Source organism: Nelumbo lutea, chromosome 5 (genome assembly GCF_056320005.1).
Source record: "Nelumbo lutea isolate HS-2025 chromosome 5, American lotus-T2T, whole genome shotgun sequence".
Taxonomy (NCBI): domain Eukaryota; kingdom Viridiplantae; phylum Streptophyta; class Magnoliopsida; order Proteales; family Nelumbonaceae; genus Nelumbo; species Nelumbo lutea.
The window spans coordinates 83,641,876-83,708,631 of record NC_142688.1 but is presented as its reverse complement, the minus strand read 5'-3'; the positions used below and the strand labels follow the sequence as shown (position 1 = coordinate 83,708,631).

General features: G+C 38.1%; 3 protein-coding genes and 1 non-coding gene across 4 annotated transcripts in view; 1 reads left to right on the top strand and 3 right to left on the bottom strand.

Annotated features, from left to right (window-relative positions):
* The window catches only part of LOC148853173 (uncharacterized), a 7,417-nt gene extending 1,830 nt beyond the window's left edge, over positions 1-5,587 (bottom strand). Inside the window, exons 1-6 of the mRNA XM_088942816.1 lie at positions 4,857-5,587; positions 4,656-4,767; positions 2,812-4,005; positions 1,822-1,884; positions 1,511-1,731; positions 515-633 (exon numbers count right to left, since the gene is read on the bottom strand). Coding sequence (XP_088798942.1) covers positions 515-633; positions 1,511-1,731; positions 1,822-1,884; positions 2,812-4,005; positions 4,656-4,767; positions 4,857-4,925 — 1,778 coding nt within the window. The 5' untranslated portion in view covers positions 4,926-5,587. The remainder of the gene's footprint in view (positions 1-514; positions 634-1,510; positions 1,732-1,821; positions 1,885-2,811; positions 4,006-4,655; positions 4,768-4,856) is intronic.
* A 12,708-nt stretch (positions 5,588-18,295) lies between these two features.
* On the bottom strand, positions 18,296-18,402 carry LOC148853172 (small nucleolar RNA R71). The gene has a single exon (XR_016100080.1). It is a non-coding gene; the product is annotated as a small nucleolar RNA R71 (small nucleolar RNA).
* A 16,166-nt stretch (positions 18,403-34,568) lies between these two features.
* On the top strand, positions 34,569-56,054 carry LOC148853171 (B3 domain-containing protein Os07g0679700-like). Its single transcript, XM_088945892.1, has 11 exons — positions 34,569-34,637; positions 39,092-39,193; positions 45,094-45,764; positions 45,892-45,988; positions 46,094-46,268; positions 46,674-46,750; positions 46,886-47,296; positions 51,198-51,247; positions 52,426-52,539; positions 52,637-52,704; positions 54,975-56,054. Exons 1-11 carry the CDS (start codon positions 34,569-34,571, stop codon positions 55,781-55,783), a joined length of 2,643 nt encoding a protein of 880 aa, XP_088802018.1. The 3' UTR covers positions 55,784-56,054.
* Positions 56,055-56,097: 43 nt separating this feature from the next.
* On the bottom strand, positions 56,098-57,257 carry LOC148853170 (uncharacterized). The gene has a single exon (XM_088945526.1). The coding sequence runs from the start codon at positions 57,119-57,121 to the stop codon at positions 56,318-56,320; it is 804 nt and encodes a 267-aa protein (XP_088801652.1). The 5' UTR covers positions 57,122-57,257; the 3' UTR covers positions 56,098-56,317.
* Between the last annotated feature and the right edge of the window lie 9,499 nt (positions 57,258-66,756).

Sequence of the window (66,756 nt, the reverse complement as noted above, 5' to 3'; positions counted from 1 at the left end):
AGAGTAAATGATCATAGACAATTCCCCCTTTCTGAGTGTGTATCACTCGGGGTACATTCAGGATCTGCTGCTCTCTTGGCTATGTATCACTTGATACATAACCAATCATGAGTGAACACACCAGTGTTCTGGAACCATGGGGCCCACATGACATCATACAAAACACTAGTGTATTCAGTTGTGATTGGTTCCATAGCAAGTGATACACAGCCAATCAAAGACTGCAACATGCACCACTTGAAGAAGGCCACTGCTAAATACATCACCCAAACCAACATACATATATAGGAAAAGGGAAAACCTATGGTGCCAGAAAGACATGACACTGGAAGGGCTTTGACCAAACAACCCCCCCTGTGAATTTGACAAATACCACCTGATTAGTTACTGCTTTTATGATACCGGTTGATTGGTTAGAGTTTTTCTCGTATCATAGTCAAACCCATAGAAAAAAGCAATGTACTACTACATCATAAAAGCAACAATGCATGTTAATTTTTTTTAATAACTATACCTGTAGTCAGAATCCAATCCACCTACTTGCAGCAGACCATTTGCTGTAAACCAGTTCACACATTGGAGACCCTGTTCACAATGCAATTGCATTTCTTTGACTTGATCCAACCAGCGCTCCTGAGTTAAAATCCAGGAAAAAATCATATAAATGTTTGAGACGCAAGATTTATGTTTAAAATAAATCAATCAGGGAATTATAGAATGAACAAAAGTTCATTTTACTTGTAAGGGAGTGTTTAGTCTGGAAAAGGCAGGACATATATATGGGTCTTGAGCACCTATAACTTGCTACGTGTTGCATGGGATTGGAAAATTAGGCGCCCCCATTATATAGCCCGAATTAAAACATCTGTCCTATCAAAACCAATACAAGTTATATAACAAAATGATTTTCACCCATTTCGTTTCACTTTTTCCTTGTAAAATACCTGAGAAAATTTCTCCACCAACTGGTCATAAGCAGCAAAATAACATGGTTCTGATCTTCTACAAATGCCAATTTTTTTACACAGCTAATCTACCAGGAGGAACCCTTTCTATGGTGGGTCCTGACATCTAAAACATTAGACACATGGCAAGTTATTGAGACCCCAGAACCCTTACATTTTTTTAGGAAAAAACAAAAAGAAAGGGAAGGAAGCCTAAGGTATACATTTATTAGTGCACATGATGAGCAAACAATTTTCAACTTTGAGGATATTATGGAAAAAATGGACAAAATTATTTGATTCAGATTGTATGGCTGGTCCAGAAATTTTTGTTGGAGAGAGAGAGACAGAGCAGATCATACTGATGATCTAATTTTGTGTGTACGGTGTACCTAAGAAATCTTCTAGTTGAGGACGTCAAATGGAAGATACTTAAACTGACAGGCATATTTGCAGGACAGGTGGAGAGAACCAGAACTTAAATCTCCTAAAATCAATACCTCCTGCATTCCCTTTTTAAACCACTAAAATAAAAATGTAATTCAATTTCTTTCTATTTCACTCACCAAATTTTTTCCCTCTTCAGCCAATATACTTTCCATTTGATCAAACAAAGTAGTCCACTTTGCCCGATGCATCTCTGGACTTGCAATATTGGCATGTCTATCAGTGGATGGTTTCCTAAAATAAAGGTCATGTTCTTGGTTATCTGAGAACTCTTTTGACATTAGAAAAGGCAGTTCTGTTTCAATTACAGCTCGAACTCTCTTCCTACTACGCCGCAACGCTGCATATACGGAAGAGCAACTACATAAATACTTATGGATATAATTCTTCATATCAACCTCCAGTAATCTTTTGACAAGCATGCAAGTACCTGCCAGACGTCCTTTGATGTCTTGATAAAGAAGTTCCAACCACTGAGAAGCTACAGTTGCAGCTAGAAAACAAAGGAAACATCCAAATCAGCTCAAGGTTTTTAATCCTACCTCCTACAAGTCATCTAACAAACTGCACTGTACATAAAACTACTCCTGATGAATATGTAAGAATGGAAAGGGATCTGTCACAAACAAAAATATGTACAACAGGCTATGTAATCCAATTATCGGCAAGGGAAAATCTATGATGAGGAAAAGATATGGTATGGGAAGAGTTTTGACCAATCAAAACCCACCCATGAATTTTGATAAATAACACCTAATTGGCTACCACGTTTATGATTCTAGTTGACTGGTCAGACGTTTTTATGATATCATATCTTTTCCATATCATAGTCAAGCCCTATCTGCAAACATGCCAGTGATCCTTTCAGGTACCAGTTGTACAGATCATTGACATTTTTACTCTTGATTGAGTTATGTAGCCTATTGTGCATGCCTTGTTTGTAGCAGATCCAGAGTTGTAAATTGTAAGATGACCTTCAACTACCAAGAAGTATTAGAGCCAGGTCAATTTTTGACCTAGATGATCTTCCTAGGAGCTCTTTTATTGGCAACGGGAAATCTATCACCAAGCCTGTTCATCACATCCTTGCAGGGTAAATGGTCTCCCTCATGAGGAATTTACTAGGCATCACCTTACATTTCATATTTCTATCCCTAGCCCAACTTCAATCATATAGTTTACAAGGGTTTGACTATGATACCAGAAAGAGGAAAGAAAGAAAGACAGAAAACCTTGTAACCAATCAACCGGTATCATAAAACTGGCAACCAATCAGGTAGTATTTATCAAATTTCATGAGGGGGGTTTTGATTGGTCAAAGCTCCTTTGGTATCATGTCTTTCCAGCAGCATACATTTTGCCATGTTACAAAGATAAATAAATAAAAGGGTAAGAACTTGTAGCTCATATTAAAACTAACCTTTTACAGATAAACAAACACTTGCTTGATTTGTTGACTCATTATTAGATACAGAGTTATTATCCTCCAATGCAACGGCTGTGGCTGATGACAATTTGGCTATAAGAGTATTATCTTCATGTTCAGAGGTGAAGTTTGAAGCATCAGAACTTGCACCATGAACCTTTCTTTCCACTAGATCTGAGTCAGTGGATCCAACTTTGTGATCTAAGCTCAAAGGAACACTTGGTCTATTCAAGGACATTGGAGCATATGTACATTCTAATGAGGTTTTTGGTGGTTCATTTTCATGAGAACGATTAAGTTGACTGTTTCCTGCATCCTGTACATTTTCCAGGTTCTTCTTCCTATCATAAATTTCTTTTGCTACTCCTTTTATATGGCTTGCTGATCTGCTTTGAAGATGGCCATTTTCAAGCTTTTCAGATCTCACCAAGGCCTCAATTATAGAATGGACTTGTTTACTATTTCTCACATGGTTAATGATGCCAGGATTCAATCCATTGAGCAAACCACTGGGAGCAGCAATCTTTGTGAACCTGTTAACTTGTTCTCTCTTTGCAAGCTCCATTTTTTTCTTGAGCACATCATTTTTACCTTTCCTCCCACGCTGTTTTGGCATTGGAATGCCTCCATGAGAAGATGACATGAAGCCATTCTTTTTCATCTCTTTCCACATTCTCAATGAGTCATTCTCCTCCAAAGGCCCAGTTGAGCTCCCACACTCAGAAGCCTCTCTGGATTTCATCACATGATCAAGAAGTTTGAGATGAAAAAAAGGATCTTGGACTACTGAGCTAGATGCATCTTGTGCATTGAGATCCAACTCGGTGCCTTTGGAATTGGAAGCCATAAAATTAAGGTCACAATCTCTCTGATGCTTTTCAATCAAGGATGGTTTTCTAATGTGATTGGTGTATACCAATGTTTTACCATGCACTGAATTATTAACAGATTGGGCTTTGGCATTGAGATCTAAAGGATTTGGAGCAATGTGAGTGTTGCCCAAACTCAAACAAGTAGCATCCTCTAAGAGAGAAGGTTTGTTCCCTCCCATTCTTATTGTCTGAGATACATCCAAAAGTGTGGTCGCAGGCTGTTCTGTAATTCGGGATGACTCCTTTTGTTTGTCAAGGTGCAATTGGTCCATGGTTTCTCTCCTCATTGAAGGTTCTGAATAGTGAATTTCATTAACTGCAAGACAAAACTATGACTTAGAACTGGGAATTTTAGGTGTGGCAAAAACATGGATATAAACAAGTAAGTCAAAGTGCAGGAAAGAAAACAAAGCGTGACTGACCAGCTGAATGAACAGAAACACCACATAGGACAATGTGAATGAACAGGAAAGAAGATCCTTCATGAGATTTCAGAATTACAACCCACTGTGCATTATTATAACCAGTCTGGATAAAATACGATAGGAAAAACAAACAATTTACCATTTGACAATTCACAACATTTTAAATTTATTAATAATTTTTTTCTCAATAGAGGAAAAAAAAGTCAAAGGTTAAAGTTATGTTGGTTGAAAAATCATGACAGAACCTTGTACACTACTTACAAATGGAAAATTTTAAAAAGGCAAACCCTTAACCCACAGAAACATTTCAGATTAATTCCAATTCACTGAAACGGTAATAAGCAAGAATAAGCCATGCAAGAACTTGAATCATATCTCCCAACTGATCTTGAGTAGTAGATAATATACAAATACAAGTGCTAATTTAAACTCTAAGCATGACAAATGATCTATCATCTATGGTAGGCATTAAAATATAAATAAAAATGAAGTATTTCCAAAGAAAGTAAAGATAAACAATAATGTGAAAATAGAAACTCACTCAAACTAGCCCCGGAGCGGAACACTGACTCCAAACCTCTAATTTTAATTCGCTTGCGAGCGAGCTCTGAATTTTCTCCCAATTGTGTACAATCCCGCTTCCCTACCAACGGCTGACAAAACAAAAAAAAGAAAAGTCACCAGAGAGAACACAAGAAACAATTAAGATGTCTGGGCAAAGTGAAAAGAGAAACTGTAGAACCTTTGGATCCGATCTAGGATTCACGAGCAATGGACCCGGTGCAGATCCCGAGCCAAACCGATCCTCCATGATGGTTTCCCACGAAAGACAATATAATGAAAAAAAAAAATCAAATCTGCCGACGTTCAGTTCGTGAGTTACAGTTCAATTCAACAAACCAGATAATAGAGACACCCATTCGTGAAAAACAGAAAACCAGACGAATGTTGGGGACCCAAGTGTTCTCTGGTGCCAAGAGATACAGAGAAGAAGTGAGAGAGGCGTTGCATTGATCGACAACAGATTGGATCTTTGCTGAAAGGAGAGTATGAAGGGTGGGGGTTAGGGTTTTTAAGGTTGCGGTTGCATTCAAACTTCAAATCTGGTTACTTTTTTTCTTATTATATTCTTTTTTGAATACGCAGCAAAGCGCTGACAAGCCGAGCGTTTATCTGTCTAATTCCTGGCTCTCTGTTTCGATCCCTCGCTCGCAAAACGCAAACTCGCAAGTCGCAACGGGTGGGTGTGACACTGTGACTGTGTGGTGTGGGCCTTCTTTTTTGGTGGTTGATTTTCAAATTCAAATGTGACGCAGTGGGGGGACCGGCGCGGGACGGGAACGGCCCTTGCGCCATGCGGGGATGCGGCTGCTTTGGCAATTGGCACATTGGATTAGACGCACTCCATCACTATGAAGATAATCACGCATACTGCTATAACAGTTCAACTCAAAGCCCAAAGCCCCAGCCATACCTCTCATTTCGTCAAAATATTCAAACCTTCTTCTCACTTCGTCTTATCGCTCTCTCTTCTTCTTAGTTCTTCACTCGTGTCAATTTACCGCCCAAAATAGCACGTTTCATTTAGAGGTTGTTTGGTGTCGATGGCGTTTATAAGAAAAACGTTTTGTACGATTTTTTTACACCTCAACGCCAATAGGCATATAAGTTAAACAGTGAAAAATCAGTCTTAAAAATGAAAAATGTCAAAATTAATGTTTTTTTAATAAACAGTTCATACAATTTTCGAGAGAGCCATTTATAAATGGCTCAACCAAATAACTTTTTAGACGTTTTTCTATTAAATGCATCTTCAATACTGAATTGGCACCGTTTCTTCTAAAAGCTACAAGTTGTCAATTTGTCATTATATTCTGCACAGCCAATTGGTATACCATTGGATTTGTCAACTTGACAAATTTTTCAAACAATGTCCTATGTTTAAGGTTGGTGGGTTAAGACTTATCCAATCCATCTAATTTATACTTTGCTCTATTAGAGAGAGTCAAATGAGACTCAAAGAGACTTCGGACTTCAGAGGAAATGAGGTATTTACGTGGGGTGAGGAGATGCTATAAACATTAACTGTTGCAAACTATGCGCTTAACATTTCCAGGATCATCACTTGCTCCATCCCTCCAAATTTTCTCGTCCCTGTAGTAAATGTTGATTATTGATTTGGATGAATGAATCTGACTAAGGGCTTTCTATAAAAAAAAGCATTAACTATTAGACGAGAGAGGAAGGAGGGAAATTTAACTTTTAAGAATGACTTATAAAGTCATAATACAGAAAAGTAGTAATGAAATCTGAAAGTAAACTCATGCGATGAATGCGGTTAAATATAAAAAAGGTTAAGTTGGGTTGCCAAATTTGAAGAATCTCGGCTCGTATTGGGTTTTGGGCCATTCAAAAATGTATCAAACTCCCAACCCGAGCTGACGTAAGCTGCACCTCATCACTTATGGTTTAGGCTAGGTTCATATTTTATGTATTGATTTGGTCCTTAACCCAATCAAGTTCATCAAATTTATGCCCATTTATTAGATAGAGCCAAAATGGTTAGATTTAAGACGAAATGAGAGTTTTAATGGACAGAAGATGATATATATATATATATATATATATATAGAGAGAGAGAGAGAGAGAGACTTAAGCATGATGTTATTGGAAAGAGTAATAATGGATTTTATTATAATAGTTAAATCTATATCCAAAATTTTTAATAATATTAAATCAATGTTCTTTAAAACAAACTAAAATGAAAAAAATATATATATATCTTCTGGCAGGTAAGCAATTCAACCATATAGTTAAAAGGGTTGATCCATGATGTCATAATTAAATAATATTTTTTAAAATATAAAATAAATACAAAAAAGTAGAAAAAATTGGACACATCTCTAATATTTCTATTAAGCATATTAAAAAAATAAGTGTGATAAACAATAATTATTTTTATCAAGGTTTCTAAAACCAACCCAGAGAACGAACTAGACAGGGGTCCGGTTCCCGGGTTGAAACTAACGATTGGCCCGTTCTGACAAAAAATAAAAAAGTAAAAAAGTAAATAACGGTCAAACTATTCAAACTATAAACTGCCCGGCTCAGCAATTTGCTGACCAAAATCAGTGGTTTTTGGAGAAAATCCATTTTGGGGGGAAAATGAAACGAGTCACTTGACCGGTTCCCGGTTTTTCCGATCTGACTATCCAGTCCAGTCCGATTTTGAAAACCATGATTTATATTGATAATGAAAATGAAATACAAAATTTAAAACCTATCAAAAATTGAAATGGTGTTCCCATTTAGTGGCAAGTCAATAGTTCAACCTTTCAAGTCAAATGTGTTAACCCTTGGTATCATAATTAAATAATAAAAACTAAAAAAGACAAAGGCAAATAATTACAAAAATCATAGAAAAGTTATAAAAAAAAATTAGACACATACCTAATATTATATATTCATCCCAATAAACATAAAATGTGATAAATAAGAATTATGTTTATGCACCTAAAGATATAAAAAAAGTTATCATAAAAATTGGACACATGTTCTTGTTGTTATCACTACCATCATCATCATCATTATCAACTAAAAATTGTTATGTGCAAAATACATGTATATTTTATTGATAATAAAAAAAGAGGGAATGATAATTAATATACAACTCCTACTTCTTTGCCTCGTGGGATGGTGGAACGATGTAGAGGCAAATTACAGGTTGAACGTATCTTTTCATTGGCTCTACCTCGTGTCTATGCAGGATAAAAATCAAATAGTTGTATAATCTTGCTGGCATATATATATTTTTCTTTTTTTTGTTGGTATTTAATGACACCAATATTTATATATTATACTATATAAAGTGGATTTTGCCTTGGGTTTCATATAGGTAATAAAATTTAAATCCAAATACAATATATTAAGTGACTTGCAAATGTGCAATATAATTGTGGTTGGAACTTGTAAGGGAGCTGATCTGTACGTATCATTTAGATAATTTCCCACTACAGGGAGGGCCAAGATTTAATTACCCCAAATTTCTTCTTGTAATTGAAACCAAAATTAAATACATTTCAACGTCACTCGAGTGACTGATCCCAACCATTAGATATTTAGATGGGTTGGGCCTTGATGACTAGAAGTCTAGAACAACGCCCCCGTGGGCTCTTCCCCCCAATGTTATATTCTGGGGAACAAAAATCTGAATCAATATGGTCGAGTAAACCCGACGTCCCTAGTGCTATACTGCTATCCATCAGCCTCAATTTGGCAAAGTTGGGATCTGCTCGGCTCTTTGAGAGCAAATCTGGTCTCCAATTCACATAACATCCAATAAAACTAAGTTTCAATTGAAAATGTTGGAGTTAGATTCAAATTTATAAGAATCTCTGTTTTTCCTCTTTTATTTTTGTCATTTCCTTCTTTAAATAACTCTTTGTCCCATATTGCTTGAAAAAGGAGTATGGGTAGAATATATTTGTAGTTTTGCTCCCTCTATGGGTAGGGAGCTATAGGAGGAGAGGACTATAGATATTCCATGCATATGAGGGGGGTTAGGGGTGTTTTTCACATGCATGTGCTGAGTCGGGGCGTTGGCACGCATGTACGTGTATGTGTACGCGCGATGCATTGAATTATTAGTTTTATCCGAATTAAACATTTTCAATTTTAAAACGTGTCTCTTCAAATTCAAATTTAATTTTTAAATAAATTATTTTCCTCTTTTTTTTCGTGTCTCTTCTTCCTCCTTGTTCGAGTGCACACCTACCAGTGGCTTGTCGGTTGTTTTATCTTTGCGATCACTCGACTGCACCGTAGGGGGAAAATACGGTTTTAAGGAGAGTGACCAAGTGGCACGACTCAGCCCTCCATCTTCCTGCAATTTCTAGTTCGAGTTTCTGCAACAACTTCAAATCACTGCAACTTCGACAAAGGAAAGCGATTACCTATAAGTTCTATTTGCTCTCTCTTTACTATTTTTCAACATTCTTAAAACCGTATTTATGGAACCTATCTCTGCTAACCCCTTCATGAGGAACCAGATACTGCCAACAATTCTTGATTTCTCTAAAATTGATCCCTTCAATGGAACCAACTACAAGTGTTGGAGACAATGCCTGTTGTTTGCCTTAGAACAGTTAGGGGTAGCTTTCGCTTTGACTGAACCAAACCCATTAAACGTGGAGGAACCAGCCCGTTCTATTGTTGCAGAACATTGGAGTACAACCATGTTAGACAGTGTATGCCCTTAGCTCCAATTAGAATGATGTACCTTATGGCATTTAATGTAAATGAATAAAGTACATATTTGATTCATGTTATTATGGTGTGTTTCTATATAATACCCTTAAATTGGACACATATGAGACTCGTGTTAGTTTAGAATCTTCACAGCCGTTGGATAGATATAGGGAGATTTATCCTGCCAAGGCTGACACTGATGTGCCACCAAGTTGGTTGGGGTCGCTTGTCTCAACTGCCAGAGTGAGACCTGAGGTACATGCAGTGTGGGTTTTCTTGAAACCCTGAATCAGACCAGAATTCCAGTATTGCCCTAGACCTTGGAGATAGATGGGCAAAACTGGAATGTTATACCTGACCCCTAGACTCGGTTATGATACTGCACTAGGTATTGGATTGGGCTATCTTTGATATGCCAATGAGTGAGATCCTTAGAGGGGGTCAAAACCTGGGTATGTTGGGATAATCTGAGAATTCATCTGAGTGGGTGATCATAGTGACAGGATCAGCCTCTTTGTCGGACAAAGTGAATAATCGGGGATGCACTCTCTCTAATGGAAACCAAAGCTGCCGACAACCGATTTCAACTGTTGGAATTTGTTTTGCAAAATATATTTATATAGATAGATATATTATGATTTCAAAATATTTGCAAAAAGGTTTTAATTCCCGGGATCCATGTGAGTAGAGAGTGCAACACTGTTCCTTGTAGCCGAGGGAGATGTCCTTTCTTGTCGAGCAGTGTTTGATCATTATGGGCTAAGAGGTTAAGTATAAGACCATTGAGGGTAATACCTGATGGGCTAATCTTGCATCTGCCCACAGTCATTGGAATTTTATAAGGTGGCTTGACCGAAGGACCATTTAGTGTAAATGTTGGGTCCATTAAGAGCCCATGGTGATGGACTCAGGGGTTCACTGTCTCCTAAGTGAATTCGACCAGGCCTTGTAACAGAGGCTGGGCTTAACCCATGTGGTTGATGTGTAGATCAATGTTTGGGTCCCATGCCATACAAGGATATCCAACTGGGCATCAGTTTGGAGGATAAGTGAGCACATGGACTTAATGGGCCTAAAGCCCAATTCGAACTGGCTTAATTAGATTAATTAAAGAGGGGCAGTTCTGGGATTTAGATCAACAGATAGGATAAGGGATTGTCCCTATCGACTCAGAGAGTCCAGATCCAAATAAAGATTTGGATCAGGAAACTCCTAATTGGATTAGGAGGGCTGATCTTTATCTGCAGATAAGATAAGAGGTTATCCTTATCTCTTAAAGAGAGTCTAGATCTAAATACAAGATTTAGATTATGAAACTCATAATTGGATTAGGAGAACCTCTCTTTAAGGCTATAAATAGAGGAGAATGGAAAATCCCAGTTCATCCTTCAGTCTTACTGATTCAAGAGAGAAGACAACATATAGTTGGACTGACGCCATCTTCTGCTCTTGCCTTCTCCTGCTATTGCCGCCATTACCAATTCGATCTCCACTTGTAGGAGCGATCAAGAAAGGGTTCTTGATATCACATTTTGGCAGAAAATGTGATCTGAAGTCGTGCTCACTCGCCCTCCATCATATTCTTGGTGAAGAATCAGGTTCTTGTTGAAGAAGCATCCTACTGATTCTACTCCACCCTACACTGTGTCATCTTAAGTGGGAGTAGTCTTTGGTATTTTCCTTGGGCATGAAGACCTTCGTTGGGGGTTACTACTACTCCGTATCAGATATATCCCTCTCCTACCTTTTGGTTTCAGATCTGGTTCGGTTTGGGTTCAAGATTGATCATTGAAAATGCAGTTTTCTAAAATAGGGAATGTGATTCCCACATGGGAAAGAGAGAAATTTTTGAAATTTCGCCCAAACTACCTGCAGGGTTCAGCCATCCATATGATGGATTTCTCATCCCTTCAAACCGGCCACCTCTGCCCCAACCATAACCTAAATTGTTTGTCCAATGAACTATACAATGTTTATTCTTCCTACAATTATGCGTATGAAATCTAGAATGCTTTGGGTATGCTCTAGAAAATGTTGGAAACAAGAAATATGTAATTGCCAACTTCCTGCACTTCACTATGAAAGAAGACATGGATGTGTCTGCTCAAATAGATGAGTTTCAAGTTCTTGTGGGGGAACTGACAAAAGAAGGCATGGTGCTGCCAAATGAGTTCATTGCCGGTTCTCTCATAGAGAAACTGCCACGTACATAGAATGATTTCAAGACCAATATGAAACACAAGAGGAAGGACACTACTTTGGACCAAGTAGTGGTCCGAATTAAGATTGAAGAAAAGAACAAAAAGAAAGACGATGACCAGTTTTCCAAAACCAATCTGGTGGAGGAAAATACTACAAAATTCAAAAAGAATTTGAATGTGAAAAATGGTCAGAAATTCAAGAAACAACAAAAGAAAGGAAACTACTATGTATGTGGCAAATTCGGACATTACAAGAAGGACTTTGGGAAACCGAAAGTCAATTTGACTGAGGATGTTATCGCAGTAGTGGTAATTGAGGTAAACTTAGTTGATAAGCCGAAGGAGTGGGTACTACACACTAGTGCTACCAAGCACATCTGTGGAGACTACAATTCCTTCTATGAGTATATAACTCTATATGAAGGAGATCAAGTCTTCATGGGAAACTCACAAACTTCGAAAGTCATCGGCAAATAAAATGTGCTCTTGAAACTGACTTCAGGAAAAATCCTAATGCTGAATGATGTACTACATGTGCTAGAGACCCGACGAAACATGGTATCGGGAGCATTCCTCAACAAAGTATGACTAAAACTCACATTTGAAGAAGACAAGGCTATGTTGATTAAAAATGATGTATTTATTGGAAAAGGGTACACTGCTGGTGGATTGTTTGTATTGAACATCTCTGATATTATTATGAATAAAATTGTTTCTTCTTCTGCTTATATTGTTGAATCTTTTGATATTTGGCATGCTAGACTATGACATCGTAGTGCTCCTTATTTAAAATGCTTATGTAAATTAGGAGTTTTGAATGTTCCTATTAATTTTACAAATGAAAAATGACAAGTATGTGTAGAAGCAAAATTTACTAAGAAACCTCATAAAAGTGTACAAAGAGAAACTGAATTGTTACAATTTATATATAGTGATCTAGGAGACCTTAAATGTTATGAAGTTAGAGAAGGAAAAAAATACTATATAACATTTACAAGTGACTTCTCTAGATATGCAAAAGTAGTTCTACTTAGATCAAAAGATGAGGCCGATCAAGCTTTTATAAACTACAAAACTGAAGTAGAAAATCAATTAGGAAAGAAAATAAAAAGACTTATAACAGATAGAGGAACCGAGTATGATGAACAAACCATTAGAATTTTTTTTGAAGAAAATGGAATCATGCATGAAACCATAGCTCCTTATCAACCTAAATCTAATGGAGTTGCAGAAAGACTTAACATGACACTAAAAGAAATGATGAATGCAATGCTAATTAGTTCAGGTGCACCTCTGAATTTGTGGGGGGAAGCAATTCTAATGGCTTGTCACTTATATAATAGAATACCAATTAAAAAGAAATGACATATTCCTTTTGAATTTTGGCATGACAGAAAACCTAGTTTGAACCATCTAACAGTTTGGGGCTGTTTAGCAAATGTTGGAATACCTTAACCTAAAAGAAAGAAATTTGGACAAAAAACCTGTGACTGTGTGTTCATAGGTTATGCACAAAACAGTGCGGCTTATCGATTTCTTGTAATTAAAATAATTGAAAATGTTATTGAAAGTAACACAATAATAGAGTCCCGAGATGCAGAGTTCTTTGAGCATATCTTCCCTTGGAAGAAAGAAACATTAAATATGAAACCTTCCCAAATCCAAGTTAGAAACCAAGAACTAGTGAATGCTCAAGAAACTAGTATTTCGCTTAGGCAAGACCCAAACTTAAGGAGAAGTAAAAGACAAAGAAGAGAAACAAATTTGGGTGATGGAATGTTCACATTTCTGGTGGACAAGGACCCAGTAACCTATTAGGAAGCTATAATTTCACTTGATGTAGTATTTTAGAAAGAAGCCATAAAAAGTGGAAGAGACTCCTTAGTCACTAATCACACTTGGGAACTTGTAGATCTCCCACCTGTAACTAAGTCACTAGATTGTAAGTGGATTTTTAAGAAAAAATTAAAACCAGATGACACAATAGATAAATTCAAGGCCAGGTTAGTTGCTAAGGGGTTCAGACAAAAGAAATGTATAAACTTCTTTGACACCTATTCCCTAGTTGCGATATTAACAACAATTAGGGTTTTGTTTTCTATAGCATCTGTTTACAAACTGATAGTTCATCAAATGGATGTGAAAACAGATTTCTTAAATGGGGAATTAGAGGAAGAAATTTACATTAGGCATCTTGAATGCTTCATAATGTCAGGACAAGAAAATAAAATATGTAAACTAATTAAGTCTCTGTATGGCCCAAACAATGGCATGAAAAATTCGATAATATGTTAGTAACTAATGGATATAACAGAAATGATTCTGATTGTGTCTATAGCAAATTTGATAATAATAAAGGAGTCATGATTTGTCTATATGTTGATGATATGCTAATAATGGGACCTAGTCTAGAGGTAGTAAAAGAAGCAAAATACTTTCTAATGCCCAAATTTGATACCAAAGACTTAGGTGAGGCTGGTGTAACCTTGGGGATTAAAATCCATAAAGAACAAGAAAATTTTATTCTCTCCCAATCATATTATGTAGAAAGTATTCTTAGGAAATTTGGACACTATGACTGTAAACCGGTTAAAACACCTCTTGACTGTAGTATTCACTTAAAGAAACATGTAGGAGAACCGATTTCACAAAAGGAGTATGCAAGTATAATTGGATTTGTATCCTACTTAATGAACTGTACAAGACCAAACATAGTTATAGCTGTAGAAAAATTAAGTTAGCATACTCGTAATCCTAGAAATGAACATTGGGAAGTTTTAGTAAGATTATTAAAATATTTAAAAGGAACCATAAACTTTGGATTACATTATTCAGGTTTTCCTCCTGTTTTAGAAGGCTTTACTAATGCAAATTGGATTTCAGATTCAAAAGATAGTACTTCCACAAATGGATATGTGTTTACTCTAGGTGGAGGAGCAGTATCGTGGAAATTGGTAAAGCAATCGTGCAATACAAGTTCAACAATGGAGGCCGAGTTCATTACACTAGAATTGGTAGGGTTCGAGACAGAGTGGCTAAGGAACTTGCTAGCAGATATACCACTTTGGTCGCGGTTGGTTCCGTCCATATCTCTCCATTGTGATAGCCAAGTAGCAATAGCCAAAGCCAAGAACCAGACGTATAACGGTAAAAGAAGGCGCATCCGCTTAAGGCATAACCTGGTAAGACAATACCTCAACGAATGTACAGTCGCTCTGGGTTTTGTAAGGTCTAAAAGGAACCTTGCAGATTCGTGATGAACCTACAATTTATCTATAATTTTTGAGGACTTTAGCATGGATTTTTTTGCCGGTTTTATTAATTTTTGCCTTAATTTAGCTTAATGCTAAGAATAAGTTTCAGGGGTAATTAATCCAAGAAAATGAAGAAAAAAGGCAAGAAAAGAAGGTTCAAAAAGACCAAATCCGGCTCAGCCCGGTTGTGGAAGCAAGAGAGAGCACTTCGGCCTAAGAAGAGCAAGTGGATTCCTTGAGAAAACCCAAGAAAATAAAGCCTAGCTAAGAGTAGAATTCGGCCCAGCAATGAAGGCCCATTCTCAGCCCAAAAGAGCAGCTCAATGTATAGCTACCATGTGCTAAGAGAGAGCCTAAGTGCAGCCCAAATAGCAGCCCTTAGGAAGCTTTCAAGAGAGCTCTAGAAAGCTCAAGAAAGGGGTGTAATACACCCCATTCTAGAGGCTTCAAGATGGGGCAAGAGCCCCATTGAAAAACTAGATAAGGAGGCCTCTAGGAGGGGGGAGAGGTGTTCAATTGCTTGAGAGGAAGGCTCTCCCACTCTTAGAGGTTCGGCCACCTTGAGAAAAGAGAAGAGAAGAAGGTTAGGCGCAAGGAAGAAGAAGAAGAAGGGCTGAAGGAAGTTCAAGACAAGCAAGCTAGAAGAGAAGGTGAGTTCGAAATTAGGGGTTTGTGATTCAAAGATCATTTGTAATAACTCAATTGTAGTTTCATTCTCCTTTAATTTGAATTTTGTTTCTTTGTTATATTTTATTTCTTCTTTCTCCTTCTTCCATTCTTCCTTGATGTATTTCAGCTTGTAAAATTTCAGTTCAGCAATCTAATTCTTTTTTATTCATTCGAATGGCCATGAATTGTACTTGGAGTTTCTTGAATAAGGGTGTTTTTGTAGATTAATTCGGCCAACTAACATTCAAAACTCATATCTGAATTCTCAGATTTGAGATTGCAAGATCTGAATTGCTTGAAAGAGAATTCAGATCTGCAATTTTCAGATTGGCCGAATGGATCTAAAGCTTGGAATTCCTAGAGTGCTTGAGAGAGACTCTAGGAATTCAGATCTACTATTCAAGAACTGAATTGGATGCAAGATTAGAGATAATTTGCACAATTCAGTTTTGAATTGATGCCTTAGAAATGTTTGAAGAAATGCATGCATGGAGATTAGATTCTTATTAGAGATAGAAGAATTGTCACTCATGCATAGGATGAACATGTGCTTGAGAGAGGCTGTTCATGACCTTGGGGTTTCACCAAACCAAGGCTCAATTATGATTTATTCGAATGATCCAAATTGATAGATTGCTGAATTCTGATATTGAAATTTACTGCCTACTCTTCTAACCTGATTTGAAGGCAATTGGACCAATGATTTAGATAGATTTTAATTTAGGATTTTTAGCTTTCATTAAAGTTTTGATTTATTTGTTAATCAGATAAGAAGTATTCAATTTAGTATTGATACTTGTTTCCTAAATCTTCGTGGGAACGATACTTCACTCACTACTTTATTACTTGAACGGCTAGTGCACTTGCTAGTGTCACAGTGAGCCACACATCAAGTTTTTGGCGCCGTTACCGGGGATTTATAGAAGCAATATTAGGAACGATCGATCATTCTTAATCTGGTTTTTAGCATTGCATTCATGGCTGGTTTTCAAAATTTCATCTTACATTTCAGCCTTGAATGCAAGGGCTGCATTGATGGAGCCATGGTTCTTCTATTGATATTTGATTGTTCCATCCTTTGTTTTAGTTTTAGTGTAGCTGAAGTAGATCTGATTTATCTTATTTGTGACTCTATTACCTCCAAAAAGAAAAAAAAAAATATAAATCTCAAAATGAGTTCAGATCTGAATTGCATTCAGCAATCAGAGCTACACTCATCCAAAAAGATTTTGGTTGCATTGCTGTATTTTGTTTTAGCTTTCTTCCTTTCTAAAAAAAATATACATATATATAGAAAAAGAAAAGAAGAAAAAAAACAATGAAAGAATAGCATGAGAGCTTTCATACCTGAACTTCAAATCTGACTTTCAAATCTAAAACTCAAATCTGAAGTTCAGATCTGAGTTCAGCCGAGTGCAGGTCTGCATTCTGCTAGGTTCAGATCTGAGTTCATCTGAACTCAGACCTGAACCTACTCAATTATGACTGATATTTTGATACATCAGACTTGTCTCATGGCTGAAATTGTAGCAAAGAATGAAAGAAATTTGATGTGAACTCAGACTTGGGGTCAGATCTGAGTTCAGTTGGTTGCAAATTTGCTAGGTTCAGATCTGAGTTCATCTGAACTCAGACCTGAACCTACTCAATTCTGATGTGAATTTGGCACCCCATTCACAATGTGAGATATCAGATTTGCTTCAACAATCAAAGGGTAGCAAGGAATGAAAAATATTTGAAAGAATGACATGTGAGCCTTCAAATCTGAACCTCAGATTTAAACTCAAATTTGAGCTCAGTTGGTTGCAGGTTTGAATGCATTTGGGTTCAGGTCGGAGTTCAGATGAACTCAGATCTGAACCCACTCTATTCCGATGTGAATTCGGGTAGTAACAGCACCCAATTCACAATTTGATGCATCAGACTTGCCTCATTGATGAAAATATAAGCCATGAATGGTAAAACCAGATCTGAAATGCATGAGAATCTGAGTCAGTATGAGTATATGATCTGAAATTTCTTTGAACTTGATGTTTTATTATCATTTAAATCTCTTGCACCTGATCTGAATTGATGTTTGGATTAGTTTAGGACTGATGTTTGTAAGGCCTGAAAGGTCCAAAAAGAGCTTCATATTTTAGATTGTAATATACTGGCATTCAGATCTGAATCCAGGCTGCTTACAGTATAAACATTGCAGACCTGATTTCAAGTTTCGGCAATCACTCAGGCTTGGATGTTCATTTCTAAATTTAAAGTTTTTGTTGGCCAACTCTATTTTCTAATAAAATTACAGATATGAAGTGCATGTGGTTTGATATGAGATCTGATCTGAAATATCTTTGGACGAGATTGAAAGAACTCTCCGTCTCCGAATAAGAGTAGCCAAACAAGTCCAACAAGAAGCTTAAGAAGCTCAAGAGGCTCAAGAAATAGCTGAACAGAGGACTATGATGGACTATGCCAAACCCACTCTCACTGGAGCTGCCTCCAGCATTATTAGGCCCAATATTGCTGCTAACAACTTTGAGATCAAACCTACCATCATACAAATGATTCAAAACATGGTGCAATTCTGTGGATTGGCCCACGAAGATCCCAATGCACACATTTCTAACTTTTTAGAAATTTGTGACACCTTCAAACACAATGGGGTAAGTGATGATGCCATTAGGTTGAGGTTATTCCCATTTTCTTTGAAGGATAAAACCAAAGCATGGCTGAGTTCATTACCGGTAGGATCAATAGCTACGTGGGATGAAATGGCCAGCCGTTTTCTCTCTAAATATTTTCCCCCTTCTAAAACTGCTAAAATGATGAATGACATCACTACTTTTTTCCAGCAAGAGGGGGAATCTTTATACGAGTCATGGGAACGATACAAGGAGCTGTTAAGGAGAGTTCCTCACCATGGCCTCCCCATTTGGCTGCAAGTGCAGACTTTCTATAATGGTCTTACTGACTCAAATAAGACCATATTAGATGCTGCAGCTGGAGGGTCCATAAATAATAAAACTCCTGAGGTTGCCCATGCACTTATTGAGGAAATGGCAGCCAACAACTATCATTGGCATTCTGAAAGAACTCAAACTAGGAAGCAGCATGGCTTGCATAATGTTGATACTTATACGACACTATCTGCACAAATAGGAGCACTCAGTAAGAAAATAGATGAAATGCAGATAGCTGCCATGCATGTGCAGCCTCTTAATTGTGAATTGTGTGGGGGAGGCCACATCAGTACTGACTGCCAAGTTGGCAATCAGTTCAGGCCATCTACTGAACAAGTTGACTATGTCAGCAATTCGTCAAGACAGCAGGGTTATCAGAGTCACCATACTTTTCATCCAGGATGGAGGGGACATTCAAACCAGTCCTGGCCAAATCAGCATACTTCCAAGTCATTCCACCAGACTTATCATCAGCCTGAACCAAAGTCCAATTTGGAGGAACTGATGACAAAATTTATAGCAAGTGCAGAAACCAGGTTCCAGAACTAGGAAGCCTCAATCAAAAACCTAGAAAACCAAGTGGGGCAATTGGCACAATTAATCTCTTCCAGACTGTCGGGAACTCTTCCAAACAACACTGAAGTGAATCCACGAGAGCAGGTGCAAGCTATTACCTTAAGGAATTGAAAAGAGTTGCCCGAGGTAGAAAAGAAGAATTGGGGTGAACCCAAGGCAAAAACAAGCAATTGGGGTGAACCCAAGCCACAAGTTCCATTCCCTAACAGGTTGAAGCAACAAAAATCGGAAAAGGAATTTGGTAAGTTTCTTGAAATATTTAAAAGTTTACATATTAATATTCCTTTTGATGATGCTTTAGCCCAGATGCCACACTATGCAAGGTTTTTGAAGAAATTATTGGCAAACAAAAGGAAACTGGGAGATGTGGCTACAGTTGCTTTAAATGATGAATGTTCTGCTATCCTTCTGAACAAGCTGCCTCAGAAACTCAAATATCCAAGGAGTTTCACTATTCCTTGTACCATTGGCAGTTTAAAATTTGAAAAAGCTTTATGTGACCTGGGAGCTAGCATCAATTTAATGCCATATTCTATCTTCAAGAAATTAGGGATGAATGAACCCCAACCCACTACAGTGGCATTACAATTGGATGATAGATCCATTAGACATCCTAGGGGGATCATAGAAGATGTGTTAGTTAAAGTTGACAAATTCATTTTTCCAGTTGATTTCATTGTGTTAGACATGCAAGAAGATGTGGAGGTCCCGCTTATCCTAGGGAGACCTTTCCTGGATACCGGGAAAGCAATGATTGATGTCCAACAAGGACAACTCAGCCTTAGGATACAAGATGAGGAGATAATTTTTAAAATGTCTGATGCTATGAAACATGCTCACTCTAGTGATGATTCTTGTTTTATGATTGATGCCATTGAATTGACAATTGATGAATGCTTCCAGGTAAATAGAATAATTGATCCTCTTGAACTCTGCCTCCAGTAGGGAGAACTTGAAGAAGGAGAAAATGAAGAAATAAACCTCATGATAGTATACTTGAATGATAAGCCTCAATTCAAGGGAAATGGGTGTCTTAAATTAGAGAACTTAGGCAAATTGCCTGGACCATCAGGTAAGCCATCACCCCAAGAACCCCCCACCCTTGAATTAAAGCAATTACCATCCCATTTAGAGTATGCTTTCCTTGAGGAACCATCAGATCTCCTCGTGATAATTTCCGCAGCACTGAATCCCTTACAAAGAGCAAAATTATTAAAAGTGCTACGGGAACACAAAAATGCTATAGCTTGGAAGGTAGAAGATATCAAAGGCATTAATCCATCAATCTGCACTCACAGAATTTTGATGGAAGAGGACAGCAAGCCTTCCGTTCAGCCCCAAAGGCGCCTGAACCCCAACATGAAAGAAGTGGTAAAGGCTGAAATAATTAAGTTGTTAGATGCTGGGATCATTTATCCTATTTCTGATAGTTCTTGGGTAAGCCCTGTGCAAGTTGTGCCCAAGAAAGGGGGTATGACTGTTGTTCCAAATGAGAAAAATGAACTCATCTCTATTAGAACCGTCACCGGATGGCGTGTGTGTATTGACAATAGAAAATTAAATGAAGCCACCCGGAAGGACCATATTGTTTCTTGGATGGATATTCAAGGTATAACAAGATACCAATTGCACCAGAAGATCAAGAAAAGACCACTTTTACTTGCCCATATGGAACATTTGCATACCGAAGGATGCCCTTTGGGTTATGCAATGCCCTAGCTACCTTTCAGCGATGTATGATGTGAGTTCCCCTATCACTAGTTTGAGGGTGATAAGGGGTAGCTAATTTATGTGTAATTCCATATTTCTGCATTAACCTTTCAAATTGGCTATTGCAGAAGTGAGTTCCCCTATCACTAATTATAGCTCGCGGAGTGCCAAATCGGGAGAATAGCTTCTTTAGGAAGTGTACCACCCTTCTTGAGTCATTTGTGGGTAAAGCCATGGCTTCTACCCATTTGGATACATAGTCAACTGCAACGATGATGTATTTATTCCCAAAAGAATTCGGGAAAGGTCCTATGAAATTTATACCCCAAACATCAAAGATTTCACATATCAAAATATTGGAAATGGGCATTTCATTCCGTCGGGAAATGTTTCCCGATCTTTGTCATTTGTCACATGTGGACACATACCTATGGGCATCTTTGAAAAGTGTGGGCCAATAAAAACCTGATTGTAAAACCTTGGCTGCAGTGCGACTAGCTCCAAAATGACCTCCTGCTTTTTTATCATGGCAAAATTGGAGTACCGACTCCATCTCCTCCTCAGGGACACATCTCCTTATGATCTGATCTGCACACAATTTATACAAAAAGGGTTCCTCCCACAGATAGTATTTTACATCAGAAAGGAATTTCTTTTTTTGTTGATATGAAAGGTTAGGAGGAAGGACTTGTGCAGCTAGATAATTAGCAAAATAAGCATACCAAGGATATGAGTATTTATGTATTGAGTACAACTAGATAATTAGAAATGCATTGAGTAGTCGGGGAACTTTTGTAAGTGCTCAGCTCTTATTCTTGTAAATTACCATTTAACATAAGTATAAGATCCAAGAAAAGGAGAATATGAATTTCATCATAGTCTAGCCTTCACTCCTAATTCATATATAAATCAGCTCCTTAATTGTCAAGGTTAATAATCAAATTTCACTACGTTTCACATCTGTAACTAAATCTCAATGAGAGTTCAACTTTAGAGTGCCCCTTTGAACCTCAGTTGTCACCACAATTACTTATTTCTAAGGGTGAGTGCATCTTATGCTCCATCTCACCCTTTTCTTCTTCTTTTTTCCGGTGTGAGTGCATTTTATGCTCCATCTCACACACTTTTCTCTCTCTCTCTTTTTTTTTTTTTTGTGTGTGTGTGAGTGCATCTTATGCTCCATCTCACACTGGTCACTTACTTGAGGTAGGTAAATAGGACTCATGTTCTGAGCTGCTAGTTTTACTATTCAGCTCAAAATAGTGGAGTCAATTTGGGCTTTTGTCATCCTTTGCAATTATTGAACCTCAAGAATCAGCACTTCAGATGTGCACTAGCTCTCTTGATCATTAACCATGAAATCAAGGGCTTCCATACACATGAAGATAGTTAGGGCTAGTCATGCTGAAAGGCATATTCAGCTCCCCTTTTCTCATGCATATATCAAATTAGGTCATTCACAAGAATAAAAACTTAACAAGTACGACAATCTCCCTCAACTTATTGGAATCCTTCTTAAAAATCATCAAATAGATAGTAATGAACTTGAGGAGTTCCAGTCTTTTTTTTTTTTTTGTTATGTCATTGCCTACATATGTGTGTTGGGGTGAATGAGGTGCATGGTTTCAGCCCCCATACCCTAACCTCGAGCTCAATTCATTAACAAAATCACAAACTTCTAAGGTGGTTTATGAGGCATCGGTAGTAATGGGGCTGAAGCCCGTTACGAAGTCATTAGTGATGGACACCCAACCTATGTGAAAGGAGATCCTTGGAATTAGGTTGAATGAGTAAAAACGAGTCGCTAGATGACTTGGGAAAGCACTATCATTTGCTTCCCATTTTAGATGTCGAGGAAAGATAATGTTCATTACAGATTGAGGAGGTTGAGCATGAGGCTCTTAATTAGTTAGGAATATTGTGAGCAGTGCACACTAATAACTGACCTAAGTGAGTGTGAAGTATGGCCGCTTCTAAGAGAGATCTAGGGCTGACTCTCGAAAACACTCATGATTCCAAGAGGAGAACAATGCCGAAATGTTCCAAAACAAAAGAACCACTAAAGAACTAGTGAGTTGAGTTGGTTGGGTGATTAGCTAATTACGATAAGGAGGAAAGGTTGAAGGAGTCTGACTCCACCCGTACTTTGTGACATAATCTGTCATACCTAAGTGTTGATTGAAGTCCAAAAGACATCGCCATGAATACTTTTCTCACTGTGATGCTCAGATTGTTCGATCTTCTTGTAATTTTGAATCTTGTGGGGGATTGTTGGAGGGGGATTCAAATTTACAAGAATCTCTCTCCTCCCTATTTTATTTTTGTCCTTTCCTCCCTTGAATGACTCCTTGTCCCACATTGCTTAGGAAAGGAGTGGGAGTAGAGTAAATTTGTAGTTTTGCTCCCTCTATGGGTAGGGACCCATAGGAGGAGAGGACTATAGATATTCCATGCATGTGAGGAGGGTTAGGGGTGCTTTTCACATGCACTCGCCAAGCCGAGCTGGGCCGAGGCGGGGTGGGTGTGCGCATGTACGTGCGATGCACTGAATCATTAGTTTTATCCGAATTACACATTTTCAATTTTAAAACATGTCTCTTCAAATCCAAATTTAATTTTTAAATAAATTGTTTTCATTTTTTTTCGTGTCTCTTCTTCCTCCTTGTGCCTCTTCGAACATGTGCACTATTCTGAAGAGGCTCCTTTCTAAAAGGACACATCTGTGTCCATTCGGGTATGAAATAGAGTGTTGGCCAACCTAACCAAGAGGACACACCATTTTTCGGCTTTCTTTTCTCTAAGAAATTTGAGCATCAATCTTCAGTGGTTCGCAAAGGTCTAGTAAGCGAATGCACGCCTACCACTGGCCTGTGGGCTGTTTTATCTTGGCGACCGGTTTGCGATCACCCGACTGCACCGTAGGGGCCAAATACGGTTTTAAGGAGAGTGGCCAAGTGGCACGACTCATCCCTCCATCTTCCTGCAATTTCCAATTTCGAGTTTCTGCAACAACTTCAAATCACTGCAACTTCGACAAAGGAAAGCGATTACCGACAAGTTCCATTTGCTCTCTCTTTACTATTTTTCAACAGAAAATCTCAATTGGTGGATTAGCTAGATCATTCGGCATAGATGCAGATTTTATTCCCACAATCACGGACCTTAGGGAGAGGGGATTATTGGTGTGGTGCATATCATCAAGTACCTCAAAAATAAATAAATAAATAAAAGAGTCTGTTTTAGAATTGCCACAAGGGAAAAAAATGATATACATTCTCTAACCATGATTTGGACTGGATTGAACTGCTTAGGCTGTTTGGTAATAATGCAAACCTTGAACTTATTGCAAATATGTGCCCCATTTTGGTTTGTATTTCAGTATTTTCCATACAATATTGTATTTGTACTCTTGTCAAATGGAGCCTAAGGCTCAGTTTGGAAGGAGTACATGCAAATACAAATTTGCAAAACCTTTATATTTTCTATATATTTGTACAGTATATATTTGTATTTATACTCCTTGCAAACTGAGCCTAACAGTTTTAACTTATCTCCCTCATCAACTCAACTAAATCTGGAAATAAGATTTTGATTCTATTGTTATAACATAGATGTACTCTTCATGAAAACATGCAAGAAGCTCATCAGCGCCACGCTCGGATCTTTTCTGCTTTCTCAGAGGTTAGAGTTCAGTTTTACCAAATATCACCTAAGGACATAGATGTATCCCCATGCGTAGAATAATCTTTGATTTGCTAGTCATCATGTCCTTAAATCCAGACCAGACCAGAAGCAGATAGGTTTTACATATGAATATCCTGTTCCACAGTTTATTTATATTTGAAGTCTGAGGTCTGAGATATTTTGTTCACTGGGGTGGGGGTGTTTGCTGACAATGTTTAAAAACAACTACTACATCAACAAAATCAACACACATTGGCGAACACCCCTGGCCAGATGTTGTTGTATTCTTTGAATATTCCAACAAGGAAACAAGTGTGTGTAACCTTAAGATTTTTTTGCCCTAAAGAAACAAGGTGGAAACCCATGAAAGCATGCTCAATTTTTTCTGTTGTAAGTGTATCTTTATTGTTTCTCATCATCTTGCAATTAAGGTAAAGTTTTGGTTAGCACATAAGCTAGGGGTTCAGTTGGTTCCCAGTTAGAATTGGAATCTAAATCTCTTAAAATCGGGATTGGAATGGTCTATTCTCATAATTTGTTTGATTCAGACATAAATTAGAATGAGAATTGGAATCAATTGAAATGAGATTTCATTATCAAGGGCGAAGAGAGAATACCCATTATCTCAAATGGTGAAATGTTATTTATTTGATTCAGACAGAAAAGAGGAACGCCATTTATTTGGTTCAAACAAAAATTGGAGAATGCCATTCCATCATAATGGGAATGAAATTCTGATTCCACTCAACCAAACAATAATCCCACAAACCAAATGGGCCTAAATATTATTTACTAGAATAGGGTGGCAACTATGTATTAATTTGACATTTTTCTATTATCAACAATTGATGAATCCAGATGTAACAGGCACAGGCACACATGATGATTGATGAAAATACTGAATAAGCACATAGTAAATGAACAACACCTGTCCCACAAATGTGCTTAAATCATCATGGACATAGGTGGTGGACTGGGAATCTGGGAGGTATGTACCCCACACTGCGTGCTTACTCGGTGCGCTCCCCAATTGTGTCTAACCAGATCCGGATTCATTGATGGTATATATAAGGCAGTGCTCGGTTTGAAAGAAAAAGGTGGAAAGCTTTCCCTATCATCTTTTTCTTTCAAACCAAATACACCCTAAAATGAATTTGATAAAAAGGAATTGGTGATTTTGGTTGTGAAAGGCCTGGGAGTAGGGATGTAAATGGATCGGATTGGGTAGGATTTGAATTAGGCTATATTTAAATCTGATCCAATATTGTTCATACCAGATTTGATTAGATCTGTTAGGACTTGATCTGAATTTAAATCCTATGGGTAAATCTGATCTTCAGATTTAATCTGATTCAACTTATTTTCTTTAAAAAATAATAAATTATCCAAAAAAATAAAATATATTAATTTAAATAAAATAAAAACAAATATATAAATATTTTTTAATTATTTTCATCATATATATCATATCAGATCTTCTCGAATTAAATAAAAGTGATCCAAATTCAACCAAATAAAAATGGATATCGGATCTATCCATTTGCACTCTAACTGGGAGTTGAGAGTTGAGACTTCCTTCCCCCTCACCAACCTTTATTTATGTTTTTTTATTCGGCTTGTCAGTAGGTGTGATTTTGATAGATTATGTTTTAGCTAGCTAAATAACTAGTATTAATGTATTAAAGTAGTAATAACAATATCCAGTCTCTGTCGTTCATCTACCCTCCAGCATTGAAATAAAGGAATATCGTTACCAACCCCTTTTCCCATAAACCTTGTCAATATCGTTACCCAACCCACCCCCACAACCTCGAAGTGCAATGTATAAAGTCTAAAGGAAAGAAGAGAATTATTTTCTTTTGACAAGCAATGACAGATACATGTTGACACCAACTGTTTAGCTTAGTGGAGATGTCATGTTTGGGAATCAAGAGTGGACTTTTTATTTAATTCTTTATATATATATATCAGCAACTGCCACCATTTTTTCTTTGTTTGCTTTCTAAACAAAGATTAATCTCCATGGATCGATCGGTACCATACCTGGATGGACGACTGAAGGTATGCCAAAGAAAAGTCAATAGCCAAATATCACTTGCGTCATTCACTCTTGCAAGGCAAGGAAGGTAGATGATATATTGACACGCTTAATCTTTTCCTTAATTGATATTCCTTTTTGTTTGGCTTCCTTACAATATAAATAAAGCCTCCTCTTGTGTGAGTTGTGATGGCTCTGATGAATCATGATCACTTCATGGGCCCTATCCATATTAGGCTACCTTAGCTTATATATATATATATATATATATAATTAAAATACATACATTATCCATATATATACTTTCAAAAAGCAGGTAATTTCATACAACTTTTGGTCCAATAATTGGCCTAGCTAGAATATAAATGAAAACTTCTCTTAGATCTGCTATCCTTGCTGGGAAATAAGCGCGTTAAGGTCTCGTTAATTTTCTACCCAATTAAGTTATATATTCATCGTACAGTAGTTGGTTTCAACTTTCAACTTTCAACTTTCAACCCAAGAGAGTGGAAATTCCAGGAAGATTCTAATATATAGCTGGAATGGAAAAAAGTGAACCACAATACTCTCCGGCTTTCCTCCACTTATTATTTTGCCTGCATATATCACCTTGTCCACTCTTGGATCTCCTACGTTTTCTATCTCCACTTTTTATTTATTCATTAGTCTGTGACCGGTATACCTCCAATCCAAATGAGTTAGTGCGACTACTTGACTACAATCAACAATGTTTCACACTTTTTACTACAGGCAGATCAGATTAGGATCACTGTTAAATGGGGTCTCTGGTGGGGTCACATCGGCTCCAAATTTGTAAAAGTCTCACAATGGGTCCACCAGACAATAATTTAGGGTCCATTACACAATCCTGTCCCACTACTGTGATCTATGAAGATTTTATTTTATTTTATTTTATTTTAGGGGGGTGGGTTAAAATTATAGTCATCTCGATCATTCATAGCTACTCTTTGTTAATTTGGTGGTTCTATTGCTCCATTGCAGACTTCTTGAGTAACTCTTTTCAGATGATTAAAACATTAATTATAATCAATATTTCTTCATCTTGTGGCTAAATGGATTTACTTCTAAATAATCTCTACTAACATAACTGATTCCTCTCTTTCTTAATTGGCATCCACCCTATAAAAACCTAAATCCATAATTGATTTTAGCTGTGGCTTATTCCCAAATTAATGAATTGACCTTGCTTAAATATAGTAAAATGCAACTACAGAATGATCAAAGATTTACTCAGATGATTCCTTTGACATCACCCCAAGAACCTTTCATCAAAGTCAATGTTGATGGGGCAGTGGGTCCTCTATGATCGATTTGAAATTGGTATTGTTGTTTGAACCCATTTGGGTGAATTGATTTGTGGTAGATTTGCTTGTGCTCCAAAATCTAATTCTGAGATGGCTGAAACATTGGCTTTTAGAGATGGTTTACAATTGGCTCAAGATGTATTTATCACACACATTGTTCTTGAAGGAGATGTGCAAAAAATTACTAACATCTTGTTAGATCCTCAGTTGAGGCCCCATGGCAGCTTCATACAGTCATAACCGATTGTAAGAATCTTTTGCAAGGATTATCAAGCTTATATATCTTTCATCCCTCATATAGGCAATAATGTTGTAGGACTCAAACTTAGTCCATGTCTCTATATTTTCTTTTGCCTGTACTAAGAACTGATTCAGTGCAATGAATGATATAAGCTTAAAACATCCATCCATCCATCCATCTTAGCATTTTTATCTCAGTTATACAGTTATACCTATTCTTTGATTTTTTTTCTTTTATTTGCTTGACGCTCGGTCCTGACAACAATTGTAGTTGTATGGTCGTCTTGTTAGGGGTAGTTGAATCGGCAGAATCAATAGGTAGCTACTGGACAATGTCAGGGCACCTGGTACGTGAGAAACCGATATTAGCATATTCTTCATTCTTTATTTTAATTGAAAATTTGAAAAAAAAAAAAAAAAGAGAGGATGATTTTAATTAAAAGCTCTTCCCGTACACATAGTCCAAGTCCAATACTTGACTGGTCCGCTGGTTCTCTTATGAAATGGACGTTTTGGAATTTGGACCCACCAAAATCAACCACACGCGGTGGAAGCAGAAAATTTGTATATTAAGCCTAGTTTGAAAGGAATACAAATATAAATATATATAAAATATAAGATTGTACTCTCTACATATTTATATTTGTATTTGTACTCCATCTAAACGTAGCCTTAGTTTGAACAAGTACAAATGCAAAGATGTATAATGCAGAGCTTAGCATTTTGTATTTGTGTTTGTACTTTTTCTCAAATTGAGCCTTAGGCTCCATTTAGAAAGAATACAAATATAAATAATATTATAAATATAAGGTTTGTATTATATCTATAAATCTGTATAATACAAAATAATATAAAATATAAGGTTTTGCATTCCTTTAGAATGAGTACAAATATAATTGCGTAGAGTGTAAAACTTTGTATTTTGTATATATTTGTACTATAATATTTGTATTTATATTCTTTCCAAATTGAGTCAAATACAAATATGTATTAGGCTCAGTTTGGAAGGAGTATACATACAGATTTGCATAGTATAAAACCTTGTACTTTGTATTATTTTGTATATATTTGTACTATACATGTTTGTATTTGCGTTCCTTACAATTACAAATATGCATAGTATAAAACCTTGCATTTGGTATCATTTTGTATGTATTTGCATTGTACATATTTGTATTTACACTCCTTCCAAACAAAGCCTTAAGTGTAAATACAAATATGTAGAGTGCAAAGCCTTATATTTTGTATGTATTTGTATTTGTATTCTTTCCAAACTGAGCTTTAGGTTGTGTTTGGTTGCAATGCAAATAAATTTGTACTGATGCAAAACTATGACAGTACAAATGATTTGAGTTTAAATTCTGATCTATCTTTGTTTCAAATTTTAGTTTATTTTATTTGATTGCAGTGCAAATGAAATAAATTAAAATGTGAAACAGAATAAAGTAAAACCCAAAACAAAATTAAACTAAAATTTGCATTTTCTTCATTTGCACTCCCATGCATTTATACTAGTGCGAATAAAATTGAACAGAAACCAAACACAACCATAGAAAAAAATAGAAAATGCTTGATGTCTATAATAATAATAATAATAATAATAATATATTTCTTAACCTATAAAAGATTAGGTAGGTGTTGGAGATGGGGCTGCATCTCAAGTCGTTGCTTTGTGCTTAATGAAAATATATAGTATTCTATCTTAATGCCTAAAACCCTTCAGATTGCAATTGGTTGTTTTCTTTTAATGTTTAATTTAATAATCTTAGAAGTTAGAAGAATATAAAATGAATGAAGGAAAGGCCGTAAGTTAGAAGAATATAAAAGGGACGGTAGTCCATGGAACACTATACACTAACACCACATTGGGCCTTTGGGAATGGCCGTAGCCCGTAAGTTGAGAGGTGGGAGGAGGCAGGTCACACCATGTACATGACGCTCTTATCCATATTGGATTCGATGATTTAATTTACAAAAAATATCCTCGTTATATGTATATACAACATATAGCCCATTGTGAAAATAAATTAAAGGGGCATTTCATAACAATTAACCAAGTGGCTGAATTGAACCATGAGATGTACGTTCACTCCGTGTTCACATGCCATCAATCACACTATATAATGTCTTTAAATCATACACCAGTTGATGTAATGTCCTGTTTTTTTTTTTTTTTTTTTCTTTCAAACACGTACTAGTGTGTGTTCACATTTTATTCATTTATTGAGGTTTCCGGATTGTTCAGCTGCTACCGTGATTTCTTCCAAATCTGAAAGCATAAACGCTAGCAAGCTGAGATATGAACAATAAGCCCTTTGTGGTAAGGTCTTCCGGTTCGGATATGATGCCAACTGCCAACATGGCAAACAGCCATTTGATAATCAACCTCTGACATGTCATTCAGCAATTGATGAATCTACAACCTCGATCCCTATGGCTTATTTGCCAAGACAAAATATTAAATCATTTCAGTTCAGCCAATTTTATCAAATGGTAGGGTTAGCAATGAATCTTTATCTATCTCTTTCTGCTTATGAGCTATTTCTTAGGGAGGACCTCCACCCCATAAAGAACATAGCCTCTATGGCTGTCAAATACAGCCCAAATCTGAGATCTAATATAATTGGTTTGGATTTGGTGGAATATTTCATTAAACAATAACAAAAAAAAAAAAACTCGAGCTTTAAAAGTAATAATTGAACCAACTGTGAATATAATTCTGTTTGAACAAGACTAGAATTTTATCTAACAAACATACAATATTATTATCTAATGGTTTACATGGTTGAAGGTGTAGAGTAATAACTTTCCTACTTCGTACGCATTAGTATTTGATGAATTCGGATTAGTTGAACATTTTAGCTGTTCAATGGATTGTGAAATCAACGATGAGGTTTTACGTTAGTAATAAATTCATGGGTTTTACTGTAAAAAATGTGGGCCCCATGTATTTAATACTGGCGTAGAACCAATTATTTAGTTACACAACCCGCTGAACAGCTAAACCTTGCTCATATTTGATAGAGTTAACCCTAATGCATTGATTGTCTTCCATACCCATTTCTTTTATTTATTTATTTTTCTTTTCTTTCCTTTTTTACAAATGCTAGCATGTAGAATAATAGTATTCACTTCACATGTTATGAACTTGTAACTAATCGTCTATCTCGGGGAAGTGGATTAGCTGGAGACAAAAACATATACACTTGGATGAAATATCTATCACGATTGAGCATGCCATTACTCACAGTGGATCCCATCTGTACTGAACACTGGTGTGTTCAACCATCATAGGTAGTTCAACCGGGTGTGTATGCTTTTGTTTCCAGCTCATCCCAACTGCTATCTTGAAGGCCTCTTATTCTATATATGGAAGTCAATATAGATATAAAGGGTTGAGAGAGGGAAGGGTGCTAGTTGGATGCCTACAACTAACTACCTACTTAGGGGGTGTTCAACATGAATGTTTTTGTTTTCATGTGTTTATTATCGCATCAAAGGTGTTCTTGAATTCTGTGTTTGTTTTCAAGGACAAACAAGTTGAGTTTTTTTAATGTTTCTAGAACTATTCATTCTAAGTAATGGTTTTTAAAACTAAGGTTGTGTTTGATTGCAATGCAATTTTATTTGCACTAGTACAAATGCATGGAAGTGCAAATGAAAAAAATGCAAATTCTCGTTTAATTTTGCTTTGTGTTTCACTTTATTCTATTTCATAACTTTCATGTCATAATTTATTGCCATAGTTTTGCACCAATGCAAATTTATTTGTATTGCAACGAAACACACCATAAGGCTCAGTTTGGAAAGAGTACAAATGCAAATATGTACAGTACAAATACATATACAATAATATAAAATACAAGGTTTTGCACTACATATTTGTATTTGTACTCCTTTCAAACTGAGCCTAAAGAAAAATTTGTGATATAGAAATTACATGATTTGTGGAAACAAAAAATTAACAAACAAGTTTTCAAGATTATGATTTATGGAAACAATAAGTTCATTTCAATATGTACTTTTCAATTTATGGCTTAAATTCATTACAACAAATTTGTAAGTCTTAGGCCATGTTTGGGAGTGTTTAAAAATAAGTTCTTATTTGGGTGGGAACCACACCATTAAGCACTTATTAGTGTTTGGGAAATAAGCCTAAAATAAGTGCTTATTTTAAAAAGGGCAAATTTCTTAAACTACCCTTATGGTCTAGTTAATTGACTACCTCTACCCTTACTGTTTACATGGTCTTAAAATACCCCCACTGTTTTGGACAATTGTCTAAGACCTCCCTTACCATTAACTTTCCATCATACTTTATTCACATGTGACATCACGTCACTGCTAATTTTTTTAAAATTCCTAAACTACCTTTCTCCTCCCCATTCCTCTTTCTCCTCCCAATGTCTCCATCTTTTCCTTTCTCTCCTCTTCCCTTCCATATTTCTTTCCCGTTGTAGGGCCTCTATTAATAGATTCTGAGAAATCAATTATAAATCAGCGTTGCATCATTCTCAGACCGCCTATTCTCCTCACTTTTCATGAGGAGAGAGAGAGATGGTTGTGAATCAGGGACATGGCCGAAGAGTTCCACCCAAAAATACCTATAAACCCAAAAAACACACAAACAAGAGAGAGAGATATGACTGTGAATCGGGGAGAAATACCCAGAAACCCAAACTATGTGCTATCTTATCATGAAAACCTAATTTGGCATTTCTTGTCGTTAAAACCAAATTAGGGAGGTAATGATGCCAGAAATACCCAGATATGGCTGTGAATCAGCAATGCCAAATCAGGGAAGTTGCCTATCGGGTGAAGTCCAAAAAAATTAGATTTTTTTTTTATTGTGGTGGAAAACGTTGAAGTTTCAGGAGAGAGAAGATGAGAAGGAGAAGAAACACGATAATGGATTCTCCTGCTAATGTTGTAAGCTTTGATTCGGTGCTTTAAAAGGGATCCCCCTAGGAACTTTGTTGGAGCATTATGTCAGGCAACAACTTGGAAGTGGAAGAAGAGGAGAACTCTATTGGAGCATTCTCAAGATTCCGCTAGGAACTCTCTTGGAGCATTTGTTTTCATGTATTTTTTGTTCTCTTTGATTTACAGATTAATAGAGGAGAACTAGGAGTGTTCACGGGTTGGGTTGGACTGGTTTATTGGAATTTTCCCAACCGATCCGACTTGGTCGGGTTATCTGAGGTGAAAACCGAAATCGACCCATTGATAGGCCAAACCGACCTAGTCAGTTTGAGTCGGGTTGGGTCGGTTTCTGTTTTGCTCCTGTACAAAATGACACCTATTTGAGTTCTAATTGTAATTGCCTAATGAGTTGCCTATTTGGTTTAAAAGATTATAGAAAATTAGAAACTATGATAGATTGCCTATTCAAATTATAATTGCCTAATGGGCCTTCTAGTTCTAGTAGAAGACTAGTTATAGTTAAGTAGGAAACTACTCAAACTAGGAACTACTGAACTAGTAGAAGACTAGTTCGCCTCGGGTTGGGTTGATTTCGGTTTTCACACAAGAAAACTGAAACCGATCCGATATATCGGTTTATATATTTGTCCAACCCAAAACCGATTGGTACTGATAAAAACCTGACCGACTCGGGTTAGTCGGTTTGGTCGGATTGGGCATTCTTATGAACAGTCCTAGAGGAGAACCAAGAAAAAAATGGGATTTTCGTTCTTTCTCTTTTCATTGCCATTCTTTTCTTTTTCCCTCTCAAACCATAAAATATAGAAGCTGAAGTGAGTGTTTCCTCTTGTTCAAAGTGCTCACCATGGGATAGAAAGAACCTACTATTAGAGTCCACTTGTAAGGGACAATACTATTTTTTGTAATTCAACTTGTTTATTATAAATACAAAATGGATCAGCTAGAAAGAGTGACTTTTTCTCTTCTAACCGAGCCCTTCTTCTTGTTCTCATACTTCGAACCTGAACTGAATAGGATCATTCTACCTATTTACACCCACAAATAGTTTAAATTAAACATCTAACCGAGAATACTGTATGAGCATAGCAATACAAATAGAACTCGCGAAATACAATACACCATCCCTCGTCCATTGAAATAAATAAATAGTAGTTGACTTAATTCTTTTCTTATTCGTCATGAATCAGCGTCCTTGAATCCGTCCATATAAACGAAAATCAAAGGAGAAAAAAAAAAGGCGGAAATTTCAACCAGTAAAAAGCAAATACTTGACATTTGGAATTGTTGTAATCGTCAGGAGCATTGTGGCTATCGGGTCACTGTTGAGGTGAAAGTATAAAAATTATTATTTTTGTTCCTGTGAAAATTTTGATAGGGGGATTGACACTCTATAAAAGTCAAGTGTTGGGAAAAGGTTTGTTGGATTTCATCATAAGTAGGGAAATAAAAAGTGGCAGAGCTTTTGAAACCCTAATTTGGCATCGCTACCTCCATGAAAACCTGGATTGTTTCTTCACACTTGAGCTAGCCAACGGATGGTGCTGAAGGGGGTAACATAATAGGGTTTTCACCATTCAGCCCAGTGAGCAAACCAAGAATAGGCAGTCTGAGAACGATGCAGATAGGGTGGGAAGAGAGGAAGAAGAAGAAGAAAAGAGAGATTAGAGGCAGAGGGTTTGCACTGGTATGTGGAGGGTAAATTTGACATTTTCAATTTTTTTCTGTTAGCATTTATCATAATTTCAATTGTCAAAAACAGTAGGGGTACTTTAAGACAATATGTAAAAAGTAAAGGTAGAATTATTCAATTAGCTAAACCATATAAGTAGTTTAAGAAATTTTCCCTTTTAAAAATAAGGGCTTATTTTTTTAAGTCTAAATTTCCTATTTTTATAAATGCTCATATAATAAGCACTTATTCAATTTTTTCTCTCATAATTGTCCCCAATAAATTTTTAGAATACCAATAATACCCTTTTACCAAAACAAGTTTACAGAGGAGCTTTTAGAAAAGTAATTTTATGTTTACGAAAGCACTTTTACAAAAAAAATACTTTTATGAAAATACTTTCAAAAGTACTTTTTATGAACGTACTTTTTACAAAAGCACTTCTATAAAAGTACTTTTATAAAAGCACTTTTACGAAAGTACCTTAAAAAATACTTTTATAAAAGTACTTCCATAGATGGAAGTACTTTTACGGAAATACTTTTATAAAAGCTCTTTTATGGAAGTGATTTTATAAAAGCACTTTTATAAAAGTATTTTACGAATGTACTTTTATGAAAGCACTTTTGTAAAAATACTTTTACAAAAGCACTTCTATCAAAGTACTTTTATAAAAGCACTTCTATCAAACTATTTTTTGTTCATTCATTTTAGATTGGATATTTTGAAAATTTGAAAGAAAATGAAAGACAAAAGTGTCATAATTGTTTATTTAAGTACTTATGGGAGAAAAAACCACCAAACACCCAATATAAAATAAGTGCTTATTTTAACAAACAAGCACTTGTAAATGTTGGATACCAAATACAAATAAGCACTTATTCAATAAGTACTTATTTTTAACATAAACAGTCCCAAATATAGCCTTAAGTTTATTTCAATAACTTTACCAAAAAGTTGATTTTAATTCATTCGATCCGGTGGTTGTTCTTGAACCTGAATGATTGATTCACATGAGCTAGTGAAGTTTAACCTAACTGACTCGCATGAGCTGATGGAGTTTAGGTGTACAACTTAGACGGGCCGAACCTGAGCCGAAATCAATTCAGCCTGTAATTTTATATGAATTGGGTTTGAATTTTTTATCATCAAAATGAGTTAGGCCAAAAAGTCGGAGTGTTTTAACTTTTCGATTTAACCTTATTCTAATCTGAACTGAACTCGATTATATATAGTATATTTTTTATACTATATACATTCATATAATTTTTTAATATAAATTTATTGACCAATCCAATACCAACTTGGACCTCAGACTCGATCCGAATTCGAAGTCAGTATGAACAAATGTCAGTATGAACTGGACCTGGAGGGGATAATTTGAACTTAGCCTCGGACTCGATCCGAATTCGAACCTTTGGCCAAATCTTAGGATTGGGCATGAGTCCAGCCCGATCGATTTCAACCCTACTCACCCTAGTGGAGTTATTAAGTTTTTCACTTTAACCTGGGGTGGACTTGAACTGGGCAGATTGGGCTTGGTTTAGGGCTTGAACACAGGGATAGGGGTATTATTCTAATAAATCCGTAAACCTTAATTGTAATTTGAAATAACGAATAACGATAATAAGTTGGACTGCAAGCAGCAACGGTAACACTTCAATCGTAGCCCGGCATATGCTTTATGGATAACATCATTTCACATTTGCATGACGTCAGGTGGTTTTGAGCTTCGACAACCGTTCGATACGAAAGACACGCTCAAATGGGCAACCTCAGATGAATCGTCACCGTTGGATTGATAAGTTTATCTACTTTCCTTTTTAGTAGAAGACCAACGGTATTGTTGGTGATTATTGGGCGTTCGGATCTGGCTGACTACAAGCGCTCAACACATTGCTGGCCTGGCCATATGAACACAGCCGCACATCGGACTCCCTGATGAGAGATATTCCGTATGTGCGGTTATGTTAAGGCTATTACAATATGTTATGGTCATCGGATCCGAACTCGCTCGCTGCACGCTATGATTGCGGGATTTGATTCCGCGTCAACGCTGGAACAAATCAGTCATTACGAGTTCGGATTTTCTGTTCACACAAATTCTGTTTACGTTTATCGCAGTCATATGTGAAAAATATCTCAACCTTTGTATAGTATTATAAAAGAAAAAATGTTTTCACGGGATAGTATCTTGTGGGTAGGCGTAGACAGAATTCCTGTGGGCAGCAAATCCGGAGTCAGCTAATACATCAACGACCCAGCCCTCCGTTGGTCATCTGGACGCTATGTTTGAGCTTTCGAGTTTCAATGGATTGGAATTTTGGAAATAGAGCAAATTGTGAAAGCGAGGCGACGTGGAGATTTTAGTAATTTTATGGGAGTGAAAGATTCTGAATTGCATGCGGAAAGGTCAGTGCAGGGCTAAAATGCAAAAGGCGCCTAGTGGCGCAGTTTACGGTGCTGTCCTCACGCCGCATTTATTTTTTTATCAAAATTTTTATTATTTTATTTGCACCAGAAATTATATATAAATATACTATTTTATTTTAAAGAGATAAAATAAAACACAGGTTTAGTGGGAAAAGGGAGGTTGGAAGAGTTCGCTGTGTCTTCAAGTGTCGTGCATGCATTTTATGCATCCATTTTGCGTTTGCATGCACACGCTTTCCTTGCCTCCCTGGACTTGCCCGCCGTCGCGACCTTGGTGGCTGGAAGTTGAGACTCTGTTGATCTGAGGAGCTCTCCTTTCGGATTCTTGCTGAATTTCTGCAAAAAGTAGAGAGTCTGTAGACTAGATGAGAAGAGGAAGAAAAGGGAGGAGAAAGCTTGGTTTTGTTTGCAGAGTTGTCAGGTGAAATCCACAACGATGTTAGGGTTTTGATTAAGGGATAGAGACGAAAGGTTTGTCCATTTTGCTTATCCGTTAATTTTTTTTTGTTTTCTTGGTAGTATCGATCTATCGGATGGATTTCGTTCATTGATTGTTTTCGATCATTTCACTTGCCGCGATTATTTTTCGTTGTTTGATGAAAGAGGCATCTTTATTGGCTTGTTTATTTCCTCACGGGAGGACTTCAGGTTAGAGTGGGGATTGACTCGGTGAATGGCGTCGAATATTTGCATGAATGCCTCATGCGGCGCGACATCGTCGATCGAATGGAGAAAAGGGTGGGGTCTACGATCTGGCGGATTTGCTAATCTCTGCGACAAGTGCGGGTAAAATTTTCCTCTGGGGCCTTTCCTCTTTATCAGAAATTGAAATTCGTTGTATTTGCGTACTGTTTCCTGATTACTACCTTAATTTGTTATGCATCCAGTTTAGGGGTATGGAATTTGGTCCAAGTTCACTATAGCTTTCTTTCTTTTATTTTCTCTATTTTCATGTTTAGGTCGCTTATGGGTTTGTTAGATTGGTGACTTGTACATGTTATTTCTTTGCTAGTGCGATTTATGCGTGCTATTTTTTCTTTAATTTGGTACGTGGGGTTCTGTTTGTTGCTGCATTAGTACTTTTGTTGACTTGGTTACGCGATAATTTGGGGGCGTTGTTGTTCTGTTGCTGAGATACTTTAATTCGTATTTATAGGACCTCCCGTTTTTGTTTTTTCTCTTATAATGCATTTTGGTCATCTTTTTACATTAACGGGCTCATTATAGAGGTTAACTCATACCGTGGGTCTCGTTGCATGTTAGATTAGTCAACAACAATAACAATAACAGCAAGTAGCAGTGGCGGTAGCAACAACGAATACTTAATTGGTGAACAACAATTACTAATTATATCATATGAATTTTTACTAATCTAAAAAAAATATATCATATATGTTTTCTAATTTGTATATTTTGAAATGCTTTGGTTCTTATTCATATCTTTTCATTACTAATTTAGTGAAGTTACTCATTATTTAACTTCCATCCATTTAGAATTATATATACAAGCTGAGAGGACTGCATAAACTACTTTGGTATTTATTTGTCCATCATGTATTTCTTGGAAATTTATCTCAAGCTATCCACCATCAAACATGGACTGAAGGGTTGGAAAGCCAAAATCTGAAGATAATCAAGATGGAAAAAATAATAGACATTAGAAGCTAATTTTCTATTCAATTTAAAAAGCGAAATCTATCTGCAACGTTGTTGCCACACTTAGATTGGACCCAGTGGTTTAACAGGTAAACCAGAGCCCCAGTGATCTTTCTAGATCTTAGCTTTTCATTTAGTGGTTTTTCCACTGAACAATTTAACCAACAATTAAACTGGTAAAACCATAACCAATTGAGCTTTCTGGTTTTTTGAGTCTTGACAACATTGCTATACAGAATTTAATAGAATAGTTAATTATTCTTCCATTAAACAATATGGGCAAATTTGTCATCAAGAAATTAGGACCCAATTAATTGCCTTGTGCCCCTAATCCATGCACAAGGCATGTAGAACATTCTCATTGAAATTTCTGATGACAGCGTCTGCATTGTGGCTGTATTGCTTCAAAGCCTGCACTTGAGCTACTTGACAATGGTGGTGTAGCATGTATTGGCTGTTTAAAGAGCTCAGAGTTTTCCTCTGTAAGTAACATGTCTTGACATTTGAATCTGGTATTACATAATTGTTATAGGTTCTCTCTCCTGATGGGCCTGGGTTTCCTTGGCTACTTCCATCAAAATTCAGTTTTACCCATCCTTCAGGTGGAGGCATCCACACTACAGATTTCATGTCCTTCCTTTCATGGCTGTTAGCCACCACTATCCAATTTCTCCAAAAATCATCAAAGGAGAACGTATGAAATAAGTTCATAGTTCTTAACCAATGGATGGCCCTAGTTAAGATACGTTCCTCAACAGCTTGAGAGCTTCTTTCCTCCTCCTTAAAAACCCTTGCATTCCTTTCTTCCCAGATTGTCCACAATGAGGCTGCTCTAATACATCGCCACATTATTTTTCCTCTTTTTGTAGACCACACAAAAAAGGAGGGATCGAACAACTGGCTTAAATTTGTGGTCAGATTCCACCTACACCCAAACTAAGAGAAAATCCAACTCCAAATAGCACTAGAAAAGGAGCAAGATACAAGTAAGTGAGAGCAATTCCCACCACTAGCCCTGCAAAGTACACACTAATTAGGGGACAAACACAAAGAAGGCCTTTTCCTCTGCAAGCAGTCCAGGGTATTAATCTTTCTATAAAGCACCTCCCAGTAGAAAATAATAACTTTAGGTGGAACCAGTTTAGGCCAAATCTCCTTTTTTTGAAAGCCCCACTCTCCCTGGGAAGAGCAAAGGGATTTAAAAAGGAAGCACAGGTGAAGTAACCTTTTGGGTGAGGGGACCATAATGTCACATCCAAACTTAGGGGGTCCAAAAAGACACGACCAAGAAGGAACAACAGATCTGAAACATTGTTAAGTTCATCATCCCTCAAGCCTCTCCGAAAGCCAAGGTCCCAACTTAAAGAAGGGGGTGAAACAGGAGAAGGGAGAAAATGAGAGACTGTTTTTTTGCTTGTAAAGGGAAATAAAATAGAGATATGGAAACTGGTCCTTAAGGGCAACATTACCCACCCAAATGTCTTCCCAAAATAAAACAGAGGTACCAGAATTGACATCTTCCCAAAATAAATTCATACTTGACTGTTTTGTCCATTTGTTACCCTTATTGAATAAAAATTTAGGACTAGAAAATTGAGGAAAATTTCATAATCCTGAAAAAACTAATAAAAATATTAAGGAAATTACTCAGAAAGTAAATCTGAACAACTACAAGAAGGCTACCCATGTTCCCACTTTTCACTCTTTACCTGCATCTCTCTTTCAGTTCACCCCTCACAAATTCTTGTATGGACTCTGTTGCCTGCACCACCTACTAGCTCTTTTAAGGTAAAAGAATATTGAATTCAAGTAGGAGTTATAGTAATCTATCTTAATCTTCATGATTTTTTTATGCTTCACCTGAACATGTGTTTACCCTATGTAAGTATTTTGTAACAACATATGAAATCTTGTTTTATGATCTACAATTACAGTAATGATTGCGTAAGTACCCTGGGCATGGTGCCATGTGTTAAGGTGTTTTTTTATTATTATTATTATTTTTTGTTTTTTGGGATTCGTAGCAAATAAGAAACTTTATTGATACTGGGGAAAAATGAAAGAAATAAGTAATGCAGGAGAAAGAAAGAAACTATATCAAACCTTAACAAGTAAAAAGAATTGGACCCAATATGCCACTCCACGCCAATCTTACCAGTTAGCTCTTGCTACCCTTCCTTTTGCTAGTTCATCAGTAAAGGAATTAGATAAATTTTCTACTCATCTGAATCAGATGCTTATTTGGGTAATTACATATCTAGCTTCCTGAATTTAGTGCAGCAACTGCCAAGATCCTGGGTTATTTGTCCCTGACTAATTACCTTCTAGTGTCATGCTTATGCATATCTCCTGCAGTATAGATAATCATTCAGCCTTGATAGTGTCCACTATGTCTATTGGACCTGAATTGATTGTCAAAAGACTCAAAACATCTTTATGGAGATTCCTAAAGGAACCACCTACTCATAAAATTCCTAGGTTATCCAATCTACATCCATCAAAGTTCAATTTGATTAAGTTTAAGGTGGTGGTTCCCACTCTTGCTGAGATGGAAACCTTCTGATGGCAGATGATGTGAGATGTTACCACTTGCCACTCATTCATGATGTCATTGATTCTGAAAGGCTGAATAACCCAATCTTCCACTCAATTCAAATAAACTCAATCAAGGCTTCTGGTGTTTGGTCCTTGCTAGGGAAGATTCTCACATTCCATTCTTCCTATGCTATCCACAGGATGGCTGCCGTCACACATCTCCAAGGTATTTTGCCCCTCTTTTTTTGGAAAGGAGAAAGTCATCAACATCTTGCAAAGCCACCAATAAAATTGAACAAAGAAAAGAAAAGCTCCAAAGTTAAACATACATAAGAGTGGGAGATTAGCAACTTGACTTCTTTTCTGAAGGACCTTACTAATTTTGGTTTTCAGGTGAATCACCTCACAACAAGAGCCCTTACTTTCAAGGGTCCTATTAGGACCATACCAAATTGCTTTCACTGTGAACACCTTACGGGGATTAGAGGGAAGGAGATCCCTAAAGAAAGATGCACAAGGAAATAGACCCTACAGTTTAAAAGTTTAGACTCTAGGATCAGACTTTAAAATTCAAAAACACCCCATCCAAGGACTCAATAATAGAGAAACAATCATCTAGTCTTTTGGTCCTTCAGACCTATCCTAAAGCTGAAGTCCCAAGGCAAACCAAAAGGTGAATCAAAGATAAAAGAAGCAACTAGGAAGTTTTTATATAACCAAATCAAAATGAGTATGGGAAATCTAGATGATAGTGGAAAGTTTCCCACCAAACATTTCCAACCTTACTTTATCTTTTCCCATGGCATCACAATCAAAGATTTTTTTTTTTTTGATAAATAACATCAATTCCATTAAAATAATGAATAGATACAAGAAGATCCCCTTAGAGGCGCAAGGAGCAGCCTCTCCAAACAGCAAATACACAAACTACAACATAGATAACATGAATGTTGAAATTAAAACAATAGTTACAATTGTGCCCAGAACAATGTTTCCCTATTTATCCTTTGTTTTGCCAAGACATCAGCAAAAGCATTAGCTGATCTCCCAACCCATTGTACTGTTATAGACATATTTCTTGTCAGCCATTTGAATTTCTTTAACTCATTTTTGTAGCCCCAAGTGGCATCCTCCGGATTATTTAACCAGTCCACCACTACCTTAGAGTCTCCTTCAATCAGAAGCTGCTCCACGCCCACTTCTTTTGCAAGAAATATTCCTTGTATTGCAGCTAACAGTTCTGCCCGGATAGAGTTCCCAACTCCTAAAGGGCCAAAGTAGATTAAGACAAACTCTCTAGCCTCATTCCTCAGTACACCTCCCATCCCAGAGGGACCCGGGTTACCTTGGCTACTCCCATCAAAATTCAGCTTCAAAGAACCAAGAGGAGGGGGGACCCAGCTAGTCACTGCCCTTCCCTTGTAGGAGGAACAACTTGCTACCAACTTCCAATCCTTCCAAATCAGTAAAAGTAAAATGGTTAAATAATTCTAGAGTCTTTAACAATGTAATGACCTGGACAAAATGCAGTCCTTTAAGGTTTGATTGCTTCTTCCTTTTTCTTGGAAGATTTTGGCATTCCTTTCTTCCCATATTGTCCATAACAATGCTGCTCGCGAGCATCTCCAGATTTTCCTTCCTCTTTTATGGGGCCAAGAGAAGAAATAAGGGTTAAAGATTGTGCTTACTTCTGCTGGCATATCCCAACTAGACCCCAACAAAGATAGAAGCCAAGCCCAGAGCTCTGCAGTGACACTACAAGATAAAAATAGATGATTACAATCCTCACCATGAGATCTGCAAAGAATGCACCAGTTTGGTGAAATACAAAGGATGAGTCTTCTCCTTTGTAGGTTGTCCATCGTGTTTACTTTACCATGCCACACTTCCCAGCACAAAGCCATAACCTTGGGGGGGACCGGCCTACACCAAACTTCTTTGGAAGGGAAACTCATGAGGCAGAGGAACTTGAAAAAGGAGCCACAAGAAAAAGACCCTTTGGGGTGAATGGCCCAAATCCTTTTATCAGGTTTCAAGGGATCCAACCAAACCTTATCAAGGAGACCCAAAAGAGTAGACAAACACTCAATTTCCTCATCCCTTAATCCTCTACGGAAACCAAAATCCCAAGACAAAGCTGGTAAGAATAAATTCAACGGAAGGAATTTTGAGATCACCTCATTTTTATACAAGGAAATAGAGTACAATGAAGGAAAAAGGTTTTTCAAGGGGAGATCTCCAACTCAAATGTCCTCCCAAAACCGAATAGAATTACCTGAACAAGCATCATACCTGACATAGCTAAGGAACTGCGAAAGAATTTTGTGAATTGCTTTCCAAGGTGTGGCTAGGTTAGCCCTCCTTGATGCACCAGCATCCCAACCACTCTCTGAACATCCATGAATACTCTTCACTACTTCGTGCCAGAGTCTATCCCGCTCCAAAGGCCATCTCCACAACCACTTTCCAAACAGAGCTGAGTTCTTTTTATGCTGAGCCCTAATCCTCCCTTCTCTTTGCTTCTACCCACAATCCCCCCACTTAATTAAATGGTCTTTTTTAACTTCTCCCAGTTCCCATGGAAAATCTCTCATCAATTTTTCCAACTTCTTCGCTTCCCTAGACGGTGTCCTAAAGATAGAGAGATAATAGGTAGGTAGATTCATGAGGGTAGCTTTTATCAAAGTGATCCTCCCACCCAAAGGGATGATTTTTCTTCCACACAGCTAGTCTCTTTTCAAATACAGTCCTGGTCTGAAACCTTCTTTGAAACCATATTATCCATCAAAGTTTTGTTGTAATGTTAAAATCTCATAAAATTTCAAGGATTTTTTTAAATAATAACAAATAAGAAGTATTTTGTTCTTTTAAGTTATATCACTTCTTTTAAAATCCCAAAGAGATAATCTTTCTAAATCAGTTTTATTAATGTGGTGAAGCAATGAGTAGTTGGTTTAGCCTCTCTAGCCAATGTGATGACTGATCAATGAAAGAATATATGTTCTAAACTTAAGATATTGATGCAATCTCATAAATGTATTAAACAGAATGGAATGGCAAAGCAGGGTTCATGTAGCCATTCCTATATGTTTGGGATAAGGCTTAGATGATGATGATGATGATGCAGCAATCTCATAAATAAGGTAGTATAGACTACAATTATGTTAGGCTGGATGGGTGAGGAAATGGAATTGCAGCCTTTGTTTTCCAAAGAAAGAATGCAAATTCAACGTACCCTTTGTGGGAACTCCATGCCATCACACCACTGATTGGAAGAAAACTTCTTTTATTTTATGTTTTTTGTTCTGTTTTATATACCCTCATCCAGTCATGTTCCATCACAAATATTTAAAGAAACATTATGAATATAACAATTGCAAACATATTCTATATTATTTCAAATAATTGGAGATACAAACAAACAATTTGTAGTTGACTAATTGTTAATTGACTAGTCATCCTAGTTGATGCTTAGTTGTCCTAGGACCACATCATGAGTATTTGCCAACTAGTTACTGATGCAGTTGGTAAGGCCCTCATTTGTTGACTAGTTGATGCTTTAAAAGTGTTCTCCTGTCAAATCTTTTCTTTATGGATGATCAGGTCACCTGTGTGATAACCTAAATTTGAATGGAAAAAAAAATCAACCAGGGAAAATGAAGCCAAGCTGGTTAACATATTTCTCATATATAAGTTGAAGATATTATTCATTATGGTACCGTAACCTATGCATTTGGTTCTTGTTGTGCATATGTTGGATATATAATGGATTCTGTTTCTGATGGACATTTAAGTACTTTGGATCTCAAAGTTTTATATTTCTATCCCTGTTGAGAAACTCATGCAGATCCCTAGTGATGAAAAACCATACAAATTTGGGGATTCTCCAATGGATATCATTGGTGAACCTCGATCTACATCTGTGGACAATAAAATAGATGCTGAGGGTGTTGATAAGGTGAAGCTTATTTATTTTGGAAAAGGTGTGGAGGGAAATGGACTGAACAGCTTGCTTCAATCTCAGAAAGATGAAACAATTGAATCCCTTGGGCAAATAAAACGAGAGCAACTCATGCCTCCTCTTGGGGAAGTTGGAAGCTCGAGCTTTTCAAATTTAAATCTTGCATCTATTGGGTCCTCTCAAGTTGTCAAAGGAGATAATACTAAAGAAACCATAGGGGTTAAAGATGTCTATAGCTCACTCTCTCAGACATGCTTGAATATTACCCTGGGCGCACCTTCAGGTCCTTCAAACATTGCACTCCCTATTCCCAGTGCAGTTGTTGAAGGAAGGGAGCAAAGCAAAACACCATCTCCCTTTCAACAAGGGCCAAGATCCCGCCAACTTTTGTCAAAGCCCCCAAAATCAAGTCTGAGTGGGAGTCTGGAGGTCAATAAGGACATGCTTCCACAGATACGTGTTGCAAGGCCACCTGCTGAGGGACGGGGGCGGAACCAGTTGCTTCCCCGTTATTGGCCAAGAATAACAGACCAAGAACTGCAACAGATATCTGGAGAGTATCCATAAATATGTTAATTTACTTTTTTTATTTCTAACAGTTTATTGTCTGAATTTACTCTGTTTTCTAAAATAATTCATCTTTGAATCCATCCACTATGATTCCCTTGACCATGCTATCTTAAGTTCAAATTCCACCATCGTGCCATTGTTCGAGAAGGTTCTGAGTGCCAGTGATGCAGGTAGAATTGGTCGTTTAGTTCTCCCAAAAGCATGTGCTGAGGTAAGATCCAAAAATGTCCTTATTTCTGGTTTTCTGCCATGAACTCCATACCCAAAATTACCTTCTGTGTTGAGAAGAACTTGTTTAACATTAAACTGTATGCAGGCATATTTCCCCCCTATCTCTCAGCCAGAAGGCCTTCCATTAAAGATTCAGGATGCTAAAGGGAAAGACTGGGTGTTTCAGTTCAGATTTTGGCCTAATAACAACAGTAGGATGTATGTCTTAGAGGGTGTAACCCCTTGCATCCAGTCTATGAAATTACAAGCTGGTGATACTGGTAATTTGCATTCTTTATTTGGATAGTGAGATCTGACACTGGTAATTTGCATTCTTTATTTGGATAGTGAGATCTGATTTCTGTTTAGGAAATAGGTAAATTAATTTTTAGTGCTGGTTTACACGTGCTTGGTTTGTAAACATGGCTCTTGATAGAGCGCAGTGATGGGACAGGATTCATATAATAGCCGAACCTAAATGATTAGGATTATGGCTGAGATAAGTGCAACTGAGTGGTGTAATTATGCTTGATTTGTGATTATAATTCCTTTTTATTAATGAGAAAAAGATATGCCCTAAATTAAATCCTCAATTTTCAGTTTGATATGAAACCTTTTTGTAGAAGTTGGGACATGCTTATACTAGAATCCTTCTTTCTTTCTGATCTGAATCCCACTTCTTGCAGTAACGTTCAGCCGGATAGATCCTGAAGGAAAACTTGTGATGGGATTTCGAAAGGCAGCAAATTCTGCCCCCATGCAGGTAGGAAGCTTAGATTTTTATGGGCATCTTTACTGCTAACAGTATCTGACGTGAACCACTTACGAGTTAGGAACCACGGTCAAGTTTCATGCTGGCACTCTATGTTCAATTAATCCACAATTATTAATTAAACAGGATACTCAAATATCTGCCCTTGCTAATGGTGCACTTGCCAACGAAACTTTCTTTTCGGGTGTTATTGAGAACCTACCTATAATAAGTGGTTACTCTGGCCTTCTTCAGTCACTGAAGGGAAGCACAGATCCTCATTTGAATGCTCTGTCGGAACACTTAAGTTCAGCTGATGGGGACATTAACTGGCGTAAAACCGAGAAGCACGGGAGTAGGACAAATGAGGGTCCAGCGTTGCAACCCATGAAAAGGAGTCGAAACATTGGATCCAAAAGTAAGAGGTTACTTATAGATAGTGAAGATGCTCTGGAACTGAAGCTTACTTGGGAAGAGGCACAAGATTTGCTCCGTCCACCCCCAAGTGTCAAACCTAGCATCGTTATGATAGAGGACCATGTATTTGAAGAATATGAAGTAAGTAAATTTTGAATTTTGTGGATTACCATGCTTTACATCTTAATTCTTTCATTTTGGAATATATCCCTTTTTAATTTGTATTCTAATTTCAGTCTCTACTATCTTGTAAATTTTACGAGATTTGTAGGTTAGTTTTTCTTCCTTGTATGCATGATGACATTATACTGTTTTCTTTGTTTCCCCTAGTGGCAAACTAATAAGAAATTGATATGAGGTAAATACACCAAAAAGTTCAATCTTGGGCTTATTTACAGTATTTATCATTATGAACATCGTTCAACTCTTATCCTCATTTTTCCTCTCGCTTTAGGTCAGTACTCAGCAGTCAGTTACATGAATCCTTCTTATCTATTTTACACTGTCTAGGGCTGCATCTTTTGTTAATGCCTGGATCTTTATATCTATGTAGAGAATGGTTACAATAGTTAGATTCATTCAGGTGAGTTCCAAGAGGAGGGCGGGCCTTGGCACAACAGTTGGGTTGCTCCGTTGCGACCTGGGTGACCAGGGTTCAAATCTTGGAAACAGCCTCTCTGTATGTGCAGGGGTTAGGCTGCATATATCTGTCCCTCATCAGACTCCGAATTGGCGGGAGCCCCATGCACTGGGCTACCCTTAGGTGAGTTCCAAGAGCTTCCAAACATTTTCTGATTCTCTAGCTGAAAGCAAGGTTTGCAATGGAGTCTTGTATTGGGAAAACCTGTACCAGGGAGTGAGTTGTCGATATCTTATTATAGTCAAAAGTTGGGGCAATCAGCCTTTGGCTGTGTGTGTATTTGTACCTGCTAACTGCTTTCTTGATGCTAAGGAGACCTTCACTCCTGCAATAAAATTAAATTACGTTGTTTACTATAAAGAATATCGGCAAAATATCATAGATACTAGAGAAAAAGATTCTTGGAAAATTTCATATTGCCCCTAGAAAAATGGAGAGATTCTGGAGAAATTTCACCAAACCTCATTGGTATTGTGAACCATGCCTGGAATTATTCCTAGACCTTTTCATGTCTAATATTCAGCATCTGATGTAGGGGCTACCATTCTGATGCCAATTGATGTAAAATTTGAATGACCTGAGGATAAGCTTAGGAGAATAACAATTAGCTAGGAAACACTTAAGGATGATTTTAGGAATAAAGAGAAATATTGAGATGGGTTAGAAAAGTCATGGGTCAAATTATTGAGAACTACAGATTCTTAATGAGATAGTGAAAATAGAAAATTAAAAAACTGAATAGGGATGGAATTCTTAATGAAACCCTGTAGACGTTTAGAATGACCTGAGGATAAGCTTAGGAGAATAACAATTAGCTAGGAAACACTTGAGGATGATTTTAGGAATAAAGAGAAATATTGAGATGGGTTAGAAAAGTCATGGGTCAAATTATTGAGAACTACAGATTCTTAATGAGATAGTGGAAATAGAAAATTAAAAAAAACTGAATAGGGATGGAATTCTTAATGAAACTCTGTAGACGTTTAGAATGATGGGTTGTACGGGATTTACTTGTTCACAAAAGGATAGAAAAATTCTTTAGTGAGAGAAATGACCAAAATTTTGGAAACTAGGTTTTCAGATGGAGTTTTGGGATAAAATTTGGCATGATTAAAGGTGATACTGATGTTTGGGGGGGCATCCAAATATGACAGCAATTGGAGATGGCTTGGCACAAAAGGATGAAAATGATTGAAATGGTAAAATTTTGGGTTTCAATCTAAACTACAGAAGATGATATCTTGATAGGTTTCACTGATGCGGAATAGCTCCTTTGGTAAAGAATTTCTGGACTGTTGATGGATGTAATGGCTGCTTACAGAATTAGAGAGAAGATAAAGAGAAGAATAAAAGAGAGGAAATCCAAAGTACTCGGTGGGTCCCCTCAAAACAAATGAAAAACGAAAATGAGATATGGATAAGACATATAATAATTCAAACAGCTGAGGATAAAGTAGAATCATGCATGCAATAAGAAAACTATGCAAAAGTTGAAAACTTTTAAGGAAAAAGATTTGAAAATTTTACTAAGATCTTGAGTGATGTACTCTTATTTCCTTTTGCCAAGTTAGAGGGAAAAGAATTGCTCTTGACTCTACAAAATAAGCAATGGAAAAAAGAGGGAAAATGCAAATAGTAGAAAAGGGGTAATTGGGAGGTTGGATGGGGGAAGTAGAATGATATATTCCCTGGTGTTTTTTCCATGCACATATGACGAAGTAAATACTGATAAAGAAAAATACTATGGTCACCCATTGCTTAAGTGAAAAGCTTATTTGTCAGTGAAAAGAGGAAAAACAATCATGAGGATTACAAAAAAAAATCAAATACATGCAATTCAAGTATGGAAGAGGGAGGAAGTGCATCTATGAATCATAATTAAATGACAAGAGTTCTAGTACATTATAAAGATATTGACAGATATCAATGGATGATTCTCTGGCCAAGCAAGGGATGTCAAGGGGAGATCTGTTTTGGGCTACTTTGTAATTGTGTTTCAGGCTTGGATATGTTTAGTGTATATGGTTCAATCCTCGGGGGAGGTAACATCTCGTGCCTCCTCCTAGTCTGATTGTACTTTTGTTATTTGAATTAATAAAACTACTCTCGTTTATCAAAAAAAAGTCAAGGAGAGCCTAGAAGAACCAAAGCAACAACAGTTAGTGGGGAAACTAGAAGTGAGGAAGGTGGACACTGTTTGCACAGCTTTTTACAGCAGTGCATTGGGAATATCTCCATACTTGTATGCTTTTCTTCATGGGGAGGCATCCCAATGCAAGGCTGCAAGGGACTGTGTGAACGGTGTGAGCACTGAAGCCAATCTCCCTCCTTGGGCATTTCTTGATCGTCTGGAGAAAGAGAATGGTAGTAGAAACCATTAATAAATATTAGAAAAAGTCTAATCTCTAAGTGCAATATTTTGTGCAATCGTTCTTTTATCGCCGGTTCTCTTGAGAATTTCTATTATATCTGAATGTATATTCTTTATGTAGTGAAGATTCTATTCCATAAAAATTTTGGTGGGTGAGGGCTCTATGAAATCTTGTTCAAGAATTAAGGTTAGATCTTATCCATTGCATCTTTAGATGGATCCCTAGAAGTTTAAATTTTCTGGCAGATGCATTAGCTAAAAATGGGGTGGGAAGGAATACATTGTATAGTGCAAATTCTTATCCTATATCCTATGTCTTGAGTGGGTTTAGGTTTTTCTGTTTGGAAAACCTGGTTGTACATCTCCTAATGTACATCCTTCCCTTTTCTTTTTGAATGAAAGTTATCTTAAAAAAAATAATTAAGATTAGATCTTTCCACTGATCATTTTATATTTTCTTGTTTTTAGTTCTTTTTTTTTTGCTTTAACTTTACTCTTTACTTTTGAATTATTTTGTTATTTATTGATTCCCTTAAAACTCAAATCTGCTCTAATTGTTCCCATATGTATATCCCAAAATTCATTCTTTATGCAAACCCCAGTACCCTTCTCAGTAGCCTGATCCAAATCCTAATTGCTTCTGTTTGTTTTCTCAATTCCTTTGGACATAATCTCTGGTTATTTGAACTGCATTTCTTTTCTTTCTCAAATTCTAGTTCTGGAAAATTTTATTTGGGTCTCATGATCATCCTATTTTGTCAAACATCTTAAATGCTCTAAAAATTTTGCAATTGTTCGCCAAATATGATTTCTTTCCATAATTTTGTTGTGTTCTGGATAATTTATTATGCATGGTATTCAGTTGACTAGTAACGAGTACTTAATTGTTCAAAGTTAAACCAAATTAAAGAAATACCTACTACAGATTTTTACAGAACTTTAGGTAGCAATTCTGTAAACTTTTCATTGATTGTACTGTCTCAGGTGGAGTAATTATGAACCCCTCTAATTTAGTCATGTATGTCAAACAGGAACCTCCAGTTTTTGGGAAGAGGACTATTTTTACAGCCCAAACATCTGGGTAAGGATTTTCAATATTTCCTGTACGAAAATGTCAAGTTTTTTTGTGGATGTTATATGGTTGGAATTTGCAAGCTTGGTTCTCCACAGTAATTAATAATCCCTTGACCCAATAAAGAAAGAGAAAAAGAATCTTAACTTATAAGTGTGTTGGAGTCAAAAAGATAAATCCATAAGTAGTTCTATAGATTGTATGTTTGGGATCATTTGGTTGGGACCTTTTTTTGGTGAGTTCTTGTTGATGATTCCATTGACTGACGTGCCTCCAATTTTATCTCCCTTTCACAGGTCTGCACCGCATATAGTGCAAATGCTAGCTACATGAATTTTTTTTTTTATTTATCCTTGTGCAAATTCATATTCAGGTTGCATGCTTAAAAGATTCTTAAATTTAATTCTGACCTTGTGCTCAGGACGTAATTAGATAATTTATTTCTCTGAAAAGCTGAACTGGACATTGGATGATCCACTGGCATTTGAGGCTTCTCATTTCAGCAGTTTGATTTTGACCATCCTGGTTGCACTGTCCATGACTGTTAAGGGGTGTTCTTTTTTCGGATTTTGAGAGGGGGGAAAGTTAATCAATGGAATTTTGGTTCCCATTGACGAAGAATCCCATAATCTTTTTCCAGATTTATGTGGGACCAGGGAAAGTTTATTTTCTTCGGTATCATTTTACCGGGTAAGTGATACCCATCTCCTAGGTGGGTAAATTACTTTCCCACCTAGGGGGAAAGTTGTCAACACTTGAATGGGACAAAAATGCCCTTTTTAATAATGAATTTTTATGGCTAAAATGGTCATTGCGTTATTTACATGAGAAATAAAAGAACATGGGTAAATGCAGTTACCCGGGTAAGTGTTTCCCAGGAAAAACTTACCCAGGTAACTGCATTTACCTGGGTAAGTAACTTACCAAAAAGCGAACAGGGCCTTAGCAAGAACTAACTAAAAAGAGAATATTAAAGGATACTAGGAAATAAAAAGGGAATATAAGTAATAAATGATAAAAAATTCTTATACATTTAAAATAATCTTTAGCTATAAAGGAGGGCTTTGTTCAAGAGTTGTCTCGGTTGATCAAAGACTATTATTGGAGCTTGTTCATAGTTCAAACTATTCAACTGCTTCTGATGTTTTATCTATCTGACGTTACATTTATTGAACTTGGTTTTCTAGGAAATTGGATCAATGGGCTCAGTGTGACAACTGCTCTAAATGGCGAAGGTTGCCTATGGATGCTCTTCTCCCTCCAAAGTGGACATGTGTGGATAATGTATGGGATACAGATAGGTCAGTATAGAAATCTTCCTGCAAAGGCGTTCTATGTGAAGAACCATGAAGAACCAATTTAAGTAAATCTATCTCCTGCATTTTGACATGCCCACAGGTGTTCATGCTCTGCACCCAATGAGATGAGCCCAAAGGAACTGGAAAATCTCCTCAGACTGAATATGGGTATGGTGCAGTCTCCGTTTCTCCTTATTCTCATATTATCCAAAACTCTAGAAATAGTAATAATCAAACAAAAGATTTTTTTTATAAGCCATATGGTAATAAATCTGAGCTGGTTTACTATTTGATAATATGCGTTTTAATTTTTATGGAGCTTAACTATATAAGATGATACTACGAAAGGAAAGAGGAAACTTCTAAAGCTGAGTTTAGATTGGAGAGGAATCAGAAATCTGTGGCAGAAAAGGAATGTATGTGATCTGCTTCACTGCTCAACTCAGAAGAAAAAGAGCAAAGCGAGATGTGAAAAAAAAGTGGATTTTTATCTACATTTTGTCAGTTCGATGGAAAATGGAATAACCATGTGTGTGTGTTGGGGTGGGGGGTTGTAGTCATTCCCGGAATCCATAAAACAATGGACTTTGCACTGCTTTTCCATTTTCTCTGGGTAATCCAAAAAACAACTTAGGGTTATTTATTTTTTTAACACAGCAGAATCATTACAGGGTCCAGAAGTGTGTATATATCCACCCTCTATTCACTTGGTAAGTTTGAGCCCAGGATGATCCCTTAATTTATAGGATGTGGATAATGGTCTCAGTGTCTAATATACACAAATGCCATATAAATATGATTAAGACCTATAACTGATTGGGCCCTTTCTAAAAATATTGCTTAATGCCACAAAAGATTGCAAAGTGTGATTATTTTTATCTAGTCTTTAGAATATATTTGAAATTTGAGTTTAAATTAGTATTTTTGTTCTTTTTCCATTTTATCCTCACTATTCCAAGGATTACAGTGAAACATCCATTCCATGTCTAGTCATCTTGATTCATAGGTTGTAATGCCAATTCTTCCTGAAGGAAAACATATGATTTCGTTTTCTCATACTATTTTCGACCGATTGGTTGGGCTACAAGCAAGAAAATGCATAAAAACCTTAACCTACGGCATTATTTCATTAAGAATTTGATTCTAACTTTTTCTCAGTGTTGCAAGGAGTCTCCTAAATGGATGATGTGTCCATGCTGGACAGTTCAGAATCTGACATTTGTTGGATTCTTGAGGACACTTCTACATAATATTTCCTTTCCATCTCCTAGCATGTCTGACATAATGAACAGCTGATGTACAAGCTGAATGCCATTTTTCATATAAAATGTTACTTGGTAACAAAAGCAACAATTTTAGAGATTTTTCACAGGTATATAACTTTTAAATATATATTACATTTCCTTAGACGCTTTTGCAACTCCATATTTTTTTTATCTTGCTGAGTCAGCATCCTGGACATGCTTCAGTTTCTGACTCCTGTGTCCATGTCCATGCAACACTGCCTTATCTCTGAACTTGTCATGAATTGAAAATTTTGACATACAAAAAAAAGCCATTACCAATTATTGGTCCAAGATATAATGGGGTCTTGGGAGGGGTGGACTAGAAATAGACCTAAACTTTGCCCTTTATTTTCACACAAGTTTGCTGCTCTCTGAATTGAACCTGCTTTCTCACACTTGTCAATCCAAGATCTTACCATCACACCAAGCAATGGCCCCTTAAATTTTGTACCTGTAACAGCGAACATATTTTCTTCATACTGTTCCATTTGATACTTAATATCTGCACTAAATATGTTCTATTTTTCTGTTCTCTATATTCTTTCGCTATTTACCTTTTTCTTTACAGTGTCCAACCAAACATATTATGATCCAAGGATTAGAAATTTTTATTGATGGCACATGAACAATCCTTGTCTCTGCATTACACAGGAAATTTGTATGATTGAGGTGGTTTTTATTACTGTGCTATTTTTGTGTTTCATCTGGTTCCAGAACACACCACAGACGACAGTGTCTAGGTGTTCTTTTCAGCCGTTCTTATTCTAGAATTAGCAATATATTCTTCGACCATTCCATAAAAAGTATTAAGTTTGTGAACATGTCAGTTTCTCATGTTCCCAACTGCACCACTGTTCTGGCTTTATTCAGCTTTGATTCAATGTTGGTGCGATGAGTTCCAGAACCGGGAAAACTTTAGCTGTTCTGTTGGGAGATGACAGCCTGGGCCACATGAAAACACACCATGGTGGGGTCCGTCCAATGGTTGGAAGCATGCTAAACTATTCAAGACCACAGTATAGATTATAGAACACCTTTTTAATGCATATATACATTCATACGTATACATAAATGTAAAAAAAGGATGGAGAGCCCTTGTAGGAAAGATTTTTCCTTAAAAGCTTGTCATGACTTCTGTCTAATTATGAACAGATTTGAAAAAAAGGAGAATTTTGGCAAGCCAAAAACCATCCCAGGAGCGTGAACCTTCAGGCTTAGACGCATTAGCCACTGCAGCAGTCCTTGGAGACAATGGGGGGGACTCAGGGCCGCCATCAGTTGCAACCACTACCAAACACCCCCGGCATCGTCCTGGCTGCACATGCATTGTGTGCATCCAGCCCCCCAGTGGGAAAGGCCCAAAGCACAAGCCTACATGCACTTGCAATGTGTGCATGACTGTGAAGCGCCGCTTCAAAACACTCATGATGCGCAAGAAGAAACGCCAATCTGAGCGTGAAGCAGAAATTGCCCAGAGAAAGCAGCATATTTGGGGTCCCAAAGATGAAACTGAAGTAGAAAACACATCCAAAGGTGTACCACTGCAATTAGATGCTACAGACAGTAAGAACAGGCAACCAAATGAGTCAGGATCCGTTGGAGGCCAAACCAGAATCTTGATGGAGAAGGCTGGTGAGAACAGTAAGGCACAAATAGACTTAAACTGTCAACCGGACCGTGAAGAAGAACAGCAAGCTGGGTCAACACGTGTGAGCATGATGAGTCTTCTTCAAGTGGCGAGTCTCCCATTGGAGACGTATTTGAAGCAGAATGGGCTCACAAGTTTGGTGAGCGAGCAACAAGCAAGCTCAAGCTCTCATGTCGTGCCGCAGGCCACTGGGGATGGGGAGAGTGAGGGACAGCGACCTGAGGAGGGTTGCTTTGCCTCTGGAGTACGAGAGAGCGGTGGTGATGAAGAATGTATTGAGCCTGATCAAGCCAAAAGTGATGCTGTTGCATGAAGGATTTTTTCCCCCCTTGCTTTCTGAACCTGGGCTTAGAAAATATAGAAATTAAATTTGTTTTTTTTTTCTTTTATAGGGGTTGTATTTAATTCTGCAGCCAAATAGGAGAATACCAATATGCAATATTATATTACTTTGTTTTCCTTTTTTTTTTGTTGGTTCCTCTCTTCTAATTTCTAAGTGTAAATTAATTACTTGTTACATGTTTTGCTGTGAATGGATGAATACAAAGAGTGAACATTGGGGAGAGCGAGGTGGTGTTTGAAGACGTTTTGTCCTCATTGTTTTTTCACTTTGCCTAATTGCCTTGGGAAATGAACAATTGGTATCTGAAGATTCTGAACTACAAGATCTTTGTTTTTATTTACAGCCAATCGAAAAGTGAAGGAAAAGAAAATATTCTTTATTTTTGGCCAAAAAGAAAAGAAATTTTAAAAAATAGGATATATGTATAAAAAAAATGAAATTCTCTCTGTACGTCTGTCTGAGCGAACCAATCAAAATATAGAGTGAGGAAGCTCAGCAATGGTGCTAATGCTGCAGCAGCCAAGATTTAAGGAGCTGTACTTGTGCGGTCTCGCCAAAGCACTTCGCCCTAACCAGACAGAAGTGAGTGCAGAACCCCACTGACGACGATGACAGCACTCGGCATGTCTTGAGGATGTAACACGCCGGAGTGCAATCCTTGCCCCTACCTTGAATGAGGATTCCCCATGTTTTTGTGCTTGTGTTGCCGCTTTCTTCTTCTTCTTCATTGTTATCGTCGAGTTGTTTCACCAGTATGATCCCATCAGGGGCCGAGCAGCTTTCTCCTCCACCGTTGGCCCATCTCTTCTTAATGAGGGGCCACATATCAGCGGCTGCCTTGACTCTCTCCAGTCTGGTGGTCAATACTCTTCCCTCGTTAGAGCAGAAAACATGAACCAGGAAAGGACCCTGGTCTATATTCCTAACGATCTCCTGAGCGGAATCTCTCATCCATTGATCGAGCATCTCTGATGGGATGTCATCCTTTGCAGAGGCCGTGTCTTCCGTGCAGAAACCGAGATTCAGATAGACCTCTGAATGTGGACGACTAGGACGACGATCGGTTTCATTCCCTACTTCTACTTGTTGGCTATCATCATCCCCGCGGATGCTAGGATTCGGCATCAAACAGACTCGCGGGATGATTTGCTGCTTGGGACGATAATGGTAATGTAGATTGCTAGAATTAATGGACCAACCCAAATTGCTAATAGGATGTTGTTGATGCTTGGTGTTGGCACTCGAGAACGAAGGCAATAATGCATTATTTCCAACGCAAAGCAGACGCAGGCGCCCCAACATCGCCATACTTTTTCTCGTCCTCTTCTATTCTGCACCGATACAACCACAAGAACCGCAAGACTTTTGAGTGACGGAGGAGGATGTTAACGCAATGCAATAGAGACCGATAAATACAGAAGGGAAGATTGAGATGTGGGTTTTGAATCCTAATCCTAATGGCACTAGGACTGTGGAAAAAAGAAGGAAAAGGAAAGCTCCCTCGTCGCTCCCCAGTCCCCAGACTACCCACCTCTCTCTCTTTCTCTCCCTCCCTCACTTTCTCTCTCTCTCTGCAGTAGAGACCGATAAATACAGAAGGGAAGATTGAGATGTGGGTTTTGAATCCTAATCCTAATGGCACTAGGACTGTGGAAAAAAGAAGGAAAAGGAAAGTTCCCTCGTCGCTCCCCAGTCCCCAGACTACCCACCTCTCTCTCTTTCTCTCCCTCCCCCACTTTCTCTCTCTCTCTGCAATAGAGACCGATAATACAGAAGGAAAGATTGAGATGTGGGTTTTGAATCCTAATCCTAATGGCACTAGGACTGTGGAAAAAAGAAGGAAAAGGAAAGTTCCCTCGTCGCTCCCCAGTCCCCAGACTCCCCACCTCTCACTCTTTCTCTCCCTCCCCCACCTTCTCTCTCTCTCTCTCTCTAGAAGTCAGTCCGAAAGGAATATAATCGGAGGAAAATACCTCCTGTCTTCAGGATTCATGTCTGGAATCTATGGATGAAGGGATCTTGTGGTATGTGCAATTTGCTTTACTAGAGGGACCCGTGCAGTGTACGAATTTTGTTGAGTAAAAGCGAAATAATGGAAATATATAATAGTAAATATATTTTTACTATTTTTTATTAACATTATGAACTAATATCATCATAGGCAAGGATTAATGTTTAAATTATATAATTTATAATTTATACAAAAAAAAAACAAATGCATTTTAAATACACTATGAACTAATTACATTTATTTCTTGAAGATTATTGATAATTAGTATATATTTTCAAAAGTAATTTTAATGGTTATATATTTTTTTAATTTTTGGTAATTTATCATATTTAATGGAAATTGTGTTAATCCATTTTTGGTAATTATAACAAAATTATCGGTACTTTATTTTTTGTTATTTTCTTGGCTAATTTCTGCTCATTAAATGTAATTTTCTGCTATTTATAACTTACATTATATTATATAATAAACAATTTAAATATAATTACTTTTAATTACAGTTTAAAATTTAATTATATTACTTACATTTTCAAATATAATTTAAATAAAATTTAAAATGCAATTTAAATAAAATTTAAAATGCAATTTAAATTATAAATTACATTAATTAACAATTTAAAAAACTATTAATTAATGAATTAGTAAAAATACTAATATTTTTTTGTCATAATTACCAAAAATGGATTATCCAATAAATATGATAAATTACCAAAAATTAAAAAATATAACCCTTAAAACTACTTTTTGAGAGAAGCTATTTATCTATTTTCTCAAATTTTTTCATTGTTCCTATTTTCTTTCATTTAAAAAAAAAGTAATCATTGCTTATTTTGATTAAGTTAATAGAGAGAGACCTTTGGGTTTTCCAAGGCCTCTTATTTTAGTGCATGTTATTATTGCATTTAAAATAGACATTTAAGAGAGAGAGAGAGAGAGAGAGAGAGAGAGAGAGAGAGTAGTAATTATAATAACTAATGTATTTTAAAATTTACAATATTAATAATAATTACAATATTTTAATAACTAACAATATTTTTAATAATTATAGTATTTTTAAAAAATTATCAATATTTATTCAAAAACAGTATTAAATAATGTATTTATTAATTAATATAATGTAAGTTATAATTTATTAAATCTACTTTTAATTAATACAATATTTTTAAAAATTACAGTATTAATCATTAACCATATTTTACAGTATTTTCAGTAATTGCAGTATTATTAATTACTTTATTTATGAAAATACTATATTATTGGTACTTTATTTTTGTTTATTTTCTTGGCTAATTTCTGCTCATTAAATGTATTTTTTTTATATTTATAGCTTAAATTATATTTAAATAAATAATTTAAATATAATTACTTTTAATTACAATTACAATTTTAATTATATTACTTACAACTTCAAATATAATTTAAAAAATATTTAAAATACAATTTAAATTATAACTTACATTAATTAACAATTTAAAAAATTGTTAGTTAATGAATTAATAAAAAATATTATTTTTTTAATAAACATAGTATTTTAATGAATTAATAAAAAATATTAATATTTTTTAATAAACATAGTATTTTAATGAATTAATAAAAAATATTAATATTTTTTAATAAACATAGTATGTTAATTAATAAATAGTGTAATTAACAATACCGCAATTATTGAAAATACTATAAAATATAGTTAATTATTGTTGATGCTTAGGATTGCCAAGGACAACAAAGTAATTTCGCCCCTAGACTCCAAAGGCTGGCCAAAGGCTTCGAGGGTTCGGGGAGCTTGTTGCCAAGGCCGAGGTACACAGGCCAAGGCAGAGAGGGCTCCGAATACTATAGAAGCCGAGGGCAGGCGGCCGAGGTGCTACAAGGCAGAATATGAAAGAGGCCCCAAGTGAGAACCTGAGGCAAAGTCTCCGATGGTCAAGTTAGTACGGGGTACGAAGAGGGGAATTAGATTATAACTTTTGGGATCAGTTCCAATTCCAAATGCAAATTGTATTCGAACCCCCTTACCTGGAGGGAGAGCACCCCTATTTATACTTGAGTCGCTTGGAGATAGGTGGAGATGAACGCCTGGGATGGGTGCCATATGAGGGCGGTCAGAGAGCTCTACGGAGATGCATGAGCACTCCGCGATTGGCTTCGTACGAGGGGAGCAAAGTAACTTCTACTATATCGGATCTCATTCCCAGATCTAGCGCTCATGGACTTGGCCTCCCAGCCTCTAATGGGCTGGGTTGGGTCACCCCACATCATTTGCTCCCCACTCCCGAGGCCGAGGAGAAAAATTCAGCTTCAACTGATGGGAGTAATTATGGTGAGCGCCAATGGGCCCAACAACCGAGGTGTACCCTGCAGTGGCATCCTCTTTTGTAAGTTGGGCCGAGGCTACGAGTGATCTATAGCACTACTGCTTCGGACAAGTGACCGGGGGGGGGCACTCATTGCGGACACTCTGGTGCCGCCATTTGGGCCGAGAACCTATGAAGCCGAAGGCTATTTAACCCGAGGGCATGCAAAGCCGAAGACTATTTAAGTCGAGGGCCTGTGAGGCCCGAAAGTCCATGTGCGGGATGCCTTTCTGGTCAGATCGGTGCATGTGTTCAGACACATCGTTTCGCCTTACGAGAGCGAGTGTCGTTTCACCTTCCTAGGACAGGTGTTCGAGGGTGCGGCGTGGCTAGATCGCAAGGAGGCATTTTGCGTCAGTTGGATCAGGGACGATCTGTGTCGTTGCTAGCACATTGTTTCGCCTTCCAAGGGTGAGCGTTACGTGGTGCGCCATGATTGGGCTATGGAGGCGGTGGCTTCTCAACCGTTGGATCTCGAGAAATTTGGGTCGTTCGTTCAGCTTTAAATAGGTGCTTCGATAGCAGACTTCTTGTCATTTTGCCCCCAAGTGCTTTTGCCTTTGTGTGAACTCAGCTCCCAGATTCCCCAATCTTCAACACTCTGCCTTCACTTCTTTTCCTTCCACTCCCCCTTTTTACGTAATCTCCAACGATGTCTTTATCAAATTCTAGACTTGAGTGCTATGAACTTCCGAATGTATCAGAGGGGAGCTCCATTCGAACCCCTTCTCCCCTTTCTCCTTTAAGCCCTTCTGTTTCCGTTCCCCTTCGGTATGAGGTGGAGGTGCTTCGAGAGAGAGTAACCTCCGGGGGAGCCGAAGGCATCCACTGAGGTAATGACCCTCCCTATGAGAGCACTGCATCTGTGATGCCGAGGGAGACCGAGGGGGAGCAAGAGCTAGACCTCGTCCCCAGGATGAGGGTTGAGAGTGTTGTCGAGGTAGTGGCCGAGGCTGATCCTTCTCGCCCAGAGTTCGAAGGTTCTCTAGAGTGGGATCAGGTCAAGGCCCTGACGAGGCAATACTTCATCCCTTCATCCTATGGGGTGAGGGCGCCCTAGGCGGGTGATCAGCCGTGGACTCACAAGGAAGGGGAGATCTACGTTTATCAGCACTTCCTCTAATTCAGTCTTCGGTTCCCCCTTAATCCGTTGATCTCTGACCTGCTAAGGGTGTACGGGATTACCCTTAGCCAACCGGTGCCCAATGCGATAGGAACCATTGTGGCAATGCTGGTGGCGGCTCGACTCTAGAGCGTGTTGCTGACGCCGAAGCTCTTCCAAGCAATCTTCGTGTTGAGGAAGCACTCTTTCGAACCTGGTGTCTTCTACTTCCAACCCCGCAAGTCCAAGCCCATAGATAACTCCTCTTCCATGCACGACTGGGAGAGTAAATATTTCTTTTTGTCTTGTCCCGAGGGTTGGTCCTTAAAGTCGGGGTGGGGAGAGGCCAATTTGCCTGCGGAGAAAAGTGTCCCCTTGCTTACGAGTGAGGAAAGTAACGATCTCGTGCAACTGCTTAACCTAGGGAGAGTCTGAGCCTAGCTTTTGGTGGAGGGGGAAATCCCATTGGTTTTCGCGAGACTCAGTCTTGCCCCCCTCGGTAGGATAGGACATGCAACTTATTTCCACATTTTCCTCGCCTTCATCTTTGTGTAATGGTACTAATTGTTGTTTTGCTTGCAAAAGTGCCAATGGATGCTCAGAAAGCCATATTGGATTGTGCCCGTGTGATACTGAAGGAGTGGGCAAAGGCTGGCGAATAGACGCCTCAGAGGCCCACCGGGGGCGTGCCAGCCTAGAAGGAGAAGGCATCGGCCCCTACGAAGGGGGGTCTTCTCGCCAGGTCCCTGCCAAGGGGACGAGAGCGCAAGTCCCTGCTAAAGGGACTTCTTCAACAACTCTCTTGAAGGGGGCCACTCCACAAATCCAAATGAAGGGGAAGGGGCCCGTTGAGGAGGGCCAGCCAGGGCACGAGGAGCAAGCACCGCAGCATCCGACCGAGATGCCAAGAGGACCCGCCAATGGGGTCGAGGCAGGGAGGAAGAGGTCGGCCGAGGGGGCCATGGGGGATCAACCGCAACAGAAGGTGGTCCACACCAGGGGTTTTGATGATGCCCCGAGAGGGCCCCACAAGGAGCAAATGGGATCATTTTCTACTCCCAATTCATTAGAGGAGCTCGCCCAGTGGTCTAACCAAGTCTTCTGCCCTTAGTGGGAGATCCATGAGGGGGACTGTATCCGCAACGCAGGAGTTGGCCCGGTGTTGGTAAGTGGGGCTCTCCTGACACGGGACCACTTCCAAATGCTAGGGATGGCCCCGAACAGGTTGTACAAGGAGGGGCTGCAAAGCCTGGCCAAGGTAACAACTTGCTCCGCTTTCCTTTCCTTCTTTTCTTTGTTTATCTGTTGGGTGCTAACTGTTTTCTCATTGCAGTTCTGTCTTCACTTTGTTGGGCTAGGGGATCGGCTGAAATTGACACTAGACAACATGGACAAGCTAGAGGCTGAGAAAGACAAGCTTCAACAAGCTGCCACCACCACCATGGAGTGTTAGACAGTTTTGTATGCCCTTAGCTTCAATCAGAATGATGTACTTTATGAGTTTATTGTAAATGAATAAAAGTGCATATTTGATTCATGTTCCATTGGTATATTTCTGTGTAATACCCTTAAACTGGACACTTAATGAAACTCGTGTTAGTTTAGAATGTTCACAGCCAGTGGGTCGGTCTGGGGAGACCTATCCTGACAAGGCTGACACTATGGTGCCACCAAATCGGTTGGGGTGGCTTGTCTCAGCTACCGAAGTGAGACCCTAGGCACATACAGTGTGGGATTAATTGAATCTTTGAACTGGACCAGATTTCCAGTATTGCCCTGGACCTTGGAGATTGATGGGCAAAACTGGAAAGTTACACCCGACCCCTAGACTCGATTATGATACTGCACTAGATGTCGGATTGGGCTGTCTTTGATGTACCAATCAGTGAGATCCTTAGCGGGGGTCAAAACCTGGGTATGTTGGGACAATCCGAGAATTCATCTGAGTGGGTGATCATAGTGACAGGATCAGCCCCTTTGTCGGACAAAGGTAATGATCGATGATGCACTCTCATTGTTGGAAACCAAGACTGCCGGCAGCCGATTTCAACCGTTGAGATTTGTTTTGCAAAGTATATTTTATATGAGATATAAAAGTATATATATTATGGTTTCTAAATTGTTTGCAAAAGGGTTTTAATTCCCGGGATCCATATAAGTGGAGAGTGCAACACCGTTCCTTGCAGTCGAGGGAGAGGTCCTCTCTTGTCGGGCAGTGTATGATCATTAAGGGCTGAGAGGTTAAGTGTAAGACCATTGAGGATAATGCCTGATGGGCTAATCTTGCATCTGCCCACAGTCCCTGGGTGTTACAAGGTGGCTTGGCCTAGGGACCACTTAGGGTAAGTGTTGGGCCCATAGAGCCCATTCGATGGGTTTCAGGGGGTGCACTGTCTTTAACAGTATATTCGACCAGGCCTTGTAACAAAGGCTGGGCCGAATCCATGTGGCTGATGTGTAGATCAATGCTTGGGTCCCACGCCATACAAGGAAGCCCAACTGGGCAGCAGTTAGGAAGGTTAAGTGAGCACATAAGCTTAATGGGCCTAAAAGCCCATTTCGAACTAGGCTATTTATTTAGTTAATTAAAGGGGCAAATTCTGAGATGGATTAGCAGATAGGATAGGGTCTTAATCCTATCCACTCAGAGTCCGGATCTGAATGTAATTCAGATCTAGAAACCTCTTAATGGGATTAGGAGAAAGCTAATCTAATCTGCAGATAAGATAAGGGTTTATCCTTGTCACTAGAAGAGAAGGCTGATCCAAATATGATTTGGATAAGCAGCTCCTAATGGGATTAGGAGCTGATCTTTTAAGTCAACAAAAGGAGGGGGCGGCAGTTTTTAGGAGATATACATCAGATCCTCTTTAGTGCTGAAATCAAGAAGAGAGTTTCCTGCACCCTGCGAATACTCTCTTGCCGCCTCCCTGTTCTTGCTGCCCTGTTTGCCAGTTCGATCTCCAGTTGTGGGAGAAGTCAAGATTGGATATTGACATCAGTTCTTTGAGAAATGATTGAAAGGAAGCTGTGCTCACGTACCATTCTACTAATTCTTGCGAAGGACAGAGTTCTTGGGGAAGAACACTGCTGATTCTGCTCCATCCTGCACTGCGCCATCTTCAGTGGGAGCAGTCTTTGGATCCTTCCTTGGGCGTGAACACCTTTGTTGGGAGATATTACTTCTCTGTATCAGGTATAATTCTCTCCTATTCCTTTTGGTTCAGATCTGGTTCAGTTTAAGGTTCAAGAATGATCATTGAAAATATGATTTTCTAAATAGGGAATGTGATTACCAGTTGAAGGGAGAGAAAAATTTTTGAAATTCGCCCCTTATTCCACAATCTTTGGGTGTCCGTGGGATGGATCTCTCATCCCTTCATGGAGAAGCGCCGCGAGTTCCAGCGATACTTCGACGACGAACAAAAGCTTTGCATGGAGGCCAAGGAGAAGCTGAAGAAGACGCAGGATCTCCTTTCCCAAGAGCAGATAGAGAGGACTCGTGCAAAGTGCCTCATTTTTTAGGCCGAGCGGCATCTCCAACAGGCCGAGGTAGACATCTCTGAGGTGAACAAGCAAGTGACCAAGACAGAAAAGAGGGTCGAGGAGGTAGCTAGGAAGGTTGTTAAGGCTGAACAGAAGGCAGCCGAGGCTGAGAAGAGGGCCCAGAAGGCAGGGAAACGAACCGATGAGTTGGTCGGTCTCACTTCCGGGGCTTACTTGGATGGGTTGAGGACACCAAGAAAGCAATTGTGGCAGTGCTTCCAGATTTTGATGTCGAATCTTTGAAGGTGATCTCCAAATATTTGATGTCGAGGCTTAGGCCAGGCTTTTTCTCTTTTTTCTCTCTCTCTCTCTCTTTTTTTTTTTTGACAATGTACATGTATTCAGCCTGAGGGGCCATGAAACAAATTTGTAAAGCCAAAGGAATTTTTGTGCATAATGAAAATCAACGACATTTTTTTTATTTTTTGCTTCAACTATTGCACTTGTGCTTTGCTATGTTGTTTTTCCTTTTATTTTTTGCATCGTTTATGCACTTATGCTTTTGTTGCCGAAGGGTCCTTGCCCCTCCAAAAGAAAAAACACAGCGCGAGACAAGCGTAGTTTTCTTCAGTTTACTTTGTGTCTCAGAAGCATGGTGAAGGGGTGGCCAAGGCAAAACCTCCACGATTAGGCTAGGGCTTGCCTGGGCTAACGCCCTTTTAGGTGTTCACTTAGGCAAGGCCGAAGAGACCTATGGTGGAGGGAGGCCGAAGTAGAGCACGGGGCTCACCTGGCTCTCTCCCCTTTACTTATACTTGGGTAAATAGAAAAATGACCTGTCGATGTGAGAGTGGAGGCAGAGGTTGAGCTAAGGCTCACCTGCCTCCCATTCTTCTAAGTGTTGACTTCGGCGAGGCTGAAAAACCCTGCCATATTGAGGGGTGACCGAGACAAAGCTGAGGCACGTTTGGCTCCGTGGGGCCTAGGTAGAGCCGAGGCTCACCTAGCTCCCGTATCCCTACGCATTAGCTTTGGTGAGGCCGAGGTGGCCTGCCCTATTAGGGGGTGGCCGATACAGAGCTGAGGCTCATCTATCTCCATGGGGCCTAGGTGGATCTAAGGCTCGCCTGGCTCCCGTATCCCCGCATACTTGTTTCGATGAGGTCGAGCGCAACACTCCGAGGAGGCTAACTTCCTTTGCTGGTAACGCAAAGTGTGAAAGTTCAGGAGGCTAGCCACCGCCGAGGTGGGGCGTTAAGGCACATGGGGCCCTCGACCGCCCTTGTGTATTCCAACGCATTAAGTCATAGCTAAGGTGTTCGTTACTTTTTGGTTAAGTCTTGGTGTCGGTCTAGCAAGGGGGTATAGCCCTCGGAGGAGGTCGTGCACCCCTGCCTGTCACGAGGCCAAAGAGTTATAAGAACTCAGTAGGTACACGCGCTGAGCATTAAGCCAAAGAGGAACTTTGCTTCATTCATTCCACAATTTCAAAAAGATGTTACAATCATTTGTAGTACATCCAAAGGTTCTCTGAATTCCATGTCCGAGGTATAGGACTTCCATCTAGGTGTTCATGTGAAAAGTGTCGGGGCCGACGACTTGCTTGATTTTGTAGGGGCCTTCCCAATTGGGGCCCAGCTTCCCTACTCCAAGTTCGGGGACCATAACTTTTCTGAGGACAAGGCCTCCCTCTTGATAGTGTCTTTCTTTTACCCTGTAGTTGTAGTAGCGGGCCACTCGCTACTAGTAAGCGACTACCCTTATCTGTGCTTTCTCTCGGGCTTCTTCTAGTAGATCTAAGTTTGCTCTAAGGGCTTCATCAATCTCGGCTTCATTATATGCCTCAATTCTGAGTGTTAACTCGGCTTCCACGCACTTGGTGAAGTAGTCTACTAAAACAACGAGGTACTTTCTACCCCCCGTGGCCAGAGGAAAGGGGTCAAGGAGGTCCATGCCCCATTTGGCAAAGGGCCATGGGCTGCTGTGGGCC

Coding starts and splice junctions, on each gene's coding strand:
- LOC148853171 (XM_088945892.1), top strand. CDS start 34,569: ATGCAGATAGGGTGGGAAGAGAGGAAGAAGAAGAAGAAAAGAGAGATT. Junction 45,765..45,891: donor CTGCAACAGATATCTGGAGA/GTATCCATAAAT, acceptor TGCTATCTTAAG/TTCAAATTCCACCATCGTGC. Junction 47,297..51,197: donor ATGTATTTGAAGAATATGAA/GTAAGTAAATTT, acceptor TATGTCAAACAG/GAACCTCCAGTTTTTGGGAA.
- LOC148853170 (XM_088945526.1), bottom strand. CDS start 57,121: ATGGCGATGTTGGGGCGCCTGCGTCTGCTTTGCGTTGGAAATAATGCA.